The 72089-nt window shown below is 36.0% G+C and overlaps 2 protein-coding genes across 2 annotated transcripts; both read right to left on the bottom strand.

Moving 5' to 3' along the window:
* Positions 1-2862: 2862 nt before the first annotated feature.
* LOC140137108 (melatonin receptor type 1B-B-like) lies at positions 2863-4143 on the bottom strand. Its single transcript, XM_072158765.1, has one exon. It carries the CDS (start codon positions 4141-4143, stop codon positions 2863-2865), a length of 1281 nt encoding a protein of 426 aa, XP_072014866.1.
* Positions 4144-5037: 894 nt separating this feature from the next.
* LOC140137109 (melatonin receptor type 1B-B-like) lies at positions 5038-11180 on the bottom strand. The gene is made up of 3 exons (XM_072158766.1): positions 11021-11180; positions 9241-9399; positions 5038-6750 (listed from the first exon to the last, which is right to left on the bottom strand). The coding sequence occupies exons 1-3, from the start codon at positions 11178-11180 to the stop codon at positions 5927-5929; spliced, it is 1143 nt and encodes a 380-aa protein (XP_072014867.1). The 3' UTR covers positions 5038-5926.
* Positions 11181-72089: the final 60909 nt, after the last annotated feature.

Genomic DNA, 72089 nt, shown 5'->3' on the forward strand with positions numbered 1-72089 from the left:
TAACATGGTGTGTGAGCATGGTGAAAGACTCATTATTGATTAGGCGCGGACATATTAAAGGCACAGGTCCTTTGCGTGTATAGCAGAAAATTATAATAGAATGTGTGAATAGAATGTTTGGAATTTTGCAACTAAAATACTAACTGCATTCTGCATTATGTATTTATTTATTTATTTATTTATTTAGGCCTATGCCTATTTATTTATTTACTGACTTATTTATTTATTTTATTTATTTGGTATATTAGTTAGTAGGCCTAGTTTAATAGTAATATTCCATGATAGGCCTACGTCGGTTTATTATTGATTGTTGATAACTTGACAACTTGATTAATTGATCGATTGATAGTCATTTCACATTATATTCCTAGTTTATAGGCCAATTTGAATAGCATCGTACATATAAATAGACCTATCAGTATTGATTTATTCTATTCAGCAATATCAAGGATTACTATCAAACTTCTCATAGCTAATTGTCAGTTGGCTCAGTGGTAACGCAGTAGGTTTTACAACACGGAGGTCCCGGGTTCGATTCCCAACTCTGCCTATTTTTTGCAAGGCTGAGAAAAAAATGAAATTTCTGGACTGCAAACTTATTTGGCGCGCGATCTGAGCTGGTCCTTTTCTGGTGGCTGTGTCTGTTACAGGCACACTCCCTCTGCATCCAAACCAGGTTCATGCTCATTAGACCTCCCTTAAATTGTAACAAAAGCGGCGGAGTCCATTATAATTTAGGGTGTCGGGGTATGATTCACATTTGCAATTGTACCCAATTTGGACCCAAAACATAGTGTCTATCGTGCTAAAAAGTAATATGCCCATGCCAATTATTGCTTAATGTTTTCTTCTGTAGTAATTTTTAGGGGTGGGGTGTGGGGGAGGAGGGAGTTTCTCTGGCCAAAATTTAGGGGGACGTGTAACCACGAACCCCACCTCTGTCGCCTATGTGTTGTAAAGAAAAGGAAAAAAAAGTTGGAAACATACACAGATTTGCAATACATTGTAAACTGTTATACTGTTATATTAGATCAGTTTTATGTTAATTACAAATATTACTGTAACATAATTGAATCATGAAAATACATAATTTAATAATTTAAAGGTTTCAGCAATAATAAACATCAATTAGCAAAGGTGATTTTGACTCGATCGAAATAAATTAGAGCCACGTTTACCAAACACAAATGACCAGCGAAATAAATTACAAAAAGTACCTTTTTCTTCATATTCATTTTGTCCCTTTCTTTCCGCCATCTTTGTCGCATGAACATGATAAAAGAACCTCGACGAAGGCCGACACGAGCTACCAAGAGTTTACGAAATTTTGGGGTCAAGTGTTTAAAAGGTTATTGATCCCGAACTTGGGTTGGCATTCTTTTGATGAAGGTCAAGGTTGTGACCGAAAATGTGAGGTACGTTTCGTGTTGTGATTATAGGTTTAAATAATTAATTATGATAAAAGAAGAACAAATATCAAACGCGAAGTAGATAGATGAATGATGCAATCACAATTCCTACATCAAAGCAAATTGTAGAGAGAGAAATATGTTTTGTTCTTATCTGACAACGGACCACACCCATGAAAACAAATTTGCTACCATCCTAGTTTTTAACACGTACCTTGTCGTATTGGACAAAACTTTTCTAAGCTCAAGAATGAGCGCACTCAAAACATTACCAAAAATTTGGATTCAACTATTTTCTACCGGGTATAAAAGGTAGTGTTCCCAAATGTGTTTTTTTCCATAGAGCTTAACTTTTGTCTGACGTCATCTGTCAATCAAACTCGGGCATGGTTTGTTTACGGTATCGTAATGGTTGAATCCCTGAAGACGACGGTAAACAGCGTGCCTTATGGTTACTTTTGCACCATCAAATATACAAACTGTCTCAAAACAGCGTGCCTTATGGTTACTTTTGCACCATCAAATATACAAACTGTCTCAAAACAGCGTGCCTTATGGTTAATTTTGCACCATCAAAATATACAAACTGTCTCAAAACGGCGTGCCTTATGATTAATTTCGCACCATGAAATATACAAAATGTCTCAAAACAGTTGCTTTTTGCGTGGTAAAAGTACCGTGATTTTTCGCCGATCGGACCAAATTAATCAACCTTCCTGATTCAACCTACTAACCAATCATGGGTTGCGGGGAGTTAGATTGACAATGATTTCAGACTTAAATTCCGTCTAAGGTTATAACCGCACACTTTTATCAATATCAAATCGTCTCAATGGATCTTGTCACGTTATGTCCGCCCATTACAAGTTGGTTAACCTTGTCTTTAAAATTTAAATTTGTACATATACTGTACATACATTTATAGTTAATTAACATATACATTATGCAAATAGGTGTATCTATTGTCTCAAATAACGTTGTTAGGGGCTGTCATTTTGCCTAAAGAGACGGGGTATCAAATATATTGGGAGGTAATAATGAATTTTTTTGTCATAAAACATGACAGCTCATATACCGATTTCCCGACTTTGTTAAACAATTTGTTGTATTTTTGGTCTAAATGTGCAGAAGGGGGAGTCGTAAAAACCCCGAGATAGGGGTTATACATATTGGTCACTGAAATATTTGGGACCCCTTTCAAAGAAAATGACAGCCCCTTTATCGTGTTACAGGCGCGGCGCTAGCAACTCGACCTTGTTGTTCTATCTAAAATTTTATGAGACAATAGTTGCACCACAGTACCTACCTACAAACAATACCTTTATTTTCGAAATATTAAAAAAAGATTGATAATACTGTAAACGTCTATTTCAATAAATATAATAAAAACACAGCTACCAATTACGCCGTGATTATTGCTTAATGAAGATAACTATTCTTTAAGACGCCATTGCTACTTTCTGGTATCAGAATCTTGACCAGAAGCGTCATTGTTAATAATTTTTAGATCAGTTATATCTTTACTTTCAACTGGTTTTTCGTATTTTTCTTCGGCTAATACGAATCCTATGTTGACATTATCCCCGTTAGCCATTACTCCTGCCTTGCCATTGGAGCAGTTGTGTTTCTCTGGTTCTTTCTTCTTATCGTGGGTCACTTTGGCTTCTTTTGCTTCCATATCGCGGGCTTTCAAGGAAAAGCTTCCAGATGGGACTGTTATAGCCACTGATTTTGAATTTACGGCATGCTTAGAGTTGTCTTTATAAAACAAACCGCAGCAACTAAACACCATTTTCAGTTGATAGATGTACGCTTCACGAAAGTTACGATTAGTAGCCGCATATATCAAACTGTTCGAACTGGAGCTGGAGTGAGCCAATGCCGTTGCGAATATATACACTGTACGTCCCCAGTCCCCATCCTGGTCGAAAAACATGAGGAGGGTGTAAGGTAACCAGAACAGAGTATAACATATCCAGATGATAAGAACAGACTTGAGTAAACGGAGGTCTGTAGTGCGAATTGCGCTTCCCAAAGCGGTACCATCTTTCCTTTGATGAGCTCTCAATTTCTTCTTCACTGCCCGAGAGTACATAAGTATGCGAATGTATGAATAAGTCAGAGCAATGAATGGTATTGTTATAAGAAAAACAGCGAAGTAGACGGAGTAGCCAAAGTTAGCGCTAAAATCATAGGTGCAAAAGAGAAGCCTCTGATCAAATCCATGTCGACCCCAACCGATTAAGTTGGGAAAGTCAATGAAGAAAGATATAACCCATAGTGTGAGGATAATGTACGGCACTGTCTTCTTGTTGAAGAGATTCATGTACAGATTACGATGACAGATGCCGACGTAGCGATTAAGAGCAATGGTCGCGATACTCCACAAGGAACAAGCGCATGACGTAATGCAGATCACACCGAGTAATTCACACAAAATAGGTTTGCCTTCGAAGACCAAACCTTTTGTGCAAATGCCGAGAATGGTGAAAACGTCGACGACTATGACAACGCACAAATCGGCTGCGGCAAGATTGACGACGAAGACATTGCTCAAAACTCTCAGCTTTTTGTGAACAAAAACGCTACCTATGACTAGGATGTTTCCAACGAGCCCCAAAATGCACATAAGATAGACAAGGATCAGATAGTACGTGTTTACGGGGTAATCGTGAGCCCATGGTGATATCCGGGTTGGTTGCGTCTCATTTGGCATGTTAGGTGTTTCTGACATGTTCACGGGTGATTCAAATGACGATACGAATGACGGCTGAGATCATGCAGCCATGGCAGCTGTCAATGTTGTTGCAATACGATTACTTTGACTCACAACGGTATATTGATATTCATCGTGAAATTAAATAAGACTAAAGCATAGCGACGGTATAACAAAAGATCAAATAGCAAAGTCAAACGATCTTTGAAACTCACTGCACTTTATAGCTTGCGAAACTTTCTACTGGATTGCTTTCAAACGGTATTCTTTTGCAATATATAGTAGATAATAACATATATGATCGCCGGTCAGTACTTATCATCATTTCATAGCAATTTATCACGCAATAATATCTTAAGTATCATTATATTTATTCTTCACTAGTCATGTGTGGCAATAAATACTAAAAGCATCATTGTTTTAAAGATGCTACGATTATATTAACTCGCTTGAAAGAAAAACAGGTAATTACATACACTTATTGACTTTTTTAATATCGTTTATAGCTTTAAACCATGTGTATTTGCACGTATTATTATCATTATTGTCCACTTTTTGTAAGAAAGATAGATATTGTACATCAATTGACTTGCCTAGTCTTCTGTATAATAGTAAGTCATGCCTGCACGTATTATTTTACACTATTATATCATAATTATATTATCTTAATCTTAAAACTCATCTTTTTCTTCATGCTTTTCCGGATTCACAGATGTAACTTGTTTGTCTTTATTGTTTCTGAGCCTTGAGTTCAGTCTTGCGCCTAATAAGATGATCCCTCTATTATTTACTATTATTAATATCAATAAGATTGCTTTTGCATCAGTAAAGCTTCGCCATCTGAACGTAGATTCGTGTTATGTAAGCTATTGTTGAAATACTAACAAGAATAAAAATTCTTTGTAGGGGGTGTAGGGGGGGGGGTAGGGTGGTGTGTGTAGGGGGGGTGTATGTTGGAGTGCCCATTCAAAGCGAGGAATTGTGAAAGATCTACGCATACAAACCGAGGAAAAATAACATATAGCGAGGAACTATCGAGGACTATAAAGCGAATATTTCTATATTATTAGATAGACAGACCTCACTAGGTATGGGGTGTATGAAACACACTTATAAGCTTTCCTCGCTTTATATGGGTGTGGTACAGTGTGTAGTATGGATATCCGCGGTATGTGTATGTACAGAACTTTTGTGTATGGGGATGTGTGCACAGGGGATGTGTGCACAGTGGTTGTGTGTGAAGTGTGTTTCAATGGGCTTCCACGTAATAGTGTATTTGATACGCCAATTGCTTCCATCGTTTTAGTGATCTACCGTAAAATCTCGATAGTTTGCATAATTATGTGCTTAGTATAGAGTGCGTTTAAAACATGCAAACATGAAGTGACCCATCCATAAAAGTGTAAAGGGTTTTGAGCAAATCATCGATACACATACTTTAGTAGTTATATACGAACAAGTAAACCTACAAATTTGTGTCTCAACCCCATTAGCTCAGTTAGCTTTGGTACAATTTCATGTTTTGAAAAGCACTCGATAGTAAGCACAACATAACTATCGAGTTTTACGTTTACTTTGAATTCGCCGATGGTAATAATAATCTTATTGAAACTATTAGTGCTTAAATACTATTTAATTTGAAGCAAAAAATAGATTACTTCAATTTACTTGTGCAGCTTTTCTTCAATATTCAACCATATATTGCATATCGTGTTTGTGTCCCGGATTTGTGTATTCGTTTTTGGGCACGTGTCCGTGTTTTATGTAGGTATGGGGTGCGTATGTGAAGTGTGTTTGATCGTTATTCTACGGTGTTCATGCTTTGTTTCTTAGTAGCCAGACTATTAGCAGAGCCGGTAACATTTTGTGAAATATCAGACAACCCAGTGCCACCAGAGCTGCTGTTCATTCCCGCGCTCTTTTTCGTAGGTGCGCGCCCGCAGCAGAAAATAAGTCGGAGAAATTGAGCGTAACCCTCTCTGAAATTCTTATTAGTGACCGCGTAAATGATGCTATTGGTACTTGAGCTCAGATGAGCTATAGCGATGGAAAATATGTAGATCCAACGAGGCCACTTGGCTTCGAAATCAAATAAAGCAACAAGGGAATATGGTACCCAGAGAATACCAAAGACAATCCATATGGTGAGGATTGACTTCAACAAACGCATGTCCGTGGTTTTGATGGCCATACCAACTGGTACATCAGCATTCTTCTGGACGTTCTTCAAAGCTTTCTTAGTGGCACGCGAGAACATCAAAATACGGATATACGCGTAGGTTAACAAGGCGAAAGGTAAGAGAGACAAGAAAACCGAAAAGAAGATCGTGTAACTGAAATCGGCCAGGAATTCGTAGGTACAGAAGAGCGCCCTCTCATCGAAGACATGACCACCCCATCCGAAGAAGCTGGGGAGGTCAATCAGTGTGCACATGACCCAGAGTCCTATGATCATGAATGGTAATGTACGCTTGTTGTATATAGAAGGGTATATGATGCGATGACAGATGCACACGTAACGATTTGTAGCGATAGCAGCGACGCTCCACACGGAACATAAGCAAGATATGATGCATATGCTACCTAACATCTCACACAAGATAGGCTTATCATAGAAGAAAATACCTGCAAAATAAGTGTCAAAAAACGTTATGATTTTAAATATCTACTTTCATTTCCACGTACTACTAATTATTATTCATAGTAATAAAAACGAAATCAAAAAGAGAAAAGAAAGAAGAAGAAAAAAACCCAGAAACAATTAAAGAATTAAAAATAGCAGTAAATTCGTTTTGGACGTTCTTACTTCTTTTAACAAAGTCCAAAACAACATAAACTATTCAAAGCTCTAACGATCAAAAAATTAATGCATGATCCACCTTTTCAAAATCAGAACAAATTAAGAGAAAAAGTATATTATTAATTGTTGCAAAATCAACACAAATTACAACGTGTTCCAATAAAAATTTTGTTATGTCTCAGCAGTCAAAATTAGCTAAAATTAATAATCAATAATTAATTACTTAAATGTGGCGTGCGGATGAATTTTGTTAATATTTCAACCAAGCTGTTATATAAATGAGAGAAATTACACCATTTCGAAGCATCAGAACCAAAATTGTACTTTTGGCTATACAACTTGATCGATTTTAGTCATTTTAAAGCAGCATTTTCAGATGGCCCACAAACAAATAGTTCCTCGTATTTTCTTGCATCGCCCAGCCTTATTATTAAATAGTGATAATAACCATAATAAAGGGCACAATTTAGTAAATACCTAAATATTCATGTGGAACTATTATTGACATCAAATTACAGAATTGAATCGAACGCAATTTACACTGATATGTACGAAATAGATTGTACTGTCAAGCTAGCTCAATCGATAAGGCTATGGTGCGAGATGTTGCGGGTTTGAAACCCGTCAGTGGTTAAAACATTGAGTTAGCTTGAAATTCCCCTGGAAAAGGAACTAACTGCTAATTGTCTCGTTGTCACCCGTACGAAACTCGGGGAGCTGATCCTAGCTGCGAAGGTTTATTGTGGAATGTCTAGGGTTTGCGCGTCCCCGTGTTATTGTTTAATGGTTCATGGAATGACGTGGGGCCGTAGTGGACAGCAACAACCTGTTAAGTGTGCTGAGGCTTGTGGATCAATGTCTAGGCGTTGTGCCTGTGCGTAGCGCACTATAAACCACTGTGCTTTTTTTTTTAACTGTATGTTTCTTTTATTAATTATACGATTCCGGGATTTGGAGATACAGCAGAATAAAAGCATCCAGTATTTCTTTATTGGGACAAACTTTTTTCATTAACGTACTTAAAATAGAATGCCCCTGTAATACATCGCCGGATCTGCCCTACGTACAAAAAATGAATGGTAGTTTAGCATATCCGTTGTTATCGTCAATGTTTGTTTTTTTGTTCTTTTTATGTCCTGCTTTTATCCGCCAAATGCGCTTCGTGTTTGGTGTCCATTAAAAGGACATTTCGTGATCCAGAGCATCATTCCCCCACTTTTCTCCAAAAAAAGTTGAGATTCTATACCACTGGAAACCTCTGGCTATATAATGTTTGTGTACAAAAAATATCTTGCAGATTAATTCGTTTAGCAAAAATATCCTGAAATTTGAATTACGTTCTGGTACACCAGAACGAAATCATATGGAGCAGTGTAACACATAATCATGTGTAACTCGCAAACGCACAATCGGAATGAACTGAAATTTTGAGAATAAGCTTTTTCATAGATATCTACTGAAAAATGTTATAAAAAGATGATGCTAGGATCACGAAAATACTCCTTTATATCCGTCGGCAAGTTTTGTGCATCATCGTAAAACTTGAAACGGAGTGTGCTGAAAACACATGTTTGATAGTTATCTGATGTTCGTATTGTCCTGTATAATAAACTGGCCTCAAAAAGAAACTTATAATTTTTCAGAATGTCATATCTTAAAATCCTCTCCATAATAATGAACAAAAATTGCACACAAGATTACTTCAATACTCTACTCTAAACACATGTCAGTAACCAAGCAGTTATCCAACTGACACAACAGCAAAATGCATTGACATGGAACACCTTTATGGACCAAAATTCACATCCTAACAGATTTCTTTTGTTGGGATCCAATTATTCATGGTGTTTATATGATGCAGGTCTTCGGGAGGGTTCGCTGGTGCTGGCGACGATTGTATTACTGGCGAACAGGGGACGGATTTGTCGGAAGTTGAACGAATACATTTCGGACATACATGTACATAGGCCGCCTGCATGATTATTAACGGTCACAATGCATGCAGAAACGAAATTGGATGGGACGGTCATGTTCGTTGCAAATACGTTCCTGTGAGGCTCCCACCCAAAATATTCTGCCGGACTGGTCATTTTACCACCCGGATAAAATATTTTTGTATACGATGTACGTTGACCCAGTGGTATATGTGTGACAGAGGCAAATTCTTTGAGAGTGAACAAGATTGTTTCGTGCAGTTTGGCAGCAAACCTACATCAAATTAATCATTCGTTTATTTTCACTTTTCTTTTCACTTGTCTTTCGAAGTTGAGATATGTGTAAATATTACAAGCATTATTAGAATTATGGAAACGTACCTTTTGTCATCATACCGACTATGTTGAATGTATTGACGAAGAAGGATACGCAGAGATCTGCAAATGCGAGGTTCACAATGAAAGCATTGCTCAACACACGCAACTTCTTATGAACCAAAACTGCACCTATGACCAGTATGTTGCCGCAAATTCCCGTCGCTATAAGAATGAAAGAATAATACACATGAATATTTTTAACAATAGATTACATATAACATGTATAATATGTATTTTTGTTCTAGTAATAAACGAGTCTTTAGTTTTTTCTGCTTTATCACTGTTTATAGAACATTGGCCTGAGCACTGATGAAGACCTCAGTATCAATAGATTTCGATGTTTTTGCTAACTTGGAACTTTTTTCCGTGCATATCCGACACAAGTAAGCATTTAATAATAATGGGCTTATTTTACGTCTCCGAAACTCTACTCTACTCTAGTTTGATTAGTGACCTTAATTATACGTTTGTAGCAAGGAAATATGGAAATGTACCATTATTCCTATCAAATATACTTCAGAAACACAATTCACATGAATACAATGCATAAAAAGGATAGAAAAATGTAATCAAAAGAGATCTATGTTTTCGTGAGTTTGTCTAGGGGAAATGGAAAAAGACTTCAACGGGGTATTACGATAACAAAAAATTGCATATTCATCAGGAAAGGTGTGGCGAAAAACACTATGAATGTTTGTTTTTCATTAAGTACAATATTTTTGTTCTTCATATAATTCTTTCTAACCGACTTTCTTAGAATATGCATTTTATCTGCAAGTTAAGTCGGGTGGGTATATAAGTTATAAATGGTTCATATGTAATTAGAACTATTAACACTACAGAAATTTATATGACGAAAAAATAATGACCCAGCAAACACAAAAACGTTTTTACAATGTTTTAAATAGGTTATAATTTGGGTTTTGGTTTAAATAAAAACATCAAATATCGGTTTATATAAAATATTTTGTTGCAAACATTTTTGCCAAATATTTTGGCAACACTTACATAATATTACGTTACAATGCAATAGGTTATCAACGAATGTTTTTGAATGTTATGAAAACATTTTATACCCTTTACATGCCCTTTATATAACCCGACATTTAAACGTTTTCTGGCAACTTTTTCTAACCTTTTGCGAATAATTTCGAAAACGTTTTGTGTTTGCTGGGGATCTCTACATATCTAAAGTGATGAAAAACTTGTCAATCTTATGTTGATGAAAACACCTGTCTAGTAATAATATTCTCACTCCGCAGCAGTTTGGGTTCGGTCCCCTACCACCTATATTCGACTGCCGAAGGGCTCCATTCTATTACCTGGATAGGCTCCAGGATGTATTTTCGACAAAAGCCTGGTTCAATTAATTCCCCCACTGTTCTAAGCAACTAATATACATTATGAGTATTAAATTAAATGTTATGAATTTAAAACGGTTTATATCTACTTTATACAAAACCCTGCATTTTTACATGACATAGTGCCCACCTCTCGTGAAATGTTGCTGCCCCCCCCACCAGCAACATTTCACGGGTGTCGCTACACCTTCTCCACAGCGAGTATGTTACTTTTCAGCATTTAATAATGCCGGTGTCTATTTATACACCTGGGTGGAGAGGAGTAATCGAGATAAAGTGCCTTACTCAACAGCACAACACGATAGCGTCACCGGAGCTCGAACCCGCACACTTCCTTGAGTCGGAGTCCGTTCCGCTCGGCCACCGTGCTCCGTAGATCTACCTTACACATAAAAACGCAAGTACTAATTAAGGTTACTAACCTGACATAAGAAACATCATGGTAAGATAAATAGTATTCACTTTGTACTCATACGCCCATGGTGAAATCCTGTACTTGGTAGGTTCAATCCCATCATCACCTGATAGAAGAGTTGTCAACATGTCGACACCAGATGAAGCAGTCGTTGAAATGTTTGCCATATTGTTCGTGATCCTTGTGTGATTTATTGCAAGTAAAGTGATAAGCGCTATCGGTATCTTCAGCGTAAGTAAGAAATTTTATGTAGAAATCTCTTTTAATATAACGACGTTACACGCTGGTACACCTTCTTGTCCTATTTCTTTGTAAATTACATAAATGTCACTATCAGAAACCAATCATGACGTAGGATTTGGATCACGTGTTGAAGTTTGGATATTTTGTGTTAAATATGTGATTTATGTTGACTGGCGCTCTTAGAATGAGGCGTAAATCTTTGCACCAGATTTGAAATAATACAACGTGAGAGAGCCCACAGAAAAGTATTATGTCACCGTTGTGTTGGTAGGTAGGGAAAGCAAAAATAATATGCAGCGACATAATAAGATGTAAGATAAACATAATTATTTCATTAAGATTAAATACTGGAATTTGAAATAATATTTTTCTAATCATACCGTTTCCGTTCCATTAAAAATATCGACGTGTATAGCAACAAATAATTACTTTGGACCGTCATGCAGTCATGGTATTAAATTGGCCGTTATGGTTATTATAGTCATCGAAAAAAAAAAACAATCTACGAGAGTCATTCAAAAAGTTGCACATCTCAGTTTCTGTATTTAGTAGCTCTTTCATATTTGTGATTGTAACCTAAGGTCTTAGATAGCTTGTTGTAGGCGAAGTTAAAATGAAATTAGGATTCGGAGTCGCGGAAATGCTGAAATCTGTACATAATATACAAAGAAGTCATAGGTAGACTGAATTTAGGTGATCATAAAATACAATTTGGTCACTTCAGTTGGCTTAAATTTAAGCTTATTTAAAGGGAATCTCCGGCAATCACAACATTATGCCTTATATATAATAATATAATGATTAACTAATTATCAAGCACGAATCACGTAGTTTTATTTAAAACATACTCATAGTGGCTATAAAAACATCCGTCTCTCAACACGCGATATTCAAAATTCCCGGGCGCCGAAATTGTCAAGTGCAATGACGTCCCAGTAATACAATGAAGGCTGACGACAATTGAGCACAAACAACCATTATGTCATTGCACTTAGACAATTTCGGCGCGGGAATTTTGAATATCGCGTGTTTAGAGCCGATTGTTTTTATTCGTTTTTATGGTCAATATGAGTTTGTTTTAAATAAAACCATGTGATTCGTAATTGATAATTATTTTTCTTACATATAAGGCATAAGGTTATGATTGCCGAGACTCCCTTTAATGACAAATATAATGAAAAATACTGAGAATTATATATATAATGAGAAAAAATCTGGTAAAAAACAAAACACAAAACACATAATTTCTAGCAAAGAAAAATACCAGAAAGGGACTGTACTCAAATTTAAAGCGATAATGTGCACCGTTGTTTGACGTGATCATTTATTAATGTTTTTAACAAAACTTTGGCCTACAAACTTTTCATTTTTGGATCTTTTCAATACCAACAGCTATTTTTTTTTTTTTGATCAACTTTTTGTGGTAAATTTTATTCTATAAACTGTATATTTGTGTGCAAATTGAGGGCGCTATTTTCATATATTTTAAATTGAATTTAGCCCAGTGGCAGTAATACGTGTTATTCCTTTCATTTCATGATAAAAAGCAGTTTGATAATTTCCTTGCTATATGTTACTTATTTTTATGATATTTTAACGTCATTATACAAGTGTAAAAATGCAAACAAGAATTAAGATAAATAGTGCATCAGTGCTACCTTTCTTCTATGTGTGTGATTTGTGTCAAGAATGGATTCCTATTTAAATGTTAGTTTTCACTGATCACATGGGCAAAACAAATGAGGTAAAAGGAAGACAATTGCTATTTCATTCCAGCGCCTACAATGCGTGTATTGCCGATTGTGTTATTATCATGAATGTTGGCGTAGCTTCACACAGCTGATACGAATAAACAAGGCATAAGCGATATGCCCACAGTTAATTCGTCAAGTCGTAAGACGAATAGCGATATGCACACAGTTTATAGGTCACTGATTCAATGATTCAATAATACACATGCACGCGATGTGTTTAGCTACCACTTGAACTTGGAATAAAACCGGAGATCTTTATTTTATAAAAACTTAAATTTTACTCAAGTCTTTCAGGTGGTATTTTTGGTATACAATTGGGTATTACAATCATGAAAAAGTATAAATTGAACAAAATTGAGGGTGTCGCTGTTCAGCAATTCAAAAATTATGGCTTTAATGTTTTTCTAAAAATATTTAGGCAGAAATGGCCTTATTAGAGAAAGGGCTAGCTGGAAGCCTTTTATATCTGTTATTGAAATGGCACTTGGTAATTGAACACCAAGGAAACTAAATTGGTGACAAAAAGTGATTGGATATCTTTATGTTTAACTTTCAGCTCGAGACAGAACTTTTAAACTGAGGTTTAAGGTCAGTTTATACAGATGATCTCCATGTAGATTCTCATGTTCTGAAAGACTGCAAGACATATGTGACGTGATCAAGCAAAATCAGTCGGAACTCGGAAATATTAAATTTTCAGTTTCATATAGGATAGTAAAAAGCATTTACAAATGTGGATTTTGCAGAAAACCCCATTGAAATTGAACAACCAGTTCCAAAGATATGAGCAATTTAAGGGGGGGGGGGGGAATAATCCCATGATTTTCATCAGTATCCCTCCTTTTTTTTGTTGCAAATTTATGAAGTACATAAATATGTCCATCACCTTATGTCCTGAATTTATAAAATATCTCTACATACAAAGTGCTTTAAAGCTAAAAATTTTCTGCTTTACAAATGCTAAATTCCGCTTTTCTCCGCTTTGTAATTTTAGCACATTTCTGACATAATAAAATTTCACAAGAATCTTACCAAGAATAAACTGATCGGGTATCATGGCTGCAATGGGAGGTAGGACATGCGTTGTACGGTAAATTTATGACGGATTTTACTTTATTTTGATGAATTTTGAAGACCCATTTCATTTACTATTTTATTTATATCTTTTCAATTGTATTTTTTTTTCTTTTTCTAGGTCATTTTTGCTTATTTTTTTAAAAATTTTTTTCTTAGAAATGCGTTTTCCGCTTTACCTCCGAATTCCGCGATTTTCGCGGAATTTCTGCAACGCGGAGAATTCTTGGCTTTACTTTAAACCATTTAAGTAAATAATTTTGGCCCTATATATTTTTTGTTTACTGTATCCTAGTGACTCAGATGTGTGTTTCATAACAAACCATAATTTATTCTTTTCAAGTAGAGTATATGAATAGAATACATTAAATCATTTGTTATACTATCTATAGAAATGTACTCAGCGATGCATGCTAAATAACACTGAATAAATTAAATAGGCTCTTCCACAATGGATGCAAGAGCCAATTTAATACTATGTACCTTCTATAATGTGTTGTTAGGAAAAGAGATTTAAAAAGGCTATAGGTCATCAGAGGTCAGGTTATAGGTCACTTGGTTCAGGTCAAATTTAGGCATCCATTTTGAATACATGTGATAATCTGTGATATCATAATGAGGATTTTGATATTTCGTCTTTAACTGGATATATATTGAAGAGGTGTGAGGTTGATCTACTAAAATACCTTGGGATGTAAATGGTGAGTACAATTTAGATTGCCTAGTTGAGATGGATGGAGAACTAAATATAAAATAGTTATCAAAATCATAAAACGAAAAACTACCTAATATGGTGGTATAGGTGACAAGAAATACAATTTTTTCAACATTGCTGTAGTGTGGTTGTGATAACCCGTTACCTATGGCTTTATTAAGTTTCAGTAAAATAATGTCGCAAGTTAAAAACACAAAATATACATAGCTCAACATTGAAAATAGAAGCATTTTAACCAGTTCGTTTTTTGATAGATGTGGAGCACCAAGTTCATGAAGTCATAAAAGAAATCAGGAACCACTTATTCCCATTTTACATATCAACATTATTTCTCTAAATTTTAACGAAATCCGTTCAAAAAGGAAGTGAATTCAAAACATCAGTGATGTACCACCTTTTGGCTTCTACCTTTAAAAGCATGTAAGAACGAGAAGATTTGCCCCTTCTTTTTGCATACCGCTTTGTCCAATTTTTTTCTCATTTCTTCACAAAATGCAAAAAAATGCAAAAAAATGCAAGGAAATGTTTTCTATGTTTGGCTATATCTCTAAATCTATATTTCCGAGTTCCGACTGATTTTGGTTGATCGCGTCACATATCAGTAAAAATTGGATGCTGGTATGTAAAAATGCATTTTACTATTGTTCATCTTGCTGTTAGGTTACACATTCGATGTTGTTTAAGCATAATCACAACACTTGTATATCGAGCTGGATTGGAATATAGTTTTGTGCGAGACACATATTCAAAAATGGTCTTGTTTTGACACAAGTCAGTCACGCTTAATATCTATTGTGTCTTTGATGACATTGAGATATTGGTCAAAGTGATCAATAATGGTATGTTACACAAATAGTGCTATTTACTGAGTTTCCACAAAATATCTAATTTGTCAATGAACATAAAAAGGGAAATATTATAAAGACTGCACAAAAAGTACCGCAGCCATTGTAAATACGTCTATAGCTATAGATCTTATAACCGTTTTCACAATATTGTGAAAATGAGGAGAATGTCATATAAGTTGTTTTAGGGCTGATTTACTATTCCAATCATTATGATTATGTTTTCTTAAAATGGTTGCTGATCGAAAACGCTCTGTGAAAGCTATCCTCACTGGCATATTTTACAATGGTTGTTTAAAAACCACCATTATTGTTATCCACTTGACTTTCTTACGTTTGATCTACATCAAACTAATCCACATCAAATTAAAGCTGATTAACCCTAGAACTACTGAGCCGTAACACGGACGGACTATTTAAAAAAAATAGTTTTCTTCTATAGAGGTTATCCACGTTGCTCATGTGTGACTTCTAAGAAAAGGTGCTGGTTCCCGAAGAATTCCTCATTCAAACCAATTCAATGCACGACCTCGGAATTACCTGCATGACTTTGGCGGGCTATTTTGAAACAGTCATGGTCTAGGAGTATAGGAGTCGCTGATAGGATATGTAACCTATTGATGAATCCAATTTCACGCATTCCTACAGCTCAATGGCAGCCATAGCCGCGACGGGGACCCAGCTATCTCACCTAAAATGTGAAATGATGCGGCCTTGAAGGGTATTTTAAACTGCATTCTATCACCCGTGTTACACGTAGACAAAAGAATGATGACAGTTTAAAACACAAAAGAATCTAACATTGAATTTTAAGCGGGTTTAATCCACCCAATTGGGCACTTACAACACCTGTTTCGTGCATGCGGGGACCCGTTAATGGCCCACCAAATCCTGACCATGACTTGGCTCGTTGGATTCGTCTATAGAACACGGATAACCCCTATTCCTATGGTAGTTAATCAGATTATTACGTCACTTCTACGGCGAATAATACGAAGGTAGAATGATCGTCAGCGAAAGTATAGATAAGTCACGCTCTGCTACTAGAAATTCATCAGTGACTTAAGCAGTATGCAGACTCCGAGTATTAGACGTACAATATTGTATGTAACATATGTAAGTTATTTAATCTATTGCCATTCTATTTCCAGTAATGTTTAAGTTCTAACGAATGTTTGATGACGTAAAATCGATAATATGTTACGTATAATATCTGGTAGAAATATTATTATTATCGATTTTACGTTACCAAACATTCGTTAGAACTTAAACATTACTGGAAATAGAATGGTAATAGATTAAATAACGCAGATATGTTACATACAATATTGTACGTCTAATATAGAGTCTGCATACTGCTTTACGATGAATGGAATTAGAACGGATTTCAAAAAGTTAACAAAAAGGTCAATTTTTCTTTGGCTCTAAGTTATAAATTGGAAATCAAAGACTTAAAACGATACCATTTATATACAAATGCCACTTTGTGTATTTCAGCAAAAAAGAGTTTAAATGCCCATTCAGTGATTCGCTCATCCAGACCATCGTAAAAATCGTAAAAATGTTGGTACCTTTCTCATTGTCACAGATGTGCTAATATAGCTTGCTAATGGTTCAGCCGAAAGCCATGTATTTAAGACATAATTATTCATTTAAGGGGTACTACACCCATCGATAAATTTGTGTCTATTTTTGCATTTTTCTCAAAAACTAATAAAACAGTGGTAACAAAAGTTATGTATATTATAGGTGCAAGGAATCCAATTACTACACATGGAATTTCAGTGACCCAAGACAAGCGGTTTGTTATTTATGATCAGAAATAAGGTACCGCTAGGATGTACCTCGTTTTCTATCATATATACTGAACCGCTTGTCTTGAGTCACTGAAATTTCAGTGTAGTAATTGGATTCCTTGCCCCAATAATGTACATAACTTTTGTTACCAGTGTGTAATTATTTTTTGAGAAAAAGGAAAACATAGTCACAAATTTACCACATGGGTGTAGTACCCCATTAAATGAATCTATAATTTATATACTGATAAGTATATAAATTAGCTACATGTATTTGAATGGGGCTTCAACTCCGTCAATATTTCTGTTTTCTTCATTTTATGACAATTGTTTTCATTTCAAAAATACTAAATGACAATTTGAATGACATAAACTTCACTTTTCATCAATTTATAATCGATTTCAATTTTTTAATTCACGCTTAAATCAGAGGTTACATATGATTTTGCATCCAAATAGGCGTGGTCTTATGTCGCCAATAATCAACTACTTTCAGTTTTAATGTGTAGTTCTTTGTTTTAAAATAAACAGGTCGTGGATTGTATTTGAATAGTATACTAGATGTTAAATGTTCAATTTATTTCCTGCCCTTGAAACTGACGGTATTTCTTTGTTCAACATTTTGCCGTTGTTGTAACTGAATGGCCAAAATGCTTACGTATTGTCATTTTAAATAATACAATATTGCTGCATTTTAAGTACCTTTGATTTTTAAACCCCTTTCACTGAAGCTGAGAGGGTTAGATAAAAGATGAATAAAAACCACTGATTCAAAATTAATAATTTGGTCTATATAATGTGGGTTATTCTTCGTTAATCTGGGTCAGCAATTAACTATGAAAACTTCATGTAGTGACATAGAATCAAACAAATTGACTAGAGTAAGCCACTAGGTAGTCAAGCTATATTTGATTAGCAATTGCATTAGGTGCTGCACATGCTGAAAAGGCTATGGATGAAAAACCAGTCACGAAGAGAACTTTTACAGAGCTTTTTCTTCGATCATCAATTGCATTAGATATAATATTGAGCACACTGACTATTTAACTCCCCAAACGTGGTAAAATTGTTCATTCGAATTGGCTTTCGCGTATGATGCGTGCTTATTAATGCAGTTAGCTATGATCACAAAGACAGATTTTGCTTGCACTATTACAAAAATGCAAGGATGTTACTGGTATTTATTACACGGAAAATGCAGGATACAGATACAGATACATATATAATGTCAATATAACAAGATCATAATTATGTGATGTGATCACGAAAATCAGTCGGAACTCAGAAATATTACATTTTGATTATCTTATATGATAGTAAAAAGCATTTACAAAGCTGCATTGTGCAGAAAACCCCATTGAAATTGAGCAACCAGTTCCACAGATATGAGCAATTAAAGAGTTTCCAAAACAACAGGAAACGAAAGGAAATAATACCTTTGTTTAGCTATATCTCAAAATCAATATTTCTGAGTTCCGACAGATTTTGCTTGATCGCATCACATATTGGTATTGTTTAAATATTATTATGCTCCGGGAGTACTTTTCAGATCAACATTCGAAACGGTTATTTATTATGTTCCTGGGGCATTTCAAAAACGACTAAGCTATAACATTAGGCTAACGAAGGGGCTATTTTTACGTGTCTCCTGGCACGTTCGTGCAGTGAGATTGAAAATCCGTGTAGTGACAATTAAAAACCCGTGCTTAAAATTTGGAGTAGAGATGCTTGGTGGAGCCTTTTTTGTCGGTAATTTTCAAGTAAAAAGTTCGGTAGGTCTCAGCACTCAGCACTGCATCAACGCTTCAACATCCCTTTTCTTGAATACCTCATTGCATTGGGCTCGATGCATACTGAAATAGTTTGGGAACCGCTACCTTAGAGCAGGTGTTACTGATCAGCAGGGACAAATGATTTGCGCGGAAAATAAAATAGCTATATGCGCGAAAAAAAGGCAAATTGCGCGGAAATGCGTGGGAAAAACAGCCAATTGCGCGGAACTTAAAACTCACACAACTTGTGGCAATATCTGACCACTTTAGGCATTTTGGCGGTAATTTATATCTGGACCTCCCACAATTTTACCATTTTATACTTTTTACAAAGTAAAAAAACAAACAAAAAAAACCCCTCAAAAAACAAAACTAAACAAAAACCCCCAAAACAAAAAAAACAACAAAAATAGTGAATGAGCAAATGAGTAAATGAAATTGCGCGGAGAAAGGAAATTTTAGCGGTTCGTCACGCGATTTCGCGCCGCGAAAATCGTTGGACACTAGCATTACTGACCACATCGCTCAAGAAAATCACATCATAGAATGGGAAGGGGCAACAATCCTCGACAAAAAAATCAAATGTATTCCCCAGCAGAATAAGGAGAGCAATCCACATTCGCAAAAAGGGGGCCAAAGCAATCAACCGTGATGAAGGTCTGGTTTCTCTCCATCACGTATACGATCCGCTGCTGAAAACAAAAACATCGTCACTTCCGGGAAATGTGCACAAGAAGTTTCACGGGAAAAGCAATGGACCAAGTCCCTTGTCAGCCCAAATGTACTCAGATTTAATAAGCAAAAATGTTTTAATTATTTGCAAAGTTATTACAACTTCGGCGCAGGGATGAATATCACATAGTAGGCCTACACAATGGTATAGGAGGCTAAAATTGAATATATGAATACAAAACCCACCCAAGTCCATACGTTGGCCAAATTGAGTTAAGCATGGGAAATTTTTGCTATACATAGGCCTGTCATATGTATGAAAGAACAACTCAAATTCATCATCTGTGTCTATTGAGCATGTGAGAAATAGCATGTATGAAAGAACCACCCAATTCCGTGATTTGAGTCTTGTAACACATTGATTGAAATCCAGTATGTATAAAAGTCCACTTGTAACACATTCAAAAAAAAGGGTTTAATAAAGGAAAGTGTGTGGTTTATATTACATGGCAGAATGCTTATCAACATTATATATACCTGTGTGCTTTATTTTGTATTATCTTACTAGTCAGTGGACTTCGGGTATATATATAAATGCGCATATATAAATGCGCACGTGACATCTACAAGTCGCCATACCGTGTTCAACGATGTAAGGTACCCGGATGTGCACAAATTCCACACGCAAAAGTATAGGCAAAAATGACAGGTTACAAGGAAAATTAGTTGTGCAAAATAGTGGCATTGATTGCAAAGGGCAAAATAATTTGACCCGAAACATAAACTCTTTATTTGGATTTTCCATTACGGAAAAAAAAAATTATGACGGAAAAGCTAGATATAGCTGATTTAAAAAGTTATATTTCATTATTTCCGTGCTAAATGGGCGTGGCAATTGGCCATATTGATGACGAAATGTGATTCTTGCTGGCATTAAGGTCAGAACTGGGTAGCTGCCGATGATGTTATTTGATAATGTTTGCACGTAGGGAACTTAGGGGGCTGTCATTTTCTTCGGAAGGAAGGGGTCATGGATTTATTTATTTGGGAGTCAAGATAAGTATCCCCCCGCCAATGAACATAACTCTGACCCTAATTTTAACTCTAATTATAACGTAAATTGAAGAAACTATAACTTTAGCCCTTTTCGGTATAATGACCCTCTCAAACTAAATAGGCTAGATGTCCCCGCCCGACCTCCTCAATTCTAACTTACTCATTCGCTCGCAAATGGACAAAAACAAATTCAAAATGTGTTTTTAAGCACCTTTTTGTGTCCCCCATGCTAAATCGGTAATCTGTACACCCTTTGTCACCCTTTGACGTATAATTTAGAGTACAAACACGTAGATGACTGTACATGATCTAATCATCCCGGCTGGAAGATGTTGAGCAAGACTCGTATACTATAATACATCACGCTCATACCATATGACAATATGACGTACAATCACGTATGTAATGCATGGTTTGAGGTTTATTCAGCTAGTAAGTTAGATCTCGTCATACACATTATTATCATGGTATATTCGTCAATTTTGTTCAGTTTGATTCAACCGGCTTATAAAGTTTTACTTTACACGGAAGGGGAAAGTTAGCAAACAATTAATTTATGAGTGTAAAAGGGGGGGGGGGAGGGGTGGTTTTGGGACCTTTCAAGTAGGGTCGGTCGGTAGGTTGGTATTTAAAAATTTTTTTTAAATAACCCAAAAAATCACAAAAATCTGTAAATAAATTTCAATTTGAGAAAATACAAAAAAAAAATTGTCCTGAAATTTCCGAAATTTGGGGTCGGCATTCATTTGTACAGGAAAAATTTGTTTCCCAATTTGTTCAAAATAGAACAGGGTTTTCGTTTTTCGTCGCATAAATAAATAAATAAATAAATAAATAAATACATTAATAAATAAATAAATAAATAAATAAATAAATAAATAAATAAAAAATAAAAAATAAAAAATAAATAAATAAATAAATAAATAAATCAATAAAAATAAATATATAAACATTAGTTATGTTTGTACATGGGGGGGTGCTGTACAATATCCTTTGATATCCATGATTTATCCTTGCAAATTTATAGCATCGAACCTCCAGCCAATGTTCCTTGTCAGTGCTAGCCACGAAACAAGGTCACAACTGTAGCCACTCCTTCAATGGTCGTGATTTCAGTGATTGACAGTGATGTAATGCAAATATAGCGCTGGCCATCTGGTCACATGCGCATTTATAAATGCGCATTTATATATACAACCGAAGTCTACTGCTAGTAGTAAGTCCAAAATTTAAAATGAACCCTACAAAGTCCCTGAAATGCTAATCGTCATACTTTATACAGTTTAATCCACTCATTTGCACGTAAAACTTACCATATTGACCAGGTAAATCTAACTTAATGAATTAAAATGATACACAGGTTTTTCTTTCAAAATCACTTCCCATGGACTTGGGTGGGTTTTGTATTCATGTATTCAATTATTAAAATTATTTTGTATTTTCACACAAACCTGAAAGAATTCTGCGCACATCCCCCGACACGCATGACACAGATAACTATACAAAATCAAATATACGTTACACTACAGATCATAGTAAAAGCTATAATTTGAATCCTTCTTTAGTGTAAAACAAGTACAAGAAACTTATGTTTTGCCTTATATTACCAGAAATTAAGTCAGGTTCAGAGAACATTTTACGACACAGGAAGCTACACAATTAAAATATAAATTTGACGTCGTTACACTACAGATAAAAGCTTTTGGAGTTTATTTTCTTCCTTAATGAAAATCAAGTTTTAAAAAAATGTTCTCAATTGTTAGTACCTTATATATTATCCAGTTCAGATCACATGTTACGGCTCATATCATGTAGTTATAAAATTGAATATAATGTTATATAAAATTGTTACCCTCCAGATCAAGCTTTTAGAGCTTGGTCCCTTCTTTAGTAGTAAAAAACGTGCTAAACATCGTCATGTGCGAATGACAATATACGCATGTATAACCATACACCCATACACCTTCTGATATTATAATTATACCTTGTATATAAAATTTTGTGAGTGTAAAAAGTCATTTCTTACAAAATGAAAAGCATGTTTTGCAAGTTAATGTGGAGGTTCTTAAGGGATGCTGCGTTAATGGTGGGGATTAGTAAAGTATTTTTTTGTTTGATGCACAGTTTTGAAGTGTTTACCAAGATTTTACTGGGTTTAATTTGTTTGTACCGAGTTCTCTGTCGTTACTATGGATATACAGAGGACAAAAGGTGTCTACGTTTATGGCAAGCTAAGCGGCTCAGAACGTGGGACTAGCTACGCGCAGCTTCTTTCTCGTTACGTGCAGCTTATTAACCAATCAGATTCGCGGTTTTAAACACGTGGAGCTGATGTAAACATCCTCTCTCACAAATATTACGTTGTTAATTTTTGTAAATGAAAATATCTGTAGTATATCAGCAAAAAATGGTATAGATGCTATTAAAGTAATATCTGAACAGAATGATGATTGTTCTATATTTAGGAGGCTATCATTTTCTTCGGAAGGGGATCCCAAATATAGGGGTTCATAATTTTTTGGAAAGAAAAATAAGGGGGAGGGGGTCATAAATTGATAATGACAAAATGTAGGGAGTCACAAGATGACTACAGATAGTGTGTTTATTGTATTCAAAAAGACTGATTTCAATACAATTTTAGCCTATCTAGGTGGTAAGGTGTATCGGTGGTGGGAGTCGGGGGTCATAACATTTTGATGCCGAAATAGTGAGGGCCGCAATTTTATTGACGCCGACTTTTTGTAAATTTTAAGAACCCCACCCCCCCCCGGTTCCGAAAAAATGATGACCCATTTTACTCTCTCCATATTTACACAGCAGCATGTGATATCGCTTTCCCTGCAATATCTTTACACAGCGCTTTACATTAGTAGTAGTTGTTGTTTGACCTTCATATCCCCTGCACCGCTAATACAGCCCGAGTATAAAGTTACTTGCTATTAAACACGGTGTAAACTTGGAAACACTAAATAAATATGCTTTGTGTCATTTTAGCCAGGCATTAGCAACATGTTCTCTTGACACGTGCTGTGATTTGGCCTCCTTTACCCGTTCGTTATCTATGCTAATTCCGTAAATTAATTACAAGATAATAATTGTGAAAGAGGATACCTATAACTATACTACGCGCAGCTAACGACCCTACCACGTGATTAAATTTGACTATTTTGATTGGTCAAACAGCTGCTCGTAACGAGAAAGAAGCTACGCGTAGCTGTTCCACGCTTTTGGACCCCTTGGCTTGCCATATACGTTACGTGTTACTGCATCTTATGTAATACGGAGCCTAGTTTCTAATGACAAAAATGTGTTGTACTTCATGAACTAAACTTAATTGTGTGCTATATTATTTTTCGAACGGGCATTCGCGACATTTGTATGTTGCATAAGGTCTTTGTATAAAAGTGTTAAATTGCTCCTTATAGACTATTAAAACTACTGAATTTCATATGGCTTATAATTATATGCCACAAAAATGACTACTATTTACACTTGAAGAAAGTTTATTCTAATAAAACTAGATAAAAGAGAGCAAACCGATATTCGAAACAATCATCGTAATAAGTGTTCAGGGTTCGGCCACGATAAAATTTAACGTCAATCTTCCGTTTTTCCGTTTTGACAAAAGCAACAGTAATTTTGCTGCAGGGATTTTAGCTGCGTCATATATTAGCCGCAGCCTTTTCCGTTGTGGAAAAATTTAAAAATGAAAACAAAGCCTTGCGTATTTAAAAAAAAAATCGAAGTTGAGAACCGAAAATTGCAGTTGAGAACCGAAAATCGCAGTTGAGAACCGAAAATTGCAATTGAGAACCGAAAATTACAGTTAAGAACCGAAAAATGCAGTTAAAAACCGAAAATCGCAGCTGACAACCATAAACGCAGCGGTTGTTGTAGCAGAAATACGCAAGACAAAACGTTGGAAAGTGGCCTTTAATCAGTCATCGTCATCATCAATTGGTTGCTTTTTATTAGCCACACTATTCATGGAGCCTGTAACGTCCTGGGAGGATATATTGGATAACCATGTGCTGCTATTAAGCTTGCTGGTCGAACCACCTTTTCCCAAAGTTGCCGTGCCGCAGCAAAAGACGAGTCGAAGACAATGCGCGTAGCCCTCTCTAAAATTCTTGTTTGTCACCGCGTAGATGATGCTGTTGGTACTGGCACTGATATGCGCTATGGCAATCGAAAACAAGTAGATCCAACGTGGCCAGAGAGCTTCATAGTCGAAGAGTGCTACCACGGAATATGGGATCCAGAGAATGCCAAAAACAATCCAGATAGTAAATATTGATTTCAGCAGACGCAGGTCCGTTAATTTGATACCGGTCCCAGCCGGCATATCAGCTTTGTTCTGCATGTTCTTCAATGCTTTCTTGGTTGCACGCGAATACAACAGAATACGAATGTATGCATAAGTTAGGATTGTAAACGGGATGAGAGAAATATTCAGGCCAAAGAAAATGGTATAGGAGTAATCAGCCCTAAAATCGTAAGTACAAAGAAGTGCTCTTTCGTCAAAAGTATGCCCGCCCCAATTGAAATAGCTCGGCAAGTCCATTAGAGTACACATTCCCCAGAGACCGAAGATCATCAATGGCAGCGTTTTCTTGTTGTAAATAGTCGGGTAGATGAGGCGATGGCAGATGCAGACGTATCGGTTGACTGCGATGGAGGCTACGCTATATACGGAGCACAAGCAAGATATGATGCAAGCACTACCCAACATCTCACACAGAATCGGTTTGTCGTAGAAGTATACACCTGCAAATCAACAAAAGAGTTCATCGCAGTTAACCTTGAATTTAAAAAAAGTTTTTTTGAACATATCCAGATTTATCTGTAAGTCCTTAAATTAATAGTTTTTTTTGTTATTAGAAATAAGGTAGAGGTTGGGTCATAGTGACCAATACTTGCCAAAGGTTTACAATAACGCATAAAGACATGGAACTTTCATCCAACTGAATGCACAGGTTTTCTCAAAATGATATAGTTTAACGAATGCAATCCATGGCTAAAGTCCTTTCGTTGCTTCTTTTTGATCGACGGACCAAAAATGAATGAAAAACGTATCTCACATGGTGCCGATTGTATGATTTTTATATGAGCTAATTTTTTAATATGGAGTCCTACTTTCGATATATCGTACAAAGTAAAACAAGGGAAGGCTTTAAATTCCAACCGCCGCGACGTTACCATGATGACAGAAAAAGGCAATTGAGACTGGTTTCTAGTCATAGGGCCCAGTTACACAGCCTGTTCTGACAGGGCGCTCGTGGTCGACCAACGGCTGGGTTTTGAAGCCTTCCCTAAATTAAATTATACCTAGTGCCTCTATATTTTAAAGAACTATTATATTCACATTTTAGTGTGGATATTTACCTTTAGTCATGAGTCCAACTATATTGAATGTATTGACGAAGAAGGATACGCAGAGATCTGCAAATGCGAGGTTCACAATGAAGGCATTGCTCAATACACGCAACTTCTTGTGAACCAAAACTGCTCCAATAACCAGAGTGTTCCCAAATATTCCCGTAACTATAAGATATAAATCAGTCGATATATAATAGTACAGAATAATTTACAAGGATCTAACGTATAAAAATAGAATTAATTTGTATTGATTAGTTGTCCTAGTTGAGTGTCTCAGTTGTATTTCATGTTGATTATGTTCCTCTGTTGCATAGTGGCGTAGTGTGTGCCATCATATTGGGGGTTGAGGCACCGACCATGGGGGGGCACCGGGTCTGATGGAGGGCACAAGCCGTTTTCTAAAATTTGGTCCCGTGCCCCCACGACGCTTCGCCACTGCATCTTTATGCTGATTATGCATCTTAATATTGATTATTCAAAATAAAATGCTAATACCCATTACAATACATCCAATGGTTCAAAGACCATTTTAAAGAAGAAGAAGAACAAAAAGAAGAGAAAGAAAGAAACAAATTCGTAGGTTGTATCCATAATGGCGTATATTAGGGCGCCAAGAATAAACAACTTTTTGAGAAAATCGGGTTTGAAGAAATGCCAATTTAAAATCGAGTTTTGATGTGAAATTTCTGTAGTAAACTAAAAACTAAATCTTTATATAACTTTAAGGTTAGCAACTATTTTAAACTGTTGTAATTTGGTAGTTCAAAGCATGTTGCGAATGGTAGTAAAATAAGCTTTGGCAAAAATTACATTGATCAATTCGTAGCGGGCTTGTAGAAGAATTCATATAACACAGGTATAATACTCCTGTAGGTACTGTGGTTCTTGAGTTATGCTGTAAAGAGGGCTGAGATAACAACACTTTTGTAAAACGTACATAACTCATTAACAACAATAAATCAAGCAAGTTTTCAAAGCATATGATTTGTAGAATGAACTTTTGCAAAACATCGAAGTGTTATTTTTCAATAATATATTGATTTTGATCATGAAATAAAGACACATTATTACTGGCAAAATGAAACCTGTAAGTACAAAACTATACGTCACTATGGAAAACACGCAAAACTCAATACCTTACGCCACCTCGACGTGTAATCCCTATGGCGCGGCGATATCTTTCGTCGGCTTCATTACATAGTGGCGTATAGATCTTATACGTCACTATGGAATATAGCGAGGTGTACGCCACAATGATATGCACTGTTTTTGCCGATAAAAGCAGACGAGTTGTGATGTGAAAGATATTTTGAAACGGATTTTAAAAATTGTGTTTAACATGTTTTTATTTAATTGTTTAGACACCGCCACTCCCGGAGCTCCAATGGTGTAGCCGGTGGCAAAGCATCGTGACTGGTAGGTCGGGCACTTTTGCTTTTTTGCCTGTGAACAATCTTGGCTACACCACTGGTTCTCCCACGCTACATCAGGTGCGTCACCTTTTATTCTCTGAGTTATAACGAACACACGTAAAAACAACGTTAAGTTAGAACTTACTTGAAAGTACAAACATTAATCCAAGGTAAATGTTATTGGAAAGGTAATCGTAGGCCCAGGGTGAGATTCGGTATTTGGTAGGTTCCACCGCATCCTCCTCCCCTGTTGTGCCGAATGTCGTGGTTGACACGTCCCAAAGACCATGGCTACTGTTTGCCGAGGTTTCCATATTAAACGTTGAATTTGTGTAAATGTTGCTCCAATTTGGAGATTAGTTTGTCTGTCGGTACAAACTTCAAATGAAAACAAAATTATGCAATATGCTTGTTTTGTATATGATTCCTTTAAAATAATTGTATTCTAATCCTTATTCTAGTCAATCACGTGATCACTTAAAAAACATAAAAACAACTATTTGACCTTTTACTGAGAAACTATAATAATCCTTTGTTTATGAAACAATAGACAGTAGTGCTTTGTGATGAGAATTTAACGTTGAACAAGCTAGTCCAAATATGCTTTTAAAGAAGTGTTTGTCACTTAGATTCAAATCTTCGGGGAAAATTGTCCAAACAATGTGAGGATAATGGACCCTATTGTTGCTGGTAATCGGAAGTGTTTATGCACGCGCCATTAGATTTTAAGGTTTGGTCATAAACATTAATATTGTTATTGTGTGTAAAAGGGTGAAAATTGTAGGGTTGAATGGTCGAGCCTTTTTACTGTGCTTGTCCTGATATTTAAATAATGACACTACGGTATTTGTCATATAGGACAATAGACATTTCTAAAACAGCAAGAAAATAGCCAAAACCCTGAACTCTTTTTTAAAGAATTTTGGCATTAACATTACTTATCATCTTATGACTTTGATTACGGTTTATGCAATGTAATAAGTTAAGATGGAGAGATATAGATAGATAGATTTATCATTATCTTCAATTTCATTCAAGGAATAATACACAAGAATGATACATGATAAGGATACAAAGAATAATAATACAAAATGACACAATGCATAATACAATGATGAGTGAAGGAATTACAGTTGAGGCCCAGAGGCCTGTAGTTCTATAACCCCTTGATACAGGTATATGGCATTTACCTGACATGGCAGCAGGTTGGAAGAAAAAAAAAGATAACGAGTCCAACCAATAAACTGTCATATCCATCATGACATATCCTATGTTAAACATTTAAACATTTAAATTTTAAAAAGGCCCAATTCAGTGATCCCAGCGTAAGTGTAAAAAAAAACCCAAATTGCTTATAAATTGCTTAAAAGTGAAAGATTTAGTACTTTTGAAAACTTTTGAAAATAAAACAGCAGTATTGACGAAGTTGAGTTGAAATCCCATTACAAAAATACGTGTAGATGAGTTATATACTGTTAGTATATAAATTACATATTCATGCAAATGCCTTATACGGCTTTGGGCCACTAGCAGGCTCAGCACATGATAAAGTACCAAAATCTGAATATTCACGATTTTTACGATCGCTAGGATGTGATTGAGCAAATCACAGATAGTGGCGGCATCAGGAATTTTTTTAGGGGGGGGGAGGGGCCAAATCGACAAAATTGCCACACAAAGTGGACATGTACGTAATGTTGGGGGTTTATCCTCAGAAGTGTGCGGGTATGTGGGTGTGTGTGTGGGGGGGGGGGGGGTGGGGGGGAGGGGCAAGACAAATATTATAATAAACTGTATGTAGATAAATTTGCAAGTAGCGTCCTTTAACAAAACAAAAATTATGACCCAACAGGTAGAACATTTTGAATGACCCTCGTAGAACATCACATTTAAATGGCTAAGATAGTAAGTGAAAGGTTAAAGGTTCCTTAATTATAAGTTTAAAAAGTTCAGTAATCATAATAATAAGTGTCTTAAACCATACGAGCTCTTAATTGAGTGTAAACTGTCCAAACAATGTGAGAACAATGGACCTTGATGCTGATCGGAAGGGGTTTATGCACGCACCATTAGATTTTAAGGTTTGGTCACAAGAATTAATATTGTTGTTGCGTGAAACAGGCAAAAATGAGGGTTGATTTGTGGCTTTTTTGCCTGTTTGTCCTGAAATTTTAACTAATGACACTGTTTGTGATATTGGATATAACAAGGATAATTTCTAAAACATCTGAACACGCACATTTACATTTTTTTAAAGAATTTATTATATATTTTTATACGAGGTACGATATTGACATTTTAAAGTGATTGCTTCAAAATGATTTCAAATTAATATAGAGTTCATTGCTCGTAACTTGCAACTTGTAAGTTCATTTTTTAAAGTAGTTGTAACGCAATTTGATTTTTTTAATTTGAAAATCCAGGAACTATGAAGTCCCTATTTTTTTCGTGCCAAAAAAGGTATTATGTATTGAATGAAATGGAAGATAAAAAAATGTATTTGTTTCTTCCACAAACGTGATTAATATTCCAGTAGAATTGTCGTACCCCCTCCATAACCTCATCCACAATAGCGACGGCGCTGTATCCTATGAATACGGGTTGGAATTTTCGATAATTTGACACTTACGTAAGAGGGGAGGGGGAGGGGGTTAGCCTTCTAACGAAAGTACTGTCGTTTATATATAGGACTTTTGGGATGTTCCCTTATTTATCATAAAATTTTAATCGTATACTGAGTGGTCGGCAAGGTTTTCTTTTGATCAGCAGGGTTATATACGGCAACGAAATCGAACGAAATATAACGTAATACCTTTTTTAGCAACGGCAATTGTTTAACCCAGCTTGTAAGGGTTGCGTATTGTTTGTTAATTGTTTCCTTTACGAGGGAATGAAATATTTGCTCCTGTATTGGATGAAGGTATTTAAAAATAGTTATCATCTGGATACGGTACGTCTGGTAATAGCATTTACAGAGTGTCAAAAACCAGAGGGTTTTTTGAATCCAATATATAATTCTTACAAACAAGCTTACACTACAGTTGTGGATCAACATTTTTATTTAATAAGCAAAAAGAAATATCCTTTGATACAATTCCGTATCGTAGGTTTCGTCTTAATATTATAACACTCATACTTATATTCGCGTGACCATGGCAAATTAGCCGATGATAATAAACGTATGATATCGCTCATAAAAGGGATTTGAATTTGTATAATAGAGACTTATTTGCCAAAGTATGTGATGAGATGACAAACTAATAATGGATGACTCCGAATTAGACATGTTAAAGGTGTGATTCACATTAAGACGCATTCCTAGAATGCGCATATGGAAAGGTATCTATACAAAAACGATTCTCTCATAAACCAACATGCGCACAGTTTCCACTAGTACCTCGATACACATGAGCACACATTTTCATCCAAGAGCTCTCAAGCAAGCAGTGAATTGTCTCCACACAGTCTTTGATTACACTACACGGTTGAGTGCATAGCATCGTAAGAGCTGTGGAGCTTCTAGCTGAAACATGGGCCTCTTTGATTGTTTTTATCGTACCTTTATCCCATCAGAATTTTTTTAAATATCAAACGAAAGCTATTAACACTTCCCCCTTAAAACACTTTTCGTCACTAGGTCAACAGATAACGCAATTCAATGTAATAGCGAGGCAAATGTGGTAAATCTGTTGAAAACAAACTATTTTTTTGACAAAAATGTAGGTTTTAAAAGTCAAAACCTCAAGTGTTCCTTACAATATTTTCAAATTTTATGTCATTAAAAAGAAAAAGCACAATAATATTGTCCATATACTAGCGTCATTAGAATGAGCAATGGCCAATTGTTCATTTAATGGCCAATTCTCTTTAAATTGCAAATCTTGTGCAAAAAGTGACTTCGCCTATTATGTCATACGGTTGTAAATTCAATGAACTATGACTTTGCTAAAGAGCGCTATTTATAGATGAGGTGACATGTGTTTACATTTGATACGCCCTCTGTTGGTCTGTGATCAAAACTGTCAGGCAAAAAACACTATAGTTTACATGGGAGAAGATGATTTTTATTAATTAACTTTGGTTTCAAAGCAAATAATGCTAAAAATGGTATCAATCTTGTTTATAAATGCATCAAGCTATAAACATAATATCACACAAAACTTCAAAGGTTTTTAAAAGTTGAGTTTAAAAGAGATTTATGTGGTCTGTCATAGACACTCCTATGTTATTTTGCCTGGTTTGAAACAACAGAGGGCAGTCTGAATGTAAACATGTGACATCATAGGTCACCTCATCTATACAAATTGATATGTTTCAATGTGCGGGCAGGCAGCATCGTGTCGTCATCGCCCTACACGCACACTGATTCTCGCCATAAGCGTGATACACAAAATACACACACAAGCAATGTGATGAAGTTACATAAAACACGCTTACTATAATTGATTCCATAAAACAGTAAGCCAAAAAATTAAGGTACCAGTTGTTTTCCCCTGTATATCCTCAATAAAGACAAATATGTAAGATTAAAACAAGCAGCCAATACCTGTACTCTTTAGCTCTGATTTAAGACCTTATTTGTTGAAATTGAAGGAACGGTAATCTAAAACCTAATGAAGAAACGAAATCAAAAGTTGCGCTTTTGTGTTCTAATCAATGAAAGCACATCACTAGTTTTAACGTGCTAATCAATGGAAGCACGACGATAGTTATCTTGTTCGCCAGTAGGGTATTCAATGGAGCAAACTGCAACATTTAAATCGGCATCTTCCTTGAGTTTTTGGATCGGCTTGTGTTTATTTCTTGAGTGTTTTATGGGGATGTTTGTGTGTTCAATTTCGTATTTCGATTGTAGTCGAGGTACATTGTTACTACTGTATTACTTGTATGTGAGTCAAAACAATACGTTTGTAATATAGGAGAATATGTCACTTTAACAGCGCGATATCAATAATTCTGAATGATACAAAGTGGGCTTGGAGCAAAGCTTCGAGCACACTAACTCCGAACAGAAAATGTACACACCGCACACCGACATCGCCTGGTTAATAATTACATTGTACAGCAGAGACACTAAAATGAATACCCGGGATCGATACACGTGAATGTGCTATGCACGATTTGATATTCAGACTATAAATCTGAAAATGATGAATATCTCCCGTAATTTTTTGTTATTCTAAAGAAGCCATATTTTCATGCTTGCACTTGATATATGTGTTGAAAGGATATGATAGTCGTTAGCTTGCGTATTGAGAAAGAACTGTGCGTATTGAGCTCAAAAATTGACAAAAATTCTGATTTTATATGTGCCGAACTATAGCGCAGCGTAGGCCACTCGTGGGGGCAGTCTAAAAGCAGATGACCTCATGGCGTATACCATGCTCACTGACCGTACAGAGGTCAGACACCAGGCTATTGTCAATAGCCTTAGTCGGATATCCTCGGTCCATTATGCATCTCAAAACGTAAACAGGTCGGAACAAAATGGCCATGCGTGGCTGTGGATTCAACCTACCATGGCGATTTCTGCCATGAAGATATCAGGGCGATGACACTGTGCACCGCATGCGGTCATATACTTATAATTTTAAAAAAAAAGGTTTGTTAATCATAATTTACACACAAAAAAAAGGTTTCTTAATTATAATTTTAAAAAGTTCGGTAATCATAATATTTTTTGAAGTGTCTTTAACCATAATTGAGTGTAAATTGTCCAAACAATGTGAGAACAATGGACCTTATTGCTGATGCTGATCGGAAGGGGTTTGTGCACGCGATTAGATTTTAAGGTTTGATCATGAGAATTAATAATATCTTGTTCGTGGAAGAGGCTGAAAATGTAGGATTGGTTTATCGTGCCCTTCCCCCTGCCTGTCCTGATATTCTAACTAATGACACTGTAAAATCTAAAACATCTGAACACACACATTTCAAACAACTTGGTATTCAAATATTTATCCTAAGATTTTAATCATATACTTAGTAGTCGACAGGTTTTTCTTTTGATCAGCAGGGTTATATACGGCAACGAAATAGAACGTAATGCCTTTGGTCACGGGATTTGTTTGATCCAGCTTTTAAGGGTAGACGAGGTGTTGTTGGTCGAAGCAACCAACAAATAAAAATCGATTTTCATTATCTAGATCAATATATTATTAACAAATAACACCTTCATGTTTTGCAAAAGTTCATTCTACAAATACTATACTTTGCAAACATGCTTAATTTATTATTGTTATTGAGTTATGTACGTTTTACAAAAGTGTTGTTGTTTCAGCCCTCTTTACAACATAACTCAAGAACCACAGGACCTACAAAAGTATATCTGTGATATTTGAATTCTTCTACACGCTCGCTATGAAATGAGCAATGCAGTTTTTGCCAAATCTCACTACCATTCGCAAGATGCTGTGAACTACCAAATCGCAACAGTTTGAGATAGTTAATAACCTTAAGGGTTGCGTTTTATTTGTTAATTGTTTCCTTTACGAGCAAATGAAAGATTTGTTCCTGTACTGGATGAAGGTATTTAAAAAATGGTTATCATCTGGATACCTATGGTACCTCTGGTAATAACATTTACAGGTTGGAACAAAAAAACAGCGTGTTTTTTTAAATCCAATGCATAATTCTTACAAACAAGTTAACACTACAGTTGTGGATCAAAATTGTTATTTAACTAGTACCCACAAGATGGCCACTATGACGTCACACTGACGGCCTCTATTGGATCAACTTGAAATGAGCAGTCTGTTAAATATAATGTATTTTTTTGAACTTGTTGGACTTAATTTTGGTGTTTTGAACATTGACTCATATAAATGAACATTACATTAAATACCTTGTAATTCAATCATGTTCAATACCTTGTTAGTTTCTCATACAACAGAGAACAGCAAGTAAACATATATATTATCCTGATAATTAGAATTAAATTATTATGTCTTACCTTGTTAGTGTCGTATTCAAGATGACAGAAAATAGCAAAGTACACAAATATTGTCCTTACATCAATTTAAACTGCTTACAACAATTTCACAGGTTCATTAAAATGAGTGCTGTCGTTGTGTAGATGGTACTGGAACTGAGCCTTGGTGTTGAAGTGGATGTGATCCCAATAATCTCACTCTCTTAGGCCTAAAAATACATGTTTAGCGTCCAGGTTTTTGAAAAATAAGGAAGGAGGACTGATCACAAAACTTTCCTGAAGTGCTTCTTATACATTTGTAAGGCTATAGAAGGCTATAAAACTTCTCAAACATCTTAAAATTAAAAAGATATCACTGAAATTTTAGAAAATAAAAAGAAAATTTACGAATCTTTAGGGGACGCTAAATACGTTTGTTTATCTGAGTTTGTTTGTTTGAGTGTGCCTGTAATAGCGTGTTTCTATTGAGTAATTTCTATTGGCGAACCTACCCACCTCAAGCCTCGACGATTTGTTGCCGATGATTGTTGTTGAGTGTTGACCTCAATCATCGGCATCGAGTCGATGTCGATAATATGCCGAGGCTTGAGGTGTGTAGGTTCCCGGGGCACTGCGTCATCATCCCTATATCTTCGAGTCAAAAATTGCCGTGATAGTACGGCGAATCCTCTCGTTTTTCAAAAGCTACGCATGGCGATTTTGTTCGAGATAGGCCAAGCGACTCAGGCTAAGCATACCATTTACATGATATGAGATACCATAGCCCTGCCATCGAGCCTGCCGCTTAGTTTCTATTCTACGATGTGCGCATGATCAGTACCACATATGGTGTTACTATTATAGAAAATTCGATTTGTTTTCAGGTAAAACGCAGGTTTTGTTTCCAGTACACTAACTCGAAAAGCAATACACTAATTAGCGGGGCCTTGCTGTTTGCTGTGGATATCTTTAACTGCATTTTATAAGTAAAGATTTTGAAATCCAAAGTAAAAATTGTGATATATTTAACTATTTGAGAAATGAATTACACAAAGGAACCCGTGTAAAATCCAGCTGCTGTATCTATAATACAATGTACATTATCCACTTTCTTTATCTACGTGAATAATAGAACATCGATTTCAATCGAATTGAATACATGTCTCCATTTTGAGTTTGTACTACACCTCTGAGCGACAAAGCGATCGATTTCTAGCCAATCAGATACGGTAGAACTCCTTTTCTTGCGTTCGGTGAAATACCAATCGCCCGTCGCTCACCAACGGAGTATTAAGTTATAACACTGGCTGTTGACACTGTGCGGGGTAGGTTCAAGCTTCAAATTGACGCTTGCATAAAGTGTTTGGTAACTGCTTAACCTTGATGCAAAAGTAATAATGTAGTCCATATATAGCAAGGGTGGTCAAAAGGAAAAGATCGCCGTAATTTGCTCGAACTCCATAATGCTTTATTAATTTTGTGAAGGGCGTCTGCATTAATTTAACACTCATATACTTGTAGACGGAATTCATACAGATCTGTAAGTAATAACAAAAATGATGATATTAATGGATGCGAATTAATATAATACAATGAATCAAATCAATAAAAACACGATTTCCTACATTAAAGGTGTTCGTTATTTACTTTGACGTGCATTAAAAATTATGTTCGACGCCAGTATTGTTTTTTCTTCTGCTGTAGCAAGCTCACAGCGGATAGAATTATTGGATAATAATAAATTATTTTCGACTCCAAATAACACAACACCCTTTAATCATATATTACGCACGCCAAATCATGAAATGACCCGTAGCACCAGAATCCATTTCACATGCATCATTACCCAAAAGCTTAGACAAAAACATGTAAAAAAATCTTAAAATTTTGTTCTTGATAAAAGTATCCAAGCTTTATTCCCCGCCCGTTGTAATTACGTTGCTGGTTTATTGTTTGAGTATAGATTTGTATGGTGGTTCATGCTACACGAGCGGTTCTAAAAATGTAAGCCCCACCCTCATAAATTTGGGCATAACGAAACAAAATGTAACTGCTTTTATCACGGTTGTTTGATTGGATCATTTATAAGTTATTCAAACAAAACATCATGTTAGGCTTAAACAGCTAAAAGTGATATCATGCTAATGTATACAGATGCTTTTGAGTCATTCTCAACTTTAGTTTTCACTCTTTTACAAAATTATTCACTTTTATAGCATTTTTAAAGCTTTTTCGTATCTATTAATGACAAAATTGGTGGCGCTATTTAGTAACTGGAAATTACTCTAATCAAGCTTTTAATAAAAAATAATTCCTTTTATTGTTTGATAAAATGTGTTTATAAAATTTCCTTGTTGCTTGTTTCACCTATTCCAGCTGTTTTAATGGCGGTATTAATCACCTACCCTTTGCAAATAAAGAAATATGATTTAGAATAAATAGCGCCATCTATAGTTTGCATTTAGTTAATAATGAAGCCAATTCTATATCAAACAACCGTGTTATGTATCAAATTTCCTAAATTTTCTGGTGAAATCAACTACAGGGATCTGAGCCAGGTTTTTACGAGCTCGGCGGTGAAATTTCTCATCGCAGCTTGTGATTGGCTGCTGGAAAATCAAGGTCGGCAGAATGACCATAAAAGGAGATGCAGACCCTACATGCTTTTAAATCATCGTTGAATTACGTGATGAAATTAAAATTTTAATCACCGCGTGATGCTACGATGTTTTAAAAGCATCGCGGCATCGCATGGGAGTCTGAATCGGACTTTAGGTAGCGGTGACCCCTCTGGTCCAAGGATTTATCAGGGGCGTAGCAAGCGGGTGGACATGTGACTGAGTGAGCTTTGCATATCATTAGTCAGCGAGTGACTAGCGTTCTGAGTGAAAGTTAATGAAAAAAAATCAACTTCTTACCTAGCAGTTTTGACCTCAGACCAACAGAGGGCGTATCAAATGTAAACACATGTCAACTCATCTATAGCATGATAGTTGCCATGGTGGTTTGACATTTTGTTTTTTGCTTCTTTTGACTTGTAGATCCTGTTGTAGAATGATTGGGTCACCGCTTCAAGAAATCTTGATGCTTTTTACCTTGTTCATGGGTAATCAAAAGGTTATTGACGATGTTAAGGGGTTGAATGGGTTAATATATGATAGCCAGAAATTCGTTATAGGTCCACAATTACTTATCAAACAACCGCATAATTCCATTCCTTTCTTTCCGTTTGCAACGTTATTAATATTGGGTGACGAGTTTATGAAAATTAGTTGGACTTTGAAGCAGTACCGTATGTATGTAAGTTGCATGTAAGAAAATGCATTTGTAATGACAATAAATATAGGACAAGGTCAAGAAACAAGAATGAGAATAAGAAGATTAATATCTGAACATGTTGAACCAAATATAGTTCAATAATGTAAGCATAAATATTGTACAATATTGGTACTAGTGGAGAATAATGAGATGAACAAAGAAAGGATAGACAAATTAAAGGAACATAGGACAGGTGATAGATAAATGTAATAAAAATTAATAATACAGGTTGTATCGAAATGATTGTACCCATCAATGTTGATGCTTATTAATAGACCTGCATCTTCCAAATGCAGCATTAGATACTCTTGAATAGAATGTATAGATGAGTTGACCTTAATGTTTATCAACAAAGGCAAGGGACTGGTATATCGATATGCTCGAGTGAACCTCATGCAACCACTACACTGTTCAATAGCCTTATTGTGATGTGGGGGGGGGGGGGGGGTTAAAAGACGAGCCCTGAACAAAATATGATTCGCGCGCATACTGCCAGGCAAAAAACAATGGAAATTGTGATGATGCGTCCGCATACTGCCAGGCATCTATAGATTATGATGTGTTATACAATAAATCTACAAACTATTTGGATTTTAAAATTGAATATTTGGATTTTATTTAGAATTTTGATGTGTTAGACTCATCCATTATCAATGAAAAATGATGGGTACCAATCATTTTGCTTCAGCTTGTAGCAAATAGATGAATGAAATCAAATGAAATATATTGAGATAAAATGAAAACGAACCTGAAATTAACAAAAGGAATGAAAGGGAAATTCCGTAGAATTCAGTTTAGATCCTTTTGCATATTCTATCCCTATATCTCTCTAGGAAACACGGAATGATATTGAATGAAAGACTTGTGTTAAAACACATCATTATTACAATTAACATTGCTTTGTTGTCCAATAAACTTGAATAATAATAATAACTGAAACGATTGAACGCCAAGAATAAAGTGTCTTCGAAGTATCCTATCATTGATACAAAAGAAATGATTGAATTTTCAATATTAATTATTGTACGAACCAAAAATGTTCCCTTTGCGTACACATGTTGTATCACAGTAGGCTACCGACGTAGCTATGCACGCCTAGCACAACAAATCACCCCCGACTTTACAGTGTCATGTCGAGTTTTGCACGCAAGACCTCGAGGTTAAAGCGCTATACCAAAGAAAGAAAGAAAGAATGAAAGAAACATACATCACTTTCTCCCTCGAGTTTGTCGCGATATACCCCGAGAAAACAGAGAGTTTGCTGCAACTCGAAAATTTGTACCGCCTCGAGAATTTTACCGAATTTTAGGATTATGATTCTGTTAAATGGATTGAGAAAGACATAGGTGAATTTATATTACATCACAGAGTGGTAGCGAGTGTTTTTTAGCCAATGCGATAGGACTCACTTTTGTAGCGTTGGGAAAATTCACTTTATTTGTAATCTGGCGCTCGATGTTATAGAACTAGCGCTTGATGGTGCGTTTACATTTCCACGTGGTTCGCTGCAGGACGTATTTCTATTGGTTCGTTTCCGCCTGTACAAATATAATAATTATTATTGACCTAGTGTTGACGATGTGTGATACCAAAAACTCACCAACAATGTGAAAAATCGGGGGATGATACTGTCGATCGGGTTACGGTTACAGATGTTTAAGGATTTCTCTATTTTAGTTTTAAGTGTATTTGATCATAGCGCCCTCTTTATTTTGATATCAACCGCACTTTTATATAAGTTTCATATAATATTATGCCAAACGTTGGTGGCTCATCTCGAGGCGCTGCAAATCATCTGGCGAAAATACAAGGTTGACAGCCCCATTCCAAATAGACGGTTAGCAGTTATAAATTGAAAAGCAACATACTTACAGTGGGGTACTTTGTCGAACCCCAACGGTTTTAGAGTAAGATAATTTTGCTTTGACACCACATAACACATTTAGAATTGTTTGTGAAGTATTCATGATCATGTGTTAATCCAATGGCGACGTCAAAAATGGTGATATCGCATCCGCCACCGCCTGCAAATCATCGAGGTGTTGCAAACTAGCGATGAGTGCTGTCGCATTCTGCTTCTCGGAGTGCAGTGATGTATCCTGTGGTAAAGGGCTGTAAACTCGTAGTATGGTGCGGCAGACTCGAGGTATAGCGCTGTAACGATGTATATAGCGCGTTAAACTCGCCATGGCGCTGTAAAGTCGAGGGATTTGTGGTGCTAGGCATGCCACAGAGAGCAGCGAAGGCTAACGCTTTTTCTCTTGCTTAATTATGACACGCCTTATACGAAAAATTCAGGCAGACGTATTCATTTTTTATAACCATAATTTGCTGCAATACACTATCCCTATTGAGCCCCACATACACTTTAACGGGAGTCTCCGGTAATCATGACATTATGCCTGATAAAAATAATTATCAAGCACGAATCACATGGTTTTTATTTAAAACAAACTCATATTGACCATAAAAAGAATGAAACAGCCGGCTCTCAACACGCGATATTCAAACTTCCCGCGCCGAAATTGTGGCAGAAGAGGCATTTTGAGGGTATTTCGTCTTGGACAAGAAGTGACACCTTTATGACTTTTGACCCCAAATAAAAAATAGCACAAATACACGGAGTAACAACAATTCATGTGTGAACATACCGTCACTGTGCTTTGTTTTTCTTGGCTGATAAAATTTTTGAAGGTATTTTGGTTTTATACCGGAAGTACCCCTTAATGACCCTTGACCCACAATCTGTGTATGATTCATAGACACTGGGTAACATCAATGCATGATTGTGTGCAAGTGGCGCACAGTGACATCGCCCCGATATCTTCATAGTAGAAATCGCCATGGTAGGTTGAATCCACAGCCACCCATGACCATTTTATTCGGACCTTATGAGATGCATATTATTAGCGAAGTGACCTGACTAAGGCTACTGACATAGACGGGTAATTGATTTCTCGCTCTGTGAGCAAGCTTGTATACGACATTGCGGTCAATGGTTATACTCTCTCCACTTGAGTGAGTGCCGCTATAGCCTGCTGCGCGCTGTAGTCCATACAACAAGACCAACGCAATATAAAATTGAGAGTCTTGGTCAAATTTTGAGTTCAAAGCGCACGGCCAATTTTCAAAGCGCACGCTAACGACTATAATATCTGTTCAACACGTATTTTCAAGTGTATGAGACCACATCTGGTTTCTTGAGAAAAATTCATTTACGGGAGATATTCATCATTTTCTAACTCAGTATCCGAAGATTTTCGTCTGATATCAAAATCGTGCATAGCAATTCACGTGTATCGATCCCGTGTATTCATTTAAATGTCACTGCTGCACCAAATAATTATTAGCCAGGCGATGTCGGTGTGTGGCGTCACTGTCCTATGTAATTTGTGAGAGAAGTAGCATTTTGAGTTGAAATCACGTTTTTATGATGTGACCTAAGGCCCTGTATGACCTTTGACCCCACGACTTTCATATAACATGTATGGGCATCAATAGTGTTTGTGACCAAGTTATGTCAAAATCGATGTGACCATGTGAGTGCTGGAGCAAAAGAAGATCCTGTAAGAATAAAAACACTAACGTCGCGGCTGTGTAAATATGAAATTGACCTTAAAAAGATTAGCGCTGGCTCCTGACATAATCCCTGATGAGAAGGTCATCGTCTAGCGAGTTCAGTCGTGTTTATCTAAAGTAAGCGCCACAAATAGAGTCTTTTGTGTCCGAGTGTGACCAACAACCCACTCGGCATAACAAAAGGGAGACAGTTTGGTGCAGTCGCTCACATACGGCTTTCTTTTGATCGTTTGATACACATGTCCCGAATTAAAGCGTCAACGCTGTTGGTGCAGTAACCAATTAAAAGCTCGCATTGCAGTAAATCAGAGCGAGAAAAACAATCGATATACGTGAAGTTTACAAACTTCATTTCACACACTCTCTATTCATATTCGTTCGATACCTTGCCTCACTTTATAGAGCACAAAGCAACGGAATTCACATAGGTTTGCATTGCTAATATAATAAAAACGTGCATTTAGAGTCATGACACTGTCGCTGTTATCGCCTTCTGCGATGACTACTGTGCGTTGTTCATTACGAACGAGGAGGATATCCTGGTCTAGAGGGGGGTTATCAAAGCGGACGTTACGAAAAGGGTACAGTAAAATACAGTTATAATCACGATCCACCAATGTGGCATGACATCAGATCGGATGCTCATTCCTGAGCGGCAAACTAAACAGAACATGCTGGTGGCAATTAACCCGTGCAATAACACCATGTATTCCTGGTTGAAGCCCGGTGGGGGGCACTCCCTATCTGAAATGGCAGGGATGTGCCTCGGCCATGTTAAAAGTAGGGGGCATTCAGGTCAAATGTACAATTACAAAAATATGGGGTCATTCAGTACACAACCTGAAAAAAATGGGGTCATTCGGTATGAAACTTTGAAAAAAGGATGGTCATTGGGGTAACAAAAAGTAAAATGGGAGTCATTGAGTACAGGATTGCCAAAAGAGTATCATTAAGTACACATAAATAAGTGCCAAACTGCGTAAAACAACTTGGCCACCTTGGAAATGTGAAAATCTCATTATTTCTGGAGGAGAACACAAATACCACCTAAATTTGGGAATTAAAAGGGGGTCATTGGGTATAGCAGGAAATAGAAAAAGGGGGTCATTGAGTACATGGATTTTTAAAGGGGTCATTGGGTAATAGGTAGGACCATAACACAAAAAGGGGGTCATTGGGTACAAGCCGGTTTGAAAAAGGGGGTCTATCCCGAGGCACATGATGCATATCTGTCATGGAAGTGCCCCCCCCCCCGGGGTTGAAGGTATACGGGGATATGGCACGGTTTTGCGGTACCTTTTCAACGATTTTGATATATTGATGGGCAGTGAAGACCAAAGTGCCCAATAAGGGCAAATCTGGGTGCTTGTTTTGAAAACAGCAAAAAGTAAGTATAGAGACAGACTGCATCCGGAAGTCTGCGTTGCACATCCCGTACATTTATTTATTTATTTATATTTATTTATTTATTTATTTATTTATTTATTTATTTATTTATTTATTTATTTATTTATTTATTTATTTATTTATTTATTTATTCATTCATTCATTCATTCATTCATTCATTCATTCATTCATTCATTCATTCATTCATTCATTCATTTATTTATTTATTTATTTATTTATTTATTTATTTATTTATTCTTGATTCGCCTGATGATTCATCAGATTCGCCTGATGATCGTTTAACAACGTGAAACACAGTGTTGCGAGTCCAATACATGCTGCATTAACCTACGTGTAATATTTATTTATTTATTTATTATTGTAATTGACACAAATTAATGGTGCATGCAATTGGATTTGATAAATGCAATGAACGAAAACAAGTTGGAAAGGAAATTACATACCTCACATAGTTCAAACAAAAAATGTTTCAGATCAGTTCATCTGAAATGCCAATGAATTCTTATTCGACATATTATCTAATGGCCAATACGCAGTGTCCTTGAGACAATTCACCCAACAATAAATTGGTTTCACCTTAAAAATATTATAGCTCATTGCGTGTGCAATATAGCCGATAATATGACCTTAAACCAGTTATAATAATAATTGCAAGTGATTTAAATTAACACACGTACACATTTGGAAATGAATTTGGAGAAAACCTTCTGTTAATAAAACACTATGCTAAGCCACCAGCCTGGGTGACTCGAACGCTCCAGTGATTTCAGATGATTGCGCTCAGTAATACATCAAAGAATGTCTTCCAATTCATGAAAACAATAGATATTCAGCTTATCGGATTAAAAGCTTAGAGGGAAGGTCTTGCTGCTCAACGAGTGTTTATAATTATCAGAAGGTTTTCTCCAAATTCATTCTCTAATGAAAAGAGACATTCTCTATACAATAATTATACAGAATATGAGATTGGATCAAAAAATGTAATATCAGTGGTAAGCTGCCCTGTGAACATTTGGCAATTTACACATAGTATGTTGTACTCATCTACATATGGCAGCTACACACAGCAGCAATTGCACTTACACTTGATATTAAATACACACTTCTGGCACTAAGTAGTCGATACGCTTCACATAATTATGTAAAATCATATATTAAAATACAGGGTGCCCCCAAACATCCTTGTTTTTAACTTTGCTCTCTTGGTACCGATATGTGCCCCAATAAACAATGATATTAAGTTAAAAGTTATGTGTTTTGTTACCAGACATAAGTTTTGATATTTATCTCCATTTGTTTGTACATGTTCTAGAAATTCAATGGAAAATGCTAGTAAACAATCATACATAATGTAAATCTTGATTTCCACAAAGTGAAGTGGTGGCGCTATAACAGTAATTATATACACAGATGAATGATTCTGATTGGTTTGTGCTGAGGTAATGAGCTATTTCTAGAAATGATATAATATGCCATAAATAGTGATGAAAATAAAATTCTAGAATGGTAACTAATTAAATACAAGGCCTGGAGAGAAAATGATTTTAGCAGAAGTGTACGGTTATAACAGGGAACTCTATGACACTTACGTTAACCAGTGATGGTACAAAATTTACCATAATTGTATGACGTTTTCAAGCTTCGGTTCGCGGTTCTTGTGTGTTGGAGAGAAGAAAATACGCCAAAGGCGGCAGTGAAAACCAATAGTGCTTGATTGTTGACTCAAAGAAGATGCTGGACTAACATAGTGTGTTATCTGTGACATAGTCTTCAGGGCATGGACTGAGACTGTGGTAGTCCAGGTGTTTCCATTGGGTAGGCAAGATCTTGGACATTGCCGGATCTTGGATAAGGAATTGAGACTATCCACAGAATCTCACCAGAAAGTCAACCAATTAAGATCTCTAGGCTAAAGTAACCATAGCAAAACGTAATATTAGTAGTAAACAGTGTATTTCCGTGTTTGGTGTTGAGTAGCAGGGGATTTTGGGCTGGGTCATTTTAAAGACCGCAACAGTATATAGATATGGTACGAAGTTTATTTAAGCCTCAATGAAAACTTTAAAGCTCGATAAGAGTTTTATTTCGTTGCGTTTTGTTGCGTTTTTATCAGACATTTGCCGGTTGCTCGAGATCCTATGTATACTCGACAAACACAAAACGTGTTACAGAAAATGTTAAAATGTCGGGTTATGGTATAAAATGCAAAACAATATTATTAAATGTTGACAAAATATTTTGCAAAAATGTTTGTCAAACTAGATTTTACAATAACATTTTGACAACATTATGTTATTGTTATTATAGTGGTTGTTTTTCATAAAAAACCTTTAAAAAAAATGTTTTCATTATCTTTTTATAACCCAACATTTAAATGTTACTAAAACATTTTGACCAAAACCAAAACATGTTTATAACATGTTCATAACCTTTTACCAAAATTTTTGCGTTTGCTGGGTAACTTGCATACCTTGAATAAGATTGTATTTTGAACAAAATTCTTCAGGTTTGGTAATTAACGAATTTAGAGAGTTTTTCTTTTGTCAAAACCAATTGGAAGAACACTTACTAGTACTAGTTTATCTTGCTGTCAGTTTCGTCAGTGAGCCACTGACTTTATCAAAGCTTGTAGGCCAGTAAAAATCAGCCCCAAAATCTCCAAAGGTCAAAATAATTGCAACATGAATTCTATTTTCAGAAAATGTTGCTCTTAAGTCTCTATTTTAACATACTCAAAGTCTACCAAAATCAACCTCTGCGAAAGGTGTGTAAAATTGGCTTTTTCAAAATGGCAGCCACAATGTCGTAAAATAATAGACAGTTGTGATTTCAATATATATGAGTGTCCATGTGGGAATTGGGTGACATTTTGACCTACAAATGCTCTTATGCCCTAACCGTTTCATAAATATTTATCTGTCTGCGTAGTTTTTGTTCAAAATTTCAAAATGGCCGCCAAATACGTTCATTATGGGTTGTGAATACAGACAGGGCAATCAACTTTTCACCATAAAAGCTGAATCAGTATTAAAATAGTACATATAAGTTATGATCCACATATTATATGTATCGGATACTTTAGAGTAAATATTTGAATGGTAATTGGATGGAGTGTCCTATATAACATTCAATACAGCGTCGTCAAAAATTTCTCCCACAAAGAGCTACAGAGTCGATTCTAAAGAACTATAAATCAGGGGTGATTCGAACAAGTGATTTAATTGTCAGTATGACTGCAATATGACTGTAACTTATTTTAACTGTTCCACTTGAATAATTCTGGGGGCGACGATAGAACGCGCCATGGTCCCGGGGAGGGGGGGTGGTACTCAAGTTTGGTTTTGGTAGGGACGTGCCGCTGAGAATTTGAAAGTGGACACATAAATATACCAATTTTCAAGACATTTGGACCCATTGATATACCATAAGTCAAAATTTTCGGCCGAATTTAACCCTAATTGTCTTAGTTTTTACAAATTTTCCCAAAAGTTTGAGAAAATTTTGCAAAATTTGGCTCGATGAAGGAAAAATTGGGCTATTTTCCGAAAAAAATTGAGAAAATTTTGAAAAAAGGACCCATTCATATACCAAAATAGGCTTTGAAAAAGGGGTCATTGATATACCAAGAGGCCGAAAATGCTACCCATATTTGCGGCACGTCCCCGTATGGTCATTTGTATTGAGTAACCCCAGGGGCCAGGGTCCGGGTCTCTCCCATTGACTTGAGGATCGCTGATGTTTGATTATGCGTTCTGATTATCAGGCAGGCGGCATCTGTTCAGGCTCGGGTGTGGCTTCGCCTGTTAGGGCTGGTGGACAGCGTTCGGAGCTGCCACTTGCGTACGAGGGAGATACAGCTATACTTCCCGGGGCAGTTTCAAGCGTGGCGGCATCCTCAGAGCCTCATAATTCCGGTCTCTCGGTCACTCAGTATGACAGCATGACAGTTGCATTATACATCAACAGGAAGGGGGCACCAAAAGTCCCAGCTACCAGCATTTGCAGCAGGGAGACAGTGTCCCTCCTTCTGTGGTGTCAATAGATGTTGTACGGAGCTTCTGGCCGGGTTTTACTCGCCGATTGCTTGTCGGGGGGGGGTCCTCATCTCTCTTGTCTAATAGAGTGGCACCTCACTTAGCAGTATGCAAATATCGGTCCATCTTTTAGAGGAATACTGTTTGGCGTATTTCCGCCAGTCCGTCCAGACAGCGGGCCATTAATATTCGGTTGCTGTGCTTGCTGAAAGGCAAGGCAACAGTCAACTAGGAAGAATTACGATTCGCGACTTCGCCGATTCTACAAGTCACATATTTCCTTACCACGGGGACTATTATGGCTCGTACCGCTTAAGCCTACAGGACTGCCATTGTAGCGGTTCATCATGACTTGGGAGGGGGGTCTATGACGGTCTTATCGAGTCCAGTACTTGCCGACCTCATTAACAGCATGGTGGCAGAAAGACCCAGTTCACTCCCTGGTTCCAGAATGGGACCTCCTGCCTGTTGGTGTTGCAGTATCTACCCTAGGCCTTCGAACCCACGGAGGACCTCTCGCTGCAGGACTTGACACTCAAGACTGTGTTCTTGATGGCAGTGGCCTGCGGTCGACGTTGTCCAGTTATGTACATGCTCTGTCTATAGACGAGCACCACTTACGCTTCACCACCGGGGTAGCCTCTATCCTTCCTCGGGCTGGGTTCCTGGACCAGACCATGCTTGTCCTTTACTCCTTACCCGATGTGCCTCCCTGATCTGGTTCTCATTGCGGGGTATAGACGAATCCGACCGCGCACTCTCGAAAGGGCGCCCTCTTACATCGCCGCCATTACGGGGGGCCATTACGGGGGCCATTTGTGCAGCATAGCATAGGCAAACAACAACAATACTTTGGATATGCTTCTCTAAGTTCACTTCACTGGCACCATCATCAAATTGCCATGGCTGCTTAGGCAGATGATGTTCGAGACTGGCCAAAACTAGAATTTCAAGGTAATTTACTTGTCAAAAAAGTGAATTTATGCATCTTTTTTCGCCGTAGCGTAGGCCTAAATATTGTAAACAAAAGCTTATTTCATCCGTATGAAAAGTGTTAAAAAGCATCGGTCGATTAGCTCTGGTTTAAAGAACCGGATAGGCCTACAGGTGTATTGAAAATAGTTTTAACTTTTAAGTAGTATAAAATATCACAAAATTTTCATCAGAAGTAGAGTTTTAAACTTAAAAAAATGTAAATGATTAATGCTTTTAATTAAGAAGCGACAAAAGAACAAGAAAATTATCGGTCTTTGACTGACGATTTTCTTCGGCGACGAATTGAAAGTCCGATGCAGTAGGCCTACTTCCCGATGAGGCCAATTGAAAATAAATAACGTCCCCGCCCGATTTTTGAAGATTTTCAAATATTTTTGTTATTTTTCTTCTTTGGTCCCTTTCTTTGTTTCTAAAATTGTTGCAATGAAAAGACATGTTTAGAAGTTCTTGCTTACCATTTATAAACATGTAGGCCTATTGCAAACACTCTCTTCAAGCTAGGGGTAGGCCTAGGGCTTTGGGGAAATAACAAAAAATATTAGGGGCCTCTCCGTTTTTATGATGCGTTGCCAAAGCCTTTGCAATTGCAATTTTACACAGAAATGGATGGTAAAACAACATATAAATAACAAATAATAAGGGACTCCCTCACTGATTTTTTTTTTTTCCGGACGGCACAAATCTTTGCAGGGTTCTTATACTTCATGAGCAAAAAAATTCCATGACTTCCCATGACTTTAATTAAAGAATTCCATGACTTTCTCTGGTATATAATGCACCAACCATTTTCATACAATTGTACTATTTGTGTACTTCAAAACCCTAACCATAAGGGGCACTATACTTTCAAAATATGCTTTAATTCAACCACCTTCACATTGAAAAAAATGACAATAGCAATTGGCATTTATTTTTTTCAAAACAATTTTCAAAGAAGCTCCATTTTCAAGTTACAACACTTTAAAATGTCCACGTTCCCATATTCAACTATGCACGAAGCATTTTTAAAACTTTTGCACTGGCTTTATTACATGACCTATGCATAAACTAACAATTCATTGATTCAGGTGGACCACCCACCAGAAGCTTTAGGCCTAACATCGGGTTTTGTTAGGGCATGTTTTCAACAACAACAAAAAAAAGAAGAAAAAAAAAAAAACCTAGTGCTAATGTTAATTAGAAAACTCTACTGGATATGTACATGTATGCCAGTTGTCTATGCATGGTTAATATTAATGTCGGAAATTATCTTGTAGGCCTAGGCCTATTACTTTGCACCAATATAGAGCTAACTAAATACCTTCAGACGACAAAGCATGTGTAGCAGTTAGATAGCCCGGGTTAGATAATAATTAATAAAAAGTATGTGCATGAACCATCTGAAAGTCTGATGAAGTAAATGTGACATCATCAGGGGGGATGAGTCACTTGTCGGCAATTTTCAATTAGAAGTTTTTTGCATCATTTTCTAGCTGTTTCCAAATTAATGCTACATTTTGATGCAAACTCCATCAAAATCGGACGTCTGGTTGCCGAGTTATGAGCAATTAATCAATGGCTAAAAACAATGATAAAACAAAAGAATTTGAACATTGTTTTTGCCAATATCTCAAAAACAATATTAGCGACATCCGACTCATTCCCCTTGATCATGTCACAAATTATTTCGGAAATCATCTTGTAGGTCTATACACATGATACATGTTAAATAAAAAAAACAAAGTGCGTGCATGATCTGAAAGTCGAAACGAAAACGATGTCGGAAATCATCTTAGGCCTATTATTTTGCACCAATAGAGCTAAATAGTTAACTAAATACCTTCAGACAACAAAGCATGTACGTGTAGTAGTTAGATACCGGTAGTTAATAAAATATGAATCTTGTATACAGGGTGATTTAAAATGAACTGTACCCAACTTACCAATTTTTTATATATATTCGCGGAGATTGTACATATCAAAAAAACTATCATAGAAAGCAGTGATAAGTGTTCTGTAGTAGAAATTTTGAATTTTGATAATAAGTGGTTTTAGTCAGAAGATATCGCATTTTCAATTTATCATCCCATTTGTAGACCAACACATGGAACTATGTTTATCCGTGTTCTCTACCGCAGTAACAAAATTGGTGTGTTTTATAAAAATGTACTTTTCTTCAAAACCATTCGAGGTGAACACATGATTTTTTCACCAATAATAGGAAACATACTATCCTGTTACAGCTTACAAACACAAATTATTTAACTGTCGGTACGTATTTTATTTTAATTTTTCAATTTGGGTACAGTTCATTTTAAATCACCCTGTACGCCTATTATAGAGCTAAATAAATTTAGTTTTACTAAGGCTTACCGGCAATTCCACGGTAACGGAATGTAACATGTATGTTTACATTTTCAAAAACAAAATTTTGGGCAGAAAATCATGTCTTTTGAAAAAAAAATTAGTAATGAGTAGTAAACATATTTCAATATAACTGCAATACGCATCAAATTAAAGATATTGTTCTACTCTATCGTTTCATACCAAATTTGTAATATTGTGGCACCAGTGTTTTTGGAGATATTACCTATTTTCACCATTTGGAATTTGCTCTCTATCATACGGAATTGCCCATATACCTTCAGACGACATAGCATGTGTATAGCAGTTAGGCCCTAGATAGGTTTACTTAATGATAAAAAAATATTAATGTGCATGAACCATCTGAAAGTCAGAAGTATTATTTCGGAAATCATCTTTTAGGTAGGGCCTATAGGCCTATTAAATAAAAAAATTAATGTGCATTCATGCATGATCCGAAAGTCGGAACGAAAACGATGTCGGAAATCATCTTCTAGGCCTACTATTTTGCACCAAAATAGCTAAATAGTTAACTAAATATATACCTTCAGACGGCGGAATAGTGGGCAAGTGGCATAATTTCTGTGCATAATTTACCCAGCAGGTGCTGGCCGGTAAATGCGTGATTTTACTTTCCGATTTAGAAAGTAGGCCTAACAATGGGAATGGATTTTAAAAACACGGAAAATGGTATTAAATGAAAAAGCTAATGAATTTAATTACCATTTTAGGTTTAAAATAATATTATTAATCAGAGAAACTTTTTTGGGGGAGCAAATTGTGAAATTCCACGACTTTCCATGACTTTCAAGAGATTTTCTGAATTCCATGACTTTGCAGGCCTGGAAAATGAAAAAGCAAAATTCCATGACCCATACGAACCCTGCTTTGCTCTCACAAAACGTGTTGCGTTTTTTATTGTAGGCCCATGGGCCCGAGTATATGCTTCGATCGTTTATTGATAAATCATGAATGAATCCCACCTCTAGATCCCTGACTTGAAGTTAAACCTTGTCTAAAATAACACTACCAACATGCCAATATCGGTTGTGAGAGTCGGCGAGTTATGTTAGGGTTGGCTACCCGTGTCAATGCCGAGTAGGCCTACCAACCAAAAATGAATGACTAGTCAGGCCCAAGGCCTAGCATGCCAGGCCTAAAGTTGAGCATCAATATAATTGTAGGTCTAAATGCTCAAAAATGTTCCGACCACAGCTCCTCAAAATAAGGTAGACCTAATCATGAAAAAATTGTAGTATTAACCTGATTAAAATCGGGATTAAAATAGCTTAAAACAGATGAAAGGTGAACATACAGCGTGCACGTGAGCTTGAATCAAGCGCGAAATGGCCCCCGGCAATGGCGGACGCAACAGCGCCACCTACGGTTGAGGAGTAGAAATAGCTCCCGTCGGATTCGTGTATATGCGATGAAACCATCGCGCCCAGTCAGGGCCCTCAGAGGGTACCTTGCGCGTATCAAAGAGATCGTGGGAGGTAAGTAGAGTAGCTCAGTGTTTCCCCAACTCAGAAGTGAGAGGGAGATACACAAGCGCACAATACTTCCCTCTCACAAACTGAGACTGTTCCGCGTTTTAGGCGTCCACTCTTCAAGATTGTCATACGTTCATACGTAGAGGGTCACAAGAAACGTGCGTTGGTGGGGGCGATATGTCGTTAGGGTTTGGTCATCCCCGCTCCTCTGGGGTGTCAAAACCTTTTTCTGTGGTACAGGAGGTTTCTTGTGGTCCTAAACTATCATTTTGTGTTTACAAGTGCTAATTATTTAATTCCATATTTAGTGATGGAATAATGACCATTCCAGCTATTTTGGCGGCCATTTTGAAAACTTACAAGTGAGAAAAGGTGATGAATATTATTTTAGACCCTCTAAGCATGGCTTGAGACATACAAATCGTGTTACTATTACTAATAAGTGACATAGTGAGTCTGTTTTCTATATTTTGTCCATCATTTTTATCATTTTGGAGGCCATTTTGAAAAAAATATTTCGCAGAGGTTGATTTTGGTAGACTTTTAGTATGTTAATAAGGGCACCTAATAGAAATGTTTTCCGCAAAAAAATTCCATGTTGCAATTTTTTTGACCTTTTCAGCTGATTTTACTGGCCTACACGGCTTCATACACTCTGGCTCTTCATAATATGAATATTTAACTTTAGATCCCATGTTTGGATATTGTTTGAAAGTATATTTTCTTTACGATTTGATGGAGCAACATACATTAATAAGTATTGGATGGTTATCAATGAAGTGTCTGTCCGTTGGATAAACGTAGCTGACGTGGGACATGTGGTTCGGACTGGGAGGTCAAATGTTGATTCGCCACGCCTTTGTGCTTCTTTCACTGCTTGTAAGGTATCGGCAAGACTGACTGAGCAAGACTGGTTCCGAATGAGGTTTTCTTGCGGAGTCAAATGGATGTGTTAGAACTCTATCAGACAATCCCTTAGAAAATCATTTGTCGTCATGAAAAAACTGGTTAAAGATTACAGCAAGTCTACATATTCGACATTACCGGGGACATTACACAATTTATTACCACATATATTTACAGTATTAATTATTATTATTACTAGTTAAACCTTGTCTTTGTTCCGATTGTTACACTATAAAACATACAAACCGGAGGGGCCCTCCCGTCAAAATCGCCTCTCTACAGCCTCGCTCCAGGTCGCAAGCCCGGTAGAACTTTGGCCGCTGACTTCCATACTATAAACATGAAACTAATGGAGTTTATTTTATATTAGAGCCCCGCATTGCATGAAATCAAGGGTAAATATATAACGATTTGTAACACTAAAAATATATCAATTAAGCAGGAAATGTAAGGCAAATCACAAAAAAATCAATTATCATTCTTGCCACGAAGCTGTAGCGAGGCGGTAGTGGGCTATAATGGGGGTTTTCTCACACACATCGGTGACGTGTCATATCAAAAAGCGACACTTTTGGGCAGGTTATCAATTTTGAGTGTTGTACATATTTTTACATATTTTGCTCCACAACGCCGTTTCCCCAATGAAATCTGACATTCCTAAGCGAAGATTAGTAAGTTCATAAGTTATGGTATTATATAATTGGAAATTGAGATATCGACCTTTAAATATATTATTGCCAAAATGTTGAGAGTAGGAGTTGCCTTGAAAAATGTCTCAAACATCACAAATTTGCAACAAACCCAAATTATGAAAAAATCACTTCCGGGCAGATTTTATGCTATTTCTTCATTTACGATCATGCCCAAAAGTGTCTCCTTTCGATATACCACGTCACATATCATGATACTTCTCATCCCCGGGACTTTTGAAATCCTTGATCCGCTCTCGAAACCCCTCACCGTCTATTTCTTCACGGCCAACTCAGAGGAAGTTCATGGAACAGTCCGCTGTGAAATAGTAGACACCCCGGTGCTATTATTCTGGCCTGTAGAGCTTGATAAACTCTTTTCCATGGTGGTTTTTCTGCCGCAACAAAAACACAGCCGAAGAAATTGGGCGTAACCTTCTCTAAAATTCTTGTTGGTGACCGCATAGACGATGCTATTGGTACTAGAACTGAGATGAGCCATAGCTATGGAAAATACGTAGATCCAACGGGGCCATGAGAAATCTCTATCGATGAACACAACCATGGCATATGGTATCCAGAGAATACCAAATATGATCCAAATCGTGAAAACAGACTTCAGCAGACGCATATCGGTTGTTTTTATCACTGTGCCGACCGGATAGTCATATTGATTTTGCATGTTCTTCAGAGCTTTCTTGGTAGCACGTGAATACATGAGAATACGAGCATAAGAATATGTGAGTATCGAGAAAGGGATTGCCGAAATGTTCAGAGCAAAGAAGAAGGTGTACGTATAATCGGCACTAACGTCGCCACCGCAGAAGAATGCCCTGTCGTCAAAGGTATGGTCGCCCCAGTTGAAATTGGCGGGCAAGTCGATTAAACTACACATGACCCAAAGTCCGATGATCATAAAAGGTAACGTGCGCTTGTTGTATATTGTAGGATAGTGAAGCCGATGGCAAATACAAATATAGCGGTTAACGGCAATGGAGGCTACACTATATACAGAACATGTGCAAGATGTAATGCAAACACCGGCGAGAATGTCGCACAGGATGGGTTTATCGTAGAAGTATGCACCTAATGAAGAAAAGCATGTGTGAAAATAAAGTAAATAACTGTTTTATATCTCGTCAAAACAGACTTTTTATTGTAACTGGCATCACGTTTAGTGCGGTTCTGCTCTTTATCTTTTGTTCGGTCCTGATGAAGTCAGAGACACATTTGACGAAAGCTCGACCACTCCTCAAAGTAAAGTGGCAAATCTGAAGGTAAACTTTTACGCTTTTGGTCTTTAATTTTGGAATTTGAAGATGAAGGAATGAATTTGATTAAGGGTATTACACCCCTCGATAAATTTGTGTTATTTTGCAATTTTCAAAACTAATAACACAGTGGTAAGAAAAGTTATGTATATTATAGGGGCAAATGCAATTACTACAATGGAATTTCAGTGACCCAAGACAAGTGGTTTGTTATTTATGATCAGAAATAAGGTACCGCTAGCATGTACCTCGTTGCCTATTATATATACTGAACCGCTTGTCTTGAGTCACTGAAATTTCAGTGTAGTAATTTGATTCCTTGCCCCAATAATATACATAATTTTTATTACCAGTGTGTTATTATTTTTTGAGAAAAATGCAAAAATAGTCACAAATTTACCACAGGGGTGTAGTACCCCCTTAATATATAAGTCATTGTATGTACGTACGTATGAATGAATGAATGAATGAATGAATGAATGAATGAATGAATGAATGAATGAATGAATGAATGAATGAGTGAATGAGTGAATGAATGAATGAATGATGTACGTATGAATAAAAGAATGTATTAATTCAAGAAATAATATTGTTTTCCAAATATATCATGGTCACCTTCCTTTAACTAAGGGATCCTCTCCAAATTATCCCTTTGAAATCAAAGGGCCCCGCTGAGTCCCCTTTATGGCCAGCCCCTTTGAAATGTAATGATATTTATTTTAAAATCGCCCGTTAAGACTCCCCGTTATCACCCTTGAATTGTTAATCTAAAAGGTTTACAATTCTCCCCAACACGACGTTGATTGCTGATGTGGGAATTAAGTTCCTCGATTGTACTTTAATGGTCTCGCCTTTGCCTCCCTGTTAAAGTAGTCGAAACTCCCCTTTAAGCTCCCGTTAACCTGATATCTAGAATGTTTGACCGCAAAGGTTAGCAATTGTGAATTAATGGACATTGACCTAAAGTTTAATAACATCACAATAATTTGATTATGGGTTGAACCACAATGCAATCCATAATATTAAGGCTGAGTCTCCTAATAGCGAAACATTACGTGTTTATAGTTTAAATTTGTTAATTGTCATGTTTTCTTTTTTCTTTCAAAATGAAAATCATGTTTTGCAAGTCATAGTGGGAGGTCAATTCTTAATGCAGCGTTCTAGGGCTGTTGTAAGTATTTGCATATAATGAAAATTCGACACGTCTATTTTAGATATAATCATGATTTTTACTTAACTATTCATTTAATAGACTGTAAAGCTTAAATGAAGAAAATTTATCAACATTCAGGTGCATAAAAATTACGTATTATGTACAAATGCAAGTTATAGTGGGAGGTAAATTCTAAATGCAGCGTTCTGGAAGAAACTAATTTGTGCGAGGCGTAGGGCTGTTGTAAGTATTTGTATAATGAAAATTCAATACGCCTATCTTAGATATAATCATGATTTTTTACTTTAATAAATATTCATTTAAAAGACTAAAAGGTTAAAATGAAGTAAATTGATGAACATTTAAGTGCATAAAATTATGTATTATGTGCAAATTAGAAGCTAAAACTCAACAAGAATATTGTTATTCAACATTACAAAAACACATATTTTAGAATATGTTCATACGTTCATAATTCATTTCATCTGATACGGTATGCTTAACCGGTAATAGATCATCTATCATATAGTAATGGATTAATGGAACTATAAACTATTTTGACGCATAAAAGATTTTGTATAAAGTGCTTATTACAGACATTTCTATAAGCGATCAATATTAATTATAAAATATCTTGACGCATAAAAGATTTGGGCATACTTTGTATAAAGTACCTAAGTATGCTGCTCATATATATCTTTTAAGGGATCTAAAATGAGCGTTTATTGGGTTTCGACAGTATTTTTTGCGGGACATGAGAGCACCTCAGACCTATCGAATTGCATTCTGAATACGAAGCATGTCTTTCTGATATCAAATAATTTTCATTTTTGAAAATCACAATATAATACAAATTTTATGACAAATTATAAAAATTTGATATTTTTCAAATTTTTGATATATAACAGTCCTCGAAGTAAATTATATAAATCTAATGACATATTCTTAAAGTGTATGTAGCAGGAGGAAAAGCCGACGGTCAATTGAAAATTTTGACCTTTCATATTGAAGATATGGATTTTTTTCCCCAAAAGACCTAATTTTTTGGGTGTTTTGGGAAAAAATCCATATCTTCAATACGAAAGGTCAAAATTTTCAATTGATCGTCGGCTTTTCATCCCACCTACATACACTTTAAGTATAAATCATCAGATTTATAAAGTTTACTTCAAGTACTGTTAAATATCAAAATATAAATTTTAATGATTTGCCATAAAATGTGTATTAAATTGCGAATTTCAAAAATCAAAATTATTTGATATCAGCATGACATTCTTCGTATTCAGAATGCAATTCGATATGTCTGATGTGCTCTAATGTCCCACAATAAATACTGTCCAAACGTTCATACCCCAGCCCTTAAGATCGTCGTTTCTTATAATAAGCCCAATCGCCTTTCTAACTTCCGGTGTTTGAGAGCAGTTTTGGGACACTTTGACCTCTGACATATCGGGAAAATTGACGTAATTATTATTAATTTTCTTTTTATTGTCATAATTTTGATCATTAAAAATACCAAATAATTAATTTATAAAATACTTATATTTTTCATATTTGTTTTAAATATTCTAAAACATTTTAGATTATATTTTGTACGTACAAAAACCCAATATTGCTGAATTTTCTGAAAGGTCAAAGGACAAAGTGTCCCAAAACTGCAAAAACTGTCCTACAATGTATTGCAAACTTCCAATGCTGATTGGGCTTATTACTAAAAGGTCGCGTAGCCAGCCTCATGGCATGGGAGATTATGTAAATTTCCTCCAAGTAGATTTTCCCTCCTCCACTTCTCCTGCTTTATTCATATCTACTCTTTACTATCTCTTTCATCTCCTTTTTCGCTTTCCACAAATTGATCAAGGCTTTGGAAAGGAAGGTTATTTAAGCCTAATTATGAAAATGTTCTGGCAAATGAGACTCTATTGGGGAGAAGCCCTTGGGACAGGGTACCCTTCTCCTCGCAGTAGAAACATTTTGATCGGTTTTATCGTGGTACATGCAGGTATATGAATATTTTAGAATAAAGTCGGTAACGTTGCTTTTTTGTGTTATGGATATAAAAAGAAAGTGGCCGTTTTGAATTCTGGTTTGGACAACCTTTTTTGTTTAAAGCAATAAGAGTGTAAAATAATGAACCAAATGGCTTTAAGTGGCTATCATTTTCAAAATGTTGCCAACTTTTTCCAATGCAGATTCAGAGCAAGCGCAAAAGCCATGGCCGATTCGTGACACTATTTACAAATTTGGGGGTCCATTTTGTATTCCCCCTTTAACTGATATAGAACCTCCTTGCCCCCACGATTTACTATAGTAAGAGAACAATGTTAATGTTCCATAACTAAATCTTTGGAACAAAGGTATGAAAGTATTTTTGACATGCCTGAAAAGTACTGAACAAATTTGGGTTTACTGTCTGTTCAATTAGCTTAGATTCTCGTATTTTTAAGATATTTGAGAAAATAAAGAATTTTGGTCAAAGTCATCAAAGAAAAGTGTTAGCACAGCCTTAGACCCAATGTGATTTTAACTTTTCAAATTCCAAAGTTCAATTTAAAACCCCATTTCTTTTCAATTTTGCCTCATTTTAGGCAGTTACTTGGGTCCACCAAAAGGGTTCGCAATCTTTTCACAAATCGAGTGGGACGGTCCATTCTCAACTTAGGGCATAGACCCTATCCAATTTAGCAAAACAATCTACCAATCTGTCCTGTCATTTCAATTGTAATCATGGTAATACCGTTCCGGTTATTGGGTAGGATCTATAGGTGACAATGGTTCACCGGTTTTTGTTGCACGAAATTATATGCGCGATTACGTTTTATGCATAACATTATGCTGAGCATTATTTTTTTCCTAAATAATGACATTAAAATTATGGATTTCGTTCTTATTTCAACTGGTTTACAATGTAGTTGTAGTTGAGTACAATTGAGTTTTGTTTAACATGTTTAATACCATCATTCCTTTCCAAGAATATCAGCATTCGCTTGACATTTTCATATACAGTGACTTTACAAGAATTGTTTTCTGTAACCTCATTGTTTTAAATAATATTTTTTTGTACAACAGTTCTTTTGTTTCCAAATGTCCTTCACATAGTTCGTATTCAACAAACAAAACGAAATAAAAAAAATAAATTGTAGTTTTATAATAGGCCTAGGCCTACACCTTCACAGACCCATTCACACAATAAATAAATAAATAAATAAATAAATAAATAAATAAATAAATAAATAAATAAATAAATAAATAAATAAACAGTAAGGAATGTATTTATATAAGCTGGGCCTATTCCGGAAACCCTTAGTTCATCTTCACATTTTTATAATAACGTAATGTTTCAACAGTGGGGTTTCAACACAAATTAGGCCTACTGACAAATATAGCTATTTAGCTGGACAATACTTCCTGATGCGGATGGTCGAATAAATACTATCTCAGCGCATCTAATTATTATGACTTTCGTCCCCATTGCACTAAATGGATTGATTCAAAAAAGTTTATGGTACCCGATGTTCTACGGCTTTTTATAAAAATATCGCGGGAAAGACCAAAATTGAAAAGAAATGGGGTTTCAAATTGAACTTTAGAATTTGAAAAGTATAAATCACGTTGGGTCTAAGGCTGTGCTAACACTTTTCTTTGATGACTTTGACCACAATGTTTTATTTTGTCAAATATCTTAAAAATACAAGAATCTAAGCTAATTGAACAGACAGTAGCTGCCCTCTTTAAAATGGCAGACATTTTTGGTAGGGGCCAATTAAGGTCAAACAGGGGTAAAAATAAAAATTATCCCAATTCTTTTAAAAAGTAAATCAAATTACTTACCTGGTCATAAGGAATCCAAAAAGGTATAGTTTAAATATTAGAATATAGTAAAATTTATAATTTAGAATAAAGATATTTACATTTGGATTAGTGGAGCATTAGTGGTCGCTCTGAGGGCTCATGATGTACCTCAAACTACGTTACATGTTTTAATTTAGAAATTTCAAGGTCAAGTTGACCATTTGGATTTTTTTCAGTTGAATTTGTCAGAAAACATAACAAGACACCAAAAGCATTGAAATTGGACAATCTTAACCGTTGACCTTTCTCACGTTTCTGACTATAGCTCCGTAACTGAAGGTCCCAGACAGGGAAAACTATACCTTTTTGGATTCCTTATGACCTAGACGTGTAATTTGGTATACTTGTAAAAATTTACAATTTCACCCTTGTTTGACCTTAATAGATCCCTACCAAAAATGTCTGACACTTTCAAGAGGGCAAAGTTGTTCAGTACCCTTCAGGCATACCAAAAACACTTTCTAACCTTTGTTCCAAAGATTTGGTCACGGGACAATATCATTGTTACCTTACTATAACGACAGCGTTTACAAAGTCTGTCCGGAAACTTTCAATTTGCCGGCATGTCGTGACTAATCCCTCATAAGATTACACCTGACGTGGTGTTTTTTAATTCGTCATAATACCTTGCCGACGGAACTCGTAAGTTGATTCATAATATTTACCTTCCGTCAAAATCCCGACGATGTTGAAAGTATTGGTGAAAAAAGATACACACAGATCTGCAACTGCAAGGTTCACAATAAAAGCGTTGCTCAATACATGTAATTTCTTGTGCACCATAACTCCACCAATGACAAGCGTGTTTCCTATAATGCCAGTAACTACAAAAAGAGGAAAAAAAGAAAAGAAAAAAAAACCCAATCAAATACAAATTAAACCTAAAATACATAAAAATTTAGTACTGGTAAGATCTCTTCTAAAATACTTCGAAATTTAATATTTGCAAGTTCTTTACTAAATTACTTACAAATTTAGAACTTGCAAAATATTCAATTATTTTGTCAACCAAATTGTTACGTTGTACCTGACTTAGACAAAGTTTGCATTTTTGCTTCACACCTTGAAATCTACCTTGAAATGCCTGAGTGTTTCTATCGGTCACCACATAAACAGATTGCCGTATTGCCAATGGCAGCACAGCAAACACAAACATGTTCTTAATACGTTAAACATAATTATATAAAGGTTTTTTAGATAAAGAAAAGGAAGAGGCGTAACGTTTTTGAGTGGGGGAAATTTTCAATCCGAACAGGAGTAACATATGAAAACAACGGGACTAACCTGATAAAACAATCATCACACCAAGATATATGTAGTTGGTGATGTAATCATCGGCCCAAGGCGATACCTGATCATGTTGATCTTTCAAAGATTCAGCAGTTGTCTTCTCCGAAGTCGTACTGAATATCGTTGACGTAATTTCCAAAATATCTTGGCTACTACTTGACATTATATCCATATTAATTGTCACATTAACCATGGTAAATAGTATTCGCTTGGTAAAAGTTTGGTCTTCAAATCTGAAATCTTACTTATATTGTGTATGAAAACGTTAAATCCCTCTCTATATATAGTAAAATACATGGGTGTCAGACGTTGATTACATTTAATGCAATCAGTGTTTATTAATCGCACGGAATCGATTTCTCCATATGAGTTCACAAAGTGATTGCACAAAAAGCCATCAATGTCAGTTAAGGGCTGAGGTAAGGGCAAGCTTTTTAACTGGAGAGAGGAAGCGTCGAGGAATCCCAAATCACTGCGCCAGTAATGACCGGGTCACCGAGTGCAAATGTGCATTTAGTTAAATTTGGAAGGTTCAAGTTTGTTTTAAAATTTGGGGGCGTGTTTTCCGAAATTTGATATAATAAAACTCTTTTCTGCATACCTACGTTACAATTCGTTTTGGTGATTTAGTAACATTATAAATTTTGCGACTGCATTTTGGCGTTTTCAATGCGTTTGAAACATACCGTGGAATTAACGCTGATATCTGGTCCTGCTTCTTTTACAATTTCTCTCTGATCGTCGGCTTTTGCAAATAACAGAATGCAGATTGGCTCTGAATAAGTATCGTATTCCTCTCGGTGGATTTTTTCATGATATAATTACTTTGAATTCCATGTAACAACCCAAAATTTACCTCTGAATTCAGGGTTCAAGGCTGCTTTCGGAAAAGCCGTAGTCTTCGGTATCGTATTAATATCTCAAAAAGTGCACGAGTGGCGAGTACGTTTTATACTTCCCGCATTAATGATTGTGCCTACGCCTAATAATAAACCTCTTTGTATACGTTGATTGTACAGTGATTGAATCACTATACCATCAAATTATACAAAGTATTCATATCAATGACCTCTATATTCATTTGTTAAGTATGAATTCAGGTATAGACCCTTTATGCATCTTTCGTGCTTTTCTATTACGTAGGATCTTTACCCACAGGCATGTACCCGGGGCATTTGTCAATATTCCGTAACACCAGAGGTGAATATATTTCTCTGACACCGAGGCGTTGTAATTGATTTCTTTGATGCTGCTTTGAGCGTCGTTGGTTCGAAACCATGTTATTATTTCATCTTTTTTCTTATGCTGCTTTATCTTTCGTATAGAAACTGATTTATATTTCTTTTTGTATTATTTATTTATTTATTTATTTATTTATTTATTTATTTATTTATTTATTTATTTATTTATTTATTTATTTATTTATTTGGCTATTTATTTATTTGTTTTATTTTTCGATTGATTATTTAAATGACGTGATGATTGAGTGAAGATTGATCGATTGCTACTTTAGTTGTGGGACTTCTATTTGAATGAAATCGTACACTAGTATTGATTTATTCCGTTAAGCATTATCAAGGATTAATATCCCAGGTTTTAGGGTAGATAAGTAGTTGGTTTAGTGGAATCAAGAGGTACCGGGTTCGATGCCATCTATGCATAGTGCAGTTACGTCCACGGCAAATTCACCGTGACCTTTCCAGCCATAAACCCGCTTATTGAAGATTAAACCGATATATGCAGTACTAAACCATTATATAGTAATCTATTGTCCAATGCAAATTGATTACCACGTGATAATATTATTTCAATGAGCGACCGAATTGTCCGCTACGGACGACTAATCCAATCGATAATGACGCTATTGATATGTAAGAGCGGAGCTCCACTGACCGAGTTTTGGGGTATTTTTCACTGGTTTGCAGCTGTTTGCTGTCATTTACTCATCAAGGCGGACCACCGTTATTATAAGTACTATGCCAATTATTTAAAGATTGACATGTAGAGAATAAGCCATACTTGATTGACAGAAAGTAATAAATTTGTACCTATGACGGTTTTATGACACCAATCTTCCCAATACAACCAAGCCATGGCTGCCCGGTGAAACAAAATGTGCATTGGAATAACACGGCGAGTTTGGATAGATGGTAGGATTTCTTTTGAATAAAAATGTATGTACCCCCGTTATTAAAGCTTGTACCGGGTTGAAGATTCAGATATTTGGAAAAGAATAAGTAATTGAAACATAGAGCAAGTATTAAAATCATAGCTTTTATACTTTTTGATATATGATGCTAACTAGTTCATCCCCTATAGCTACAACACAGCGCTACCAGTAGGGTTCAATTGCCTATTGTGAGTGCCCCTGTGTTGTGTGCATATATGTAGTTAACAATAACTGCATGATGGCTTAAGTTTATTTGGCGCGCGATCTCAGTTAGTCAGTTTATGATGGCTGTGCCTCTTACAGACACCCTCCCTCTGGAATCCAAACCACGGTTCGCTCTCTTCACATCCCTTAATCCGTTTCACTGATTATGAGTCTTTGATAAATGAAATTTGGTCAAGAGATCTATTAAATACAGAAAAAGTCGTCCGAAAAGAAAGACGGAGAAAAACCTTTTAAAAAGCGCAATTAAAATAACCCAAGTATGTTTTTAAAACGCATTGACCGCATAAGTAAATTGCAAATGAAAGCCATCGTTGCTTCTTGCTTGGCTGCACATTATATTTATAACATACAGGGTGTTCTAGAATTAATCCCGTGTATTCTCCCGATTTGAAAAAAATGTTATAAATATTATAGGTCTAATATCAACGGTGTTTAGAATTTTAATACCAGTAAAATAATGGTACGCATGTCACGTACTTAATTATTCTGTTAATTCCATTTAATTATTTCTTATATGCATTGCAGACTTGCAGTGACGTTGAAAACGTTGAAAACGATGGAAGCATCTTGGTTGTTTTAAAAGTAAGGCGCAATATTGCACAACAACACTTAAACAACGCATGGGATGCTTTATCATCATTAAAATGAGGACTCCTTGGGGCAATTCGCATGATATTACAATAAAACAAGTGAAATATATGGATGATTGTTGAACTAGAGATCTGTCCCTCTGACACGTACTACTGTTCACCAATATGACTACCATTTCAATTGTTATACCGTTCCGGTTGGTTTATTCGATAGGGTCTATATTTAAAATGTTCTGCCAGCTATAAGGACATTGATTTCTTTCCTTTTTTGCTGATTATTTTCACTACTAATGTTTCTGAGAATCCACTGAGAACTAAAAACTTAATTTGGTCCATTGTCTCCAATCCAAGATGGCCTCTAAATCCAAAATGGCCGCCGTTTATTAAAATATAGTATACCGCTTTAGGCAATTACTATCATTGAGAGTAAAATACACGTATCTCATTTCTGTTAGATATGGATAAAAATTATTGTAAACATCTTGTGCAACAACATTGTTTAAGGAGAATATAGATGCATTTCATCTTTCAATATGGCCGCCAAAATGTATTGAAATTGGCTAAGATTAATATGTCAGCATTTATGCAATGAAATGCAGAAAATCATATTTTTAAAAGTTGAAATTTCAATATTGTAATTCAACTTCAGACATTTATGATAGAGCTGACCTTGAGACATTTAAATGCCTAATCATCCATGTTATCAGTATTTTCAAGTTCTTCAGCACAGTTGTATTGGTATACTCTTCATCTGCTCCACAAGCACATGCTACTGTACAAGTCAGATTGTGTCGTCTGCAGGAACATCTTCTGGAGCATTTGATTATTCCACATCCGCACCTAACAAGCTCGACAACAGACTCGGGAGCTATTGCAACGTCTGACAGGATAGGTACTGGAATGTTATCTGCATCACTCGACCATCCTAGCTAGAAACGGGTCTGGAATATTTGGATTTACCACAAGGTCTTAACTACAAACATTATGTTTGCATATGCGCCCGCAGAATGTGTTGATGCCACACACCAGAAGTTGGAGGGATTTTATCAATCCCCCCTGGTTGGCTCTTGAATTGTTTCCATCTCAGTTTTTCATCTGTGTTAGCCTGAAGGTCATTTTTGTGCCCATGAGCCTGCACAAAACCTCTCACAGCCTGAAACAACATTTTGATGTCCTAAGAAGGACATGTATTGGTTACAACAAGATTTTCCTTCTGTTGTCACCTGTCCCCATAAGCATGGTTGTCTGAAGACCATGAACCGTGAGTCTTCGAAGAGCAAGGACCATAACATCTGTATCTGGAATCTGGAATCTGGAACAGAATCTGGAACAATCTTCCTTCATCCATTAGGTCGTCTCCCACAGTTACTACTTTCAAATGTAGCCTGAAAACCCATCTTTTTAACCTTTGCTGATGTTGTTCCTTTTGCATGTTTTTTGTTTTCTTGTAGTCTTTAGTAGTAGCGTAAGGTTTTTGTAAAGTGCAATGACAATTTCTTTGAAATTGCGCTATAAAAAGCCGTTGTATGTATGTATGTCAGTTCCATGATTGGAACCAACATCATTTGGAGACTGCGAAATAGGCTCACCAAAATCAATTAATTCTTCCTGTTCATTTTCATGTTGTTTGTAATTTATTCATGTAATGATTTATAATGCCGCTTTGGTGGCCCAAATGTATTTGGCCGTGCGTCGTGAACTGGTGTTCTCAATAGGGCGGTGTTGTTTCATATTTTAGTAAAAAATGACTATAGTGTACTCCTTAATTTGATACCAAACATAATATTATGAGGTTTTTAATTAAAAAGTTGTAATTAAGTAAACGAATACGCAGGGTGGTGCAATTGGGATACGGAATTGGGATACGGCACCATGTGAAGTCTATGGGAGAAATGAGCACTCTGCTCATCAAGGTTTTTCTATATTACAACAATGAATAAAGTCTTTCAATAAGATACTGCCTAAAGGCCTAGAATGTACTCTTTAATTTGGTACCAAATTTGATGTTCTGAGATTTGAAATAAATAAGATTTAATTATGCCGGAGATGCCGGGTGGTGCAAAATTGGGATACGGCACCATGTAAAGTCTATGGGAGAAACAACCATTCATCAGTTCATCATGGTTTTTTACATTACAACAATGAATGAAATCATTAAATCTCTACTTTTATTCTAAAGATCTATTTGTTTTGTAATTGATTAATTTTAATTGATTAATTTTAATTAATTAATTAATTAATTTTAATTAATTATTTTTAACTAATTAATTAATTTTAATTAATTATTTAATATAATTAATTAATTAATTAATTAATTAATTTTAAATTAACACTGATCTTGGGATACCGAAATCTGAAGACAACCATCTCAGTGTTTTTTTTGAACTGCCATAAATCACTTGTAATTGATTTTAACAGGCCTGTATTAAATAGCCATTTAAATAATTTAATTAATTAATTATTTTAATTAATTAATTAATAATAAATAAATAAATAAATGCTACAGACCAAAATTTAATATTTGCTCAGCCTCGTTCATAATATTGGAATTTTAAAATTGGACATTTAAAATAAATATGCACACATTTATACATGTATTAATTTATGAATGATTATATTTTTTATAATTGCTCACTCACACTGCATGTGAGCTATTAAAGAGTGTCACAAGTAAAAAAAAATTCAGGTGAATTTGGATAAAAACAACACAAGAGCCCTAAACATGCAACCTCTCTGGATAGTATAGCAACAGAGCCTGAAAGTATTGCAAGAAAGAATATGAAGTGAGTTAAACTTGTGGCTAATACCCATGATACCTGTAGTTTTTACATGTTTGAAGTAAACACAAGAGATTAGTTCTTTAAATTTTTTAAACTGAACAAAATTTATGTCTTTTATGTCGGCATGTTTCGGTGTACTGGGACATCACACCACAGAAAGTAGGCCTACCCTATTTAGGTGTAACCTTATCAAAGTAAACATTTTTAGGATGGTTGTTGCTTGCACTTTACAAATATATTAATGTTTTTAAGAATACACTAAGATTTTAGTATAAAGAGGCTCTTTTAGCAATTCAAGTATTATTTTGAATTTCTTCAAATTTTGATGGAAATTTTGTAACGTGTCATTCTGTGTATCAAAAAGTACATCAAGTAGGGGTAACCCTATCAAAGTATACATTTTTGGGTGGGCTATTGCCTCTACTTTGCACCAATAAGGTTGTTTTTTAGATAGGTGCTATGGTTTGGATGTTACATGTTTTTGAGGAGGTGCTACTTTTTGACAACTTTTTCATGCATATTTGGATTTTTACCTGATTTAGACTTACCCCTACTGAAAATTGGATGCCATTTCTGGAAAGATTGGACTTTTTCCATTCAGAAAATGTTTACTTTTGCTATGATAGTATCTATAATTTGGAAGTTGTGAATGTTTGAATACAAAATGATGCGCGATCCTATAAATTTACTAACGAAACGCAAATGACTACCACTTCAAGACACACGGCCATTTGCTCATTATTGAAAAAAAATTCGTATATCTTATGTCATGATATGGACATTCTTTCCAGCTTCAGAGATCTCTGCTGCATGTAGCATGATTAGAGTGTCTGCTTTCCTAACACCTGTCGATGTCTGAACATCATTCATGTTGCTTTTCACATGCAGATGTGTTACAGTGACTATGAAGGTTGCCGCGTCATCTTTTGATAATTATGTAAGAGAAAACTCAATCAAAGATATAATCAGACGTCGCAAGTTAGGAGTCCAATCATCAGCGAGAGCCTACATTGTTGCTGACACAACCCCCATCAATGACTCAAAGCTATTTTTGGCTAACAATGAAACTAAGGACACCCTCGCAATCTACCTGGCAAACAAAGTTTTGAAGCTAAAGATTCCAGTAATCACTGTAACACGTCTGAAGCAACATGAATCATGCTCAGCCATCGACAGGTTTTAGTACACAAGAGGAAGCAGACACTCTAATCATGCTACATGCAGCATTTTGTCCATATCATGACCCAAGTTACAGGTGATATGGTCCTTGCTCTTCGAAGACTAACGGTTCTTGGTCTTCAGACAACATGCTTATGGGAACAGGTGACAACAGAAGGAAAATCTTGCTGAAACCATATCCGTCTTGGGACATCAAAAGCAGGATGCGAAACATGTGGACATATCAGAGGTATAGGCAAGAAGACTGCCTTCAATGCCTTCAATGAAGCAACACCTGAAGAACTCACAGCACTAAGTCAACTTGGTGATGCAGAAATGCCATCTCAAAGTGTTGTTTCAGGTTGTGAGAGGTTTTTGTGCAGGCTCACGGGCACAAAAAATGACCTACAGGCCAACACAGTTGAAACACTGAGATGGAAACGCTTCTAGAGCCAACCAGGGGGGATTGATAAAATCCCTCTAACTTCTGATGCGTGGCATCAACACATTCTGCGGGCGCATATGCAAGCATATATTTGGAGTCAAGACCTTGTGGTAAATCCAAATATTCCAGACCCGTTCAAGCTAGGATGGTCGAGTGATGCAGATAACATTCCAGTACCTACCCTGTCAGACATTGCAATAGCTCCCGAGTCTGTTGTTGAGCTTGTTAGATGCGGATGTGGAATAAGCAAATGCTCCAGAAGATGTTCCTGCAGACTACACAATCTGACTTGTACAGTAGCATGTGCTTGTGGAGCAGATAAAGAGTGTACCAATACAGCTATGCTGAGGAACTTGAAAATACTGATAACATAGATGATGACAACTAGGCATTAAAATGCTTCAAGGTCAGCTCTATCATAAACGTCTAAAGCTGAATTATAATATTGAAATTTCAACTTTTTAAAACGCGATTTTCTGCATTTCATTGAATAAATGCTGACAAATTAGCTGAAAATCTTAGCCAATTTCAAGATACTTTGGTGGCTATTTTGAAAGGTGAAATACACCTATATTCTCCTTAAACAATGTTGTTGTACTATTTAAGATGTTTAGAATCATTTTCTTATCCATATCTGACACAAATGAGATACATGTATTTTACTCTCAATGATAGTAATTGCCTATATTGTTATGCCATATTTTAATCAAATGCGGCCATTTTGGATTTAGAAGCCATCTTGGATTGGAGAAAATGGACCAAATTAAGTTTTTATTTCTCAGTGGATTCTCAGAAACATAAGTAGTGAATAAATCAGCAAAAAGGAAAGAAATCAATGTCCTTATAGCTGGCAGACCATTTTAGACAAATTGGCGGCCATTTTGGATTTGGCAGCCATCTTGGATTCTAGAAAATGATCCTAATTATGTTCTTAGTGGATTGGACAATCAAAAGTATAAATAATCAGTAAGAAAAATATGACTTTGTGCACTTTCGGAACAAATATGGCTTAAAAAAGGCTAAATATAGTGACCATTTTGAATTTCAAAATGGCCGCCGAAGACACATTCGAAAAAAATGGAACCAACTCAGGTTTTGTTCGTAGGAGTATTTAGAAGCTAAAAAGCATTGGTTCCACTAATGTAGCAAATTTTGCACTGAGTTACGTAACACCATGTACTAAATTAGAGGTAAATGTAACATGCCTAGATGATATAAAGTAACACATCACATGAAAGTAAAATTGGTGTGCATGTGAATTCAAAATGGCGATTATTTTGGCAAAATTGGCTGATATAGTACTCTGCTTAAGTTGTATTTTTAGACCAAATCAATTTGGCCTCTCCCCCGATTAATGTTGATTGTTCCTTTTTTTTTGCTATTGACACTCAACATTGATTGGTGGGATGGGGTAGGGGAGGGTTGTGATATTAGGAAAACGTTTAGGCTAGACACACAGAAACCTCCATTTCAGCACGTTAACCCTAAGGGAACTACCTGCCGGTGTTCAATTTTGAACCAATGAAGGAGGGTATTAAAAATGATCATCTGCAAATGCAAGTTTGACCACAAATAATTTAAAGTCTAGTTATAATTGGCAATCGAAATGAGCATTTCCAGTTATCAACCAATCAGAAATGCTGTTAGATGACCAGTAGTGTCCAGGGGTTAAAAATAAGGCCATATAAAAATATATTGCACCTTTTCCATAAGTGTCCCAACACATTTTTGACAAGGATTGTATTTGAAAAATTGAAAGGAAATAAATCAGTTATTTGCTTATAACACAAAATTTATATTGCCTTAATTAATTTTGGAGCCGTAAGAGTTTTGCAGTTTTGCTCATTATACTTTACAACAAAAACGATGAGTGTGTAATTTTTAGGGTCTGGTCCTTGTTACTTGTTACTCTGTTTAAGTTCACTATTCGTCACTTTAACATTTAAGGTTGATACCCTATAACATTAGGTTTTAAATCAGACTATGAGACATCCCCAAGATTTTGAGGTTCTCATATATCTATAATCTAAGCTTGTTTGTATTATTGTATAGTCTATTTGATAAAATGATTCATAGAGGTATATAGTAAATAGTTAGCAACGTATAATAAAAATAATTTATTATCCACTAATTCTTCCAATATCTTTCATAGGATGAAATCATTTATATTTGTGATCTCAAATTTCATTATAATAAAGATAGATTCTTGCTTGGCTCTTATCCGGTCGATTACCCTAGTACGAAAAGTATCCAAGAAAATTAAAAAAAAATTGGATGGCAGAAATCTTTTTCGTTTTTTAAGACTGATAGGAATCTAATAAGAATATAGCTTGGCATTTCAGTCAAGGTTGAGGTTTACGTCCGTACGGACACATCGATCGAGTTGTCACAATTGGTCAGTATTGCTTAATGCCTAATGAGAATTATAATAGACATAATATTATAGATTTCAAATATTTTAACGCTTTTTGCGGATATCACTGATCATATAGTGCCTTTTACAATTCATCTTTTCGAAAAATCCCATAATCCTGATGTCGTCATTTGATGTCACGCTGATGTGCACATCGTTCAGCGAACATCATTACTGCGTAATTTAAAGCCTAGCCGTGAAGTGCGCAGTAACGATGTGCGCATCGGCGTGGCAACATCAGAAGTCTACCAGCAAAGGCTTATGGGATTTGACAAAAAAATGAGCAGACCATTCCCAAAAAATCCACTCTTTACGAAAGTAACCCTGATGACGTAACATCGATACGCACATCTTTACTGCAGTTGTCATAGTCTCGGGGCACAGCGATATTTCACCTATTGACCACGTACCAAATTATTTTTTCTCTACTGGACTCGAACCCAAGACTGCATTGTACCTTTTGTCAAGGATGTACCAAGCACGGCCAAAGCATGTTCAAGAGACAATACCAGGCATGTATCATGAAGGCTACCATGCTGGTATCATGAATACTCGGATAAACTCTTTTGTTCATATTGCTAACAGAGTATTCTTGTGATGAGTTTATAAAAATCTTAAAAGGAACTTAAAGATTTTGACTGATACCATGAGGTATAGTTACATTCCATGCTATTATTCGGTACTTAACTGCAAACTGAAACTCGCTTTTATAAACCTCTACCTGTTTAAGTATGTCTGTGTGCTGTAATACATCCGATCGCATGCCGAGGTGTTGAATATGTAGTAAAAGGCAGGTCCGATAAAATCCGAAGATATGACCAAATTGATGGTTGAAGGCGGAAAAAATCTGCCAAAAGGCGGAAGATGCCATATGCATGTATCTGTGCATCGTACCCTAGAAAACTTCCAAAATTTTCAACAAAACTCGAAAAATATTGTAAAATTGAAATACAAAATGTCATCATCATATTGGCCTTTGATAAACATTTTATCAAAATAGCCCTTCGGAAATGGCTTGAATCTATTCAAATATCAACCCATTTATTTTCTACAATACAGTATGTATTCTTGGGAATATGAGAGTTGTGAAATGATCTTCTAAATGCCGGGTTTTGTTTTGAAATTTTTGGTATGGATAGTTTTTCATGGTTCAGTTACTCGGAATGTTTCGGAAACGCCTCAATATATCGCCGTCAAACATTCCGGTATATCAAGAGATGGCGTTATTTTTTGGGTAGGGAAATATCGCTGTGCGGGGCAAACTGCATGTGGCTATCACGAACATAACATGTTTGTTAAGAACCACGAGCGTTAGGATCGACACAAACTGGCTGTT

Source organism: Amphiura filiformis, chromosome 17 (genome assembly GCF_039555335.1).
Source record: "Amphiura filiformis chromosome 17, Afil_fr2py, whole genome shotgun sequence".
Taxonomy (NCBI): domain Eukaryota; kingdom Metazoa; phylum Echinodermata; class Ophiuroidea; order Amphilepidida; family Amphiuridae; genus Amphiura; species Amphiura filiformis.

Bases quoted from the DNA above. Each gene is read 5' to 3' on its own strand.
- LOC140137108 (XM_072158765.1), bottom strand. From the start codon at position 4,143: ATGTCAGAAACACCTAACATGCCAAATGAGACGCAACCAACCCGGATA.
- LOC140137109 (XM_072158766.1), bottom strand. From the start codon at position 11,180: ATGGCAAACATTTCAACGACTGCTTCATCTGGTGTCGACATGTTGACA. The intron at 9,400-11,020 runs GTTAGTAACCTT...TCATTCTTATAG, and splicing joins CATGATGTTTCTTATGTCAG to CGACGGGAATTTGCGGCAAC. The intron at 6,751-9,240 runs GTACGTTTCCAT...CTTATTTTGCAG, and splicing joins AGTCGGTATGATGACAAAAG to GTATTTTCTTCTATGATAAG.